General features: G+C 36.9%; 8 protein-coding genes across 13 annotated transcripts; 7 read left to right on the top strand and 1 right to left on the bottom strand.

The window, feature by feature from the left end:
• The first annotated feature begins 9,117 nt into the window (after positions 1–9,117).
• Positions 9,118–20,949, top strand: chuk (component of inhibitor of nuclear factor kappa B kinase complex). 2 transcript variants are annotated; one of them, XM_083538195.1, is made up of 22 exons: positions 9,118–9,223; positions 9,922–10,026; positions 10,479–10,573; positions 10,828–10,945; positions 11,064–11,133; positions 11,226–11,314; positions 11,398–11,487; positions 12,862–12,986; positions 14,116–14,223; positions 14,352–14,487; positions 14,579–14,773; positions 14,861–14,963; positions 15,205–15,328; positions 15,435–15,586; positions 15,748–15,809; positions 15,899–16,008; positions 16,093–16,142; positions 16,717–16,825; positions 17,945–18,092; positions 18,183–18,304; positions 18,391–18,490; positions 19,893–20,949. In XM_083538195.1, exons 2-22 carry the CDS (start codon positions 9,922–9,924, stop codon positions 19,947–19,949), a joined length of 2,268 nt encoding a protein of 755 aa, XP_083394321.1. In that variant the 5' UTR covers positions 9,118–9,223; the 3' UTR covers positions 19,950–20,949. The 2 variants fall into 2 exon arrangements, with proteins under 2 accessions (XP_083394321.1, XP_083394320.1); XM_083538194.1 differs by lacking the exon at positions 9,118–9,223 and adding an exon at positions 9,240–9,699.
• A 919-nt stretch (positions 20,950–21,868) lies between these two features.
• Positions 21,869–25,788, top strand: LOC310725052 (glutathione S-transferase omega-1-like). The gene is made up of 7 exons (XM_083539655.1): positions 21,869–22,678; positions 22,899–22,938; positions 24,251–24,359; positions 24,501–24,723; positions 24,882–24,983; positions 25,138–25,244; positions 25,502–25,788. Exons 2-7 carry the CDS (start codon positions 22,908–22,910, stop codon positions 25,650–25,652), a joined length of 723 nt encoding a protein of 240 aa, XP_083395781.1. The 5' UTR covers positions 21,869–22,678; positions 22,899–22,907; the 3' UTR covers positions 25,653–25,788.
• A 387-nt stretch (positions 25,789–26,175) lies between these two features.
• On the bottom strand, positions 26,176–30,471 carry itprip (inositol 1,4,5-trisphosphate receptor interacting protein). The gene is made up of 2 exons (XM_083539654.1): positions 30,122–30,471; positions 26,176–28,034 (listed from the first exon to the last, which is right to left on the bottom strand). The coding sequence occupies exon 2, from the start codon at positions 28,022–28,024 to the stop codon at positions 26,372–26,374; it is 1,653 nt and encodes a 550-aa protein (XP_083395780.1). The 5' UTR covers positions 28,025–28,034; positions 30,122–30,471; the 3' UTR covers positions 26,176–26,371.
• A 4,730-nt stretch (positions 30,472–35,201) lies between these two features.
• calhm3 (calcium homeostasis modulator 3) lies at positions 35,202–37,236 on the top strand. Its single transcript, XM_083540645.1, has 4 exons — positions 35,202–35,361; positions 35,420–35,837; positions 36,010–36,265; positions 36,464–37,236. Exons 2-4 carry the CDS (start codon positions 35,551–35,553, stop codon positions 36,911–36,913), a joined length of 993 nt encoding a protein of 330 aa, XP_083396771.1. The 5' UTR covers positions 35,202–35,361; positions 35,420–35,550; the 3' UTR covers positions 36,914–37,236.
• A 565-nt stretch (positions 37,237–37,801) lies between these two features.
• On the top strand, positions 37,802–41,748 carry calhm1a (calcium homeostasis modulator 1a). Its single transcript, XM_083538218.1, has 3 exons — positions 37,802–37,866; positions 37,996–38,567; positions 40,030–41,748. Exons 2-3 carry the CDS (start codon positions 38,019–38,021, stop codon positions 40,525–40,527), a joined length of 1,047 nt encoding a protein of 348 aa, XP_083394344.1. The 5' UTR covers positions 37,802–37,866; positions 37,996–38,018; the 3' UTR covers positions 40,528–41,748.
• LOC310724354 (calcium homeostasis modulator protein 2-like) lies at positions 41,378–45,410 on the top strand. The gene is made up of 3 exons (XM_083538224.1): positions 41,378–41,516; positions 42,016–42,676; positions 43,428–45,410. The coding sequence occupies exons 2-3, from the start codon at positions 42,131–42,133 to the stop codon at positions 43,836–43,838; spliced, it is 957 nt and encodes a 318-aa protein (XP_083394350.1). The 5' UTR covers positions 41,378–41,516; positions 42,016–42,130; the 3' UTR covers positions 43,839–45,410.
• A 275-nt stretch (positions 45,411–45,685) lies between these two features.
• Positions 45,686–53,606, top strand: LOC310724355 (RING finger protein 122). 5 transcript variants are annotated; one of them, XM_083538227.1, is made up of 7 exons: positions 45,735–46,756; positions 47,009–47,067; positions 50,979–51,129; positions 51,368–51,410; positions 51,583–51,624; positions 51,864–51,946; positions 52,485–53,606. In XM_083538227.1, exons 2-7 carry the CDS (start codon positions 47,022–47,024, stop codon positions 52,603–52,605), a joined length of 486 nt encoding a protein of 161 aa, XP_083394353.1. In that variant the 5' UTR covers positions 45,735–46,756; positions 47,009–47,021; the 3' UTR covers positions 52,606–53,606. The 5 variants fall into 5 exon arrangements, with proteins under 5 accessions (XP_083394354.1, XP_083394351.1, XP_083394353.1 ...); XM_083538229.1 differs by lacking the exon at positions 47,009–47,067 and having other exon boundaries at positions 45,839–45,975; positions 46,694–46,756; XM_083538226.1 differs by having other exon boundaries at positions 46,627–46,756; positions 47,009–47,063.
• Positions 53,607–60,863: 7,257 nt separating this feature from the next.
• On the top strand, positions 60,864–61,274 carry atoh7 (atonal bHLH transcription factor 7; the record flags this gene model as incomplete). The annotated part of the gene is made up of 1 exon (XM_083539039.1): positions 60,864–61,274. One exon carries the CDS (start codon positions 60,864–60,866, stop codon positions 61,272–61,274), a length of 411 nt encoding a protein of 136 aa, XP_083395165.1.
• Between the last annotated feature and the right edge of the window lie 403 nt (positions 61,275–61,677).

Here is a 61,677-nt window from a genome sequence, read left to right as displayed (position 1 = left end):
ATGTGAAACAACCATTTTCTATAAACATAAAAACAAACAGTGGCACATTTCAAATTCCTTCTTGTGTTTCTTGTCATACTATAATTGTATGTGTCCACTGTAAATGCTCAAGGAGCTTGTAAGTGTGAAATTATGCACTTTATTCTAGTGCATAGAAGGAGGTTAATTTAAAATATTTTTTAACTTTGAGTTTTAGTCATCCATTGGATCAATAGCATCTACTGGTAGAATTTACAAAAGCTCCAAACACATTGTAGCTGGTTTAACCAACCAACACACAACTGATTCATTTTGTGTGATCACATTTTATTGCCTACTTGCTGCTATAATGAGAAACAGGATTCATTCATTAAGTTATATGGTGTCACTTCTGCATAGCAATCATTTAAGTGGATGTGTTTCAAGTTTTTATTTGTAATTTCCTTTGCTTGCTAATGCTATTAATTTAGTATTTATGCCATGCTTTGAGTCTATTCGTTTTAATCATTTTTAGCAAACACCTTGTTCAGTGAAGCAATCTGTCATCATCCTGTCTGACCACACATCCTGTACACCATATCAGATGTAGTGGGTTCATGTTAAGATAAGTAAAGACTGAACTAAGCTTCAAAATGATCTTGCATATTTAAAAGGAGCATCATGAGGTGTTAATATCAATAACATTAAGTTATAAGAATAATCCCCAGATTTTTTTATGTTTGTAATGATTCTTCTACAGAGCTCACTTAAAATATTACAACTGTGATTAATAGTTATTTGATGATGTCACTCAGTTGTACCACCTCTTTTATTCAATCTTTGGTTGAGGTTTTCTAAAGAAAAACCACCATATTAAAAAGAAAAGAAGAAATTAATCTTCTTAGAAAAAATTATTATGACTAAAAAGGAAGTAGTAAAAATAGTGAACAAATTGTGTACTGCTTGGTCAAATGTATAAATGAATAAACAGAGAGTAAAATGTTGTAAAAATGATGGGTACCGTATTTTCCGGACTATAAGCCGCTACTTTTTTCCAAAGCTTTGAACCTCGAGGCTTAAACAATGAAGCGGCTAATTTATGGATTTTTCCTGGGTTTTTCCCGGTTTCACAAGCTTCAAACCAAAAAACTGAGCCTCATAACATTAGACCAATGAAATTGCCGAACTGGTTCGTTGAGCTCTTTATATTAAATCAGATGCGCTCCCACTGAATTGGGCTGCAACACATCATAAATATGGATGAGGTTCCTCTGACGTTTGAACTGCCGCTCACTCGGACTGTCAACAGGAAATGGGAATCATTCGTCACGCTGAAAAAAAACGGGCATGAAAAAAGCACTTCACCTGTGTTCTGAGCTGCACGGCATCGGGAGAAAAGCTTTACCGATGGTGATTTTTAAACGCATGACGATGCCAAAAGATAAACTTTTGATAGAAATTGTTGTTAAAGGAAGGAGGAAGACAGTGAACAATGAGTTTCTTGGTAGGCTACTGTTTGGATACAAGCCGTGTAACAGACACTGTCTTTCGTTTAAAGCCTGTGTAAAGTTCATTAATTTCAATGTAGACACCTGCGGCTTATAGACAGGTGTGGCGTATTTATGTTCAAATTAAAAAATCTTTGTAAAATTCAGTGGGTGCGCCTTATAGTCTGGAAATTATGGTATATTTAGGTGTAAATATATTTCACACGCACAAACACACACACAGCATATACACTATATTGCCAAAAGTATTGGGTCACCTGGTCATAAGTATGAAATTTTGAAGTATGAAATTTATCCACATTTAATCCCAATTTGCTCTTATAATGTCCTCCACTCTTTGGGGATGCTGTTCCACTAGATTTTGGAGTGTACTTATAGATATTTGTGTTCATCAGCCACAAGAGTATTACGAAAGGCTGATGTAGGTGAGGAGGCCTGGGGTGCAGTCCGCGTTCCAATTCATCCCAAAGGTGTTCAGTGGGGATGAGATCAGAGCTCTATAGCAGGCCACTCAAGATCTTCCTCTCCAAAGCATGTAAACCATATCTTCATAGAGAAGAACTGCATAGGGGCATTGCCATGCTGGAACAGGTTTGGGTTTTTAAGTTCAAGTGAATGCTAAATTTTATTATAACACATCTAAAGACGTTCTATACAATTGAATGCCTCCAGCTTTGTAGTAACAGTTTGGAGTAAAAAGGTAATGTAATTATTTATTTATTTGTTAATTTATTTCATAATTCCAGACATTCCACAGTGTGCCATTTTCCCACAGTGTGGTCAAAAAATAAATAGCTCGAAACCGTGTCTTTCTGCTCGGCTAGAGGTGGGTAAAGTGCTTTGCTGTGCAATCAAAAGTACTCGTTTTAAATGTTGAGAATGTTTGCATGTACGTTTCTCACCACAGACTCATCAGATTCTGTTTGTGGTGAAGATCAACAGAACTGTGTTGATAGTTGCCAAGGATAACACGATTATGCTTCTGTCAGCAAAATTACTATTAGTATTTTTTTTCTGATGGGCACCCAGCCATTAGGGTTGCACAAGCCAGAGCACTCTTCGTGCTGGTCCCAAACCCGGATAAATAGGGAGGGTTGCGTTAGGAAGAGCATCCAGCATAAATGTGCCAAATCAAATATGCGGATCACAAATCAAAATTTCATACCGGATCGTTCGAGGCCCGGGTTATCAACTACCGCCACAGGAATTGTTAGCCAACAGGGTACCAGTGGAAATTGGGCTACTGTTGGCCGAAGGAGGAGAAGGGGACAGTGTAGCTAGACAGCATCAGATGGTGGTCTGTAGGATGGATTTGGAGATGAAGAAGAAGAGGAGAAGTGTAAGGACTGAAAGAAGAATAAGATGGTGGAAACTAAAGGAGGAAGACTGTAGTGAAATACTCAGGGAAGCGGTCAGACAGGGGCCCGGTGGTGGTGAAGAGGTGATGATTGGGCAACTACTGCAGAAGTAATAAGGGAGACAGCTAGGAAGGTACTTGGTGTGACATCTGGAAATATAAAGGAAGACAAAGATACGTGGTGGTGGTGGAATGAGAAAGTGCAGGAAAGCATAAGAAGAAAGAGGTTGGCAAAGCACAATTGGGATAAGCAGAGTGATGAGAAAAGTGTAAGGACTGAAAGAAGAATAAGATGGTGGAAACTAAAGGAGGAAGACTGTAGTGTAAGACTCAGGGAAGCGGTCAGACAGGGGCCCGGTGGTGGTGAAGAGGTGCAGGAAAGCATAAGAAGAAAGAGGTTGGCAAAGCACGATTGGGATAAGCAGAGTGATAAGAAAAGTGGGCACAAGTACAAGGAGATGCGGCAGCAGGTGAAGAAGGATGTGGGAAAAGCCTAAGAAAAGGCATATGAGGAGCTGTATGAGAAGTTGGACACTAAGGAAAGAGAAAAGGATTTATACCGATTGGCAGGCAGAGGGACCAAGCGGGGAAGGATATGCTGCATGTTAGAGCAATAAATGATGGAGATGGAAATGTGTTGACTAGTAAGAAGAGGGTGTTGAGAAGATGGAGATAGTATTCTGAGCAGCTGATGAATGAGGAAAATTAGAGAGAGAGAAGGTTGGATGATGTGGAGATGCTAAAGCAGGAAATGGACAGCGCGCCGAGAGAGGAGTTGTGGTATTGTATGAGGAAGTCAGGTGTGTCAGAAAAGTATGTAAGAATGGTGCAGGACATGTAGGACAGTGTGACAGCAATGAATTGTGCAGTAGGAACGACAGACTAGTTTAAGGTGGAGGTTGGATTGCATCAAGGATCGGCTCTAAGCCCTTTTCTGTTTGCAGTGATGATGGACAGGTTGACGGACGAGGTCAGACAGGTGTCTTCGTGGACTATGATGTTTGCAGATGATATTGTGATTTTTGGTGAGAGTAGGGAACAGGTTTAGAAGAGCCTAGATAGGTGGAGGTAGACTGTTGACATTAACTACAGTCCAAACCGATCCTCAAAGCTCCCGTTCTTACTCCGGAATTTCATGGAACCACCCAAGGCGAGTGGCCTCCAAACAAAGAGAACGCTATCCAGAGGCAGGCCTGGACGAAGTGGGAAGATCCATGGAGGGAAGAGGGGTAGGAACAGTGGTCGCTGGAACCTCAGGAGCATGTTTCTGCTGTAGTCTTCATTATTTGCTGTACCAACAAATAGCCTGCACCTTTGGATCTAAGTAGGCATGGAGGATCATATTGGTACAGAAGTTCACTCAGATACTGTGGCGCGAGACTGTTAAGTGCTTTATACATCAGTAGTAGTATTTTATAATCAATGCGAGATTTAATTGGGAGCCAGTGTAGACTAATTAAAACAGGGGTGATGTGGTCATATTTTCTAGATCTAGTGAGGACTCGCTGCTGCATTCTGAAGTAACTGAAGCTTATTTATGCACTTACTTGAACACCCAGACAGTAAAGCATTACAGTAGTCTAATCTAGATGTAACAAAAGCATGAACTAGTTTTTTCTGCATCCTGTAACGACATCATATTTCTAATTTTAGCAATATTTCTAAGGTGAAAGAAGGTGATCCTGGTAATATTATTCACGTGAGCCTCAAAGGAAAGACTAGGGTCAATAATCCCACCAAGGTTTTTGAATGCTGTACACATTGAGATAGAAACACCATCCAGAGATGCTACGTAATCGGAAAATTTACTTCTAGCTACATATGGTCCTAGTAACTTCTGTCTTATCTGAGTTGAGCAGAAGGAAGTTATCAAGCATCCACTGTCTATTGTCCTTTACGCACTCCTCAACATTGTTAAGCTGATCTCTCTCATCTGGCTTTGCTGAAATATACAGCTGTGTATCATCAGCATAGCAATGGAAGCGAATACTATGTTTATGTATAATTTCACCCAGAGGCGGCATATATATAAAGATAAAAGCAGTGAGCCTAAGACAGATCCTTGCGGAACACCGAACTTTACCTCAGAGAGTGTGGACAACTCACCATTTACATCAACAAACTGATAGCGATCGGTCAAATAAGACCTAAGCCAGGAAAGAGCTGTTCCCTTTATTCCGACAACGTCTAGCAAGCAGTATAGTATGATCAATGGTGTCAAAAGCTGAACTAAGGTTTAGCAAAACAAGTAAAGATACAAAATCCTAAACAGAGGCCAATAACAGGTAATTTGCCACCTTAAATAGCGTTGTCTCTGTGCTATGATGAGGCCTAAATCCTGACATTTTATAAATGTGATTCCTAAGTGGATGTGAGGTTGATGATTTTGATGAGGAAATAAATTGAATTAAGTCATTCTCTTGAATAAGAATAAAACTTTTTAAATGATTGTCTCTTATAATTACACTGCTGTCTACAGGGTTATTTGTAAAATAGTTTGTATTTATATTAATCATCTGAATTTCTTGCCTGATGTTTTCAACTTTATTATTAAAAACGTTCATGAAATCATTACTACCTATTAATGGTGTGCATGTTAGTGCAGTGCTTTTATTTCCTGTTACTTTTGCTACCATGCTGAATAAAAATCTAGCATTATGCTTGTTATTTTCTATGAGGGTGGAGAAATATGCTGATCTAGCAGCACTAAAAGATTTTCTATAATTTAGGAGGCTCTCCTTCTATTATTTGAAATACTGTAAAACTTTGTTTGACCCCATTTGCATTCTAATTTCCGAGTGGTCTGTTTTAAGGTGCGCATATGATCAATATACCACTGTGCTAGCACATTGATTCTAGGTATTCAGTGGCACAGTCAAGCTCTACGGGGTCAGACGGAGATCTAATTAATATCGTCATTTCCGGAAGATTATTGATCAAACTTGCTGCTGCAGCTGATGTATATGTACGCTTTACACGGTAACTTGGTGAGGTACTAATCCAATGACTAAGCAGATTTTGAAAGAGATAAGGTAATGGTCTGAAATAGCTTCAAACTGTGGAATTATGATTAAATCTTTTATTTTGAATTCAAATGTTAATAACAAATCAAGAGTGTGTCCGCCGCTATAAGTGGGTCCTATAACATTCTGATTAATTCCAACTGAATCTAGAATGGACACAACTGCTGATCTTAAGGAGTCTTCCTGATTATCAAAATGAATATTAAAGTCACCAACTATTAATGCTTTGTCTAAAGAAGTACGGTAGCTAAATTTGTGATGAAATCTTCAAATTCTTTGAGAAAATCAGAGTAGGGCCCTGGGGGTCTATAAATAAAAATTAATAGAATTGACTGACTAGACCTACTTTTGGACACTAAATATTTGATGTTCTTGTAAACAACTTCAAATGTTTTACATTTGTGTTTAGTCTTTTGTGTGGCGCTTAATTATTATAAATAGCTGCGACTCCACCTATTCTGCCATTTAGACAGGGCTGGTGTATGGAACTATACCCAAGAGAACTCGCTTCATTTAATGCTACATATTCATTTGGTTTAATCCACGTTTCTATCAAACACATTACTTTAAACTCTTGGTTGGTAATAATTTCGTTTATAATAAGCGCTTTTTGACGTGAGAGATCTAATATTCAACAATCCTATATTTAGATCAGAGGTGCTGGCTGTGCATTCAGTCCTATTTAATTTAATGTTAATCAGGTTACATAAACAGACTTTCTGAGAATTCCTAAATTGTCGGGGGATAGACACAGTCTCAATTTGGTGGATCCTGAGTGATGACTCAGTGCAGCTAGCAGACAATCGGTTTAGCCTGTCTGTCTGCTCCCTGGCCTTGGCTCTGGACACTCACTTGTTTACTAGTGCTGTTCTGAGACTATGACCTATACTACAAGAAATGAGAGCAGCACCTTCCCGAGTGGGATGGATACTGTCCCGCCCTAACAGGCCAGCCTTGCCTTCAAAACTGCTCCAAATATTTATGAAGCCCACATTGTTTTTGGAGCACCACTGGGACATCAAGCAGTTTAGCGACCATAACCTGCTGTAGGCTACATCGCCACGTCACATTGGGGTGGGGCCAGAGCATGTAACTACTTCGGACATTGCCTTCACTAATTTACACACCTCTATAATATTACTCTTAGTAACCTCTGGCTGTCGAAGGCATATATTATTAGCTCATGTGTAAAAAAAAACTATCTTAGAGAACCTGTGCTTTCCTAAAAACCTAAGCTGACCTGCTATGTCCGGCGCCCTGGCTCTCGCTATACACATGACCTGTGCTGCTGGTGCCTCTAAAGGTCTAGCTTATTTCATGTGCCTCAGAATAGAGTCTCCTACCAGAGCTCTTTCAGGTTTCTCAGCGGGTGCTTCACTGAGGAGAGCAAACCTGTTGGACACGTAAAGCGGAGAAGAATGGTGCTCCCGTGGAGAGCCTTAGCATTAGCTTTGGCTTAGCGAGTATGCCGCCAAGACGTCACCCACTCGCTCCGCTGCGAGGGCTTTAATACCGGAGTTGGTGGAATGCTAACTCCACCTAGGGCATCCAGACTTTCCCCTACCGAACCTGGACTGCTCTTGCTCTCACTACCTCTGGATGCACTCCTTTAATGCTAAGATCTTCTTTGTCAAAGAGCAAACTAACTTACACTTCTCACAGATAAAATTATCGCTAGCAACGGAGAAAGACTGACTAAACATGTCACACTTCACATACTGAATGAGCTGGATGCTCACCATAGCAGAAAAATTGCGTACTTTAATGTGGTTCTATAGTGTGTGTTCGTAGTTCTGGTGGAAATGGTCTCCACTCACTGCTTTCAAACTCTCAAACAGGAAATAAAGCACTCTTTCAAAAGCAAAAAGAGAAGAAACTGAGCCAACAGAAAGTAGAGGATGCAGCATAATAATGGAGAGTGTGTTAGAGAAGTGAAGAAAAGAGTTCGGGCAGGGTGGAGTGAGTTGAGAAGAGTGGCAGAAGTGCTTTTTGATAGTAGGGTATCTGCAAGAGTGAATGGGAAAGTTTATAGGACTGTGTTGAGACCTGCGATGTTGTATGGTTTAGAGACAGTGGCATTGACTAAAAGACAGGAGGCGGAGCTGGAGGTAGCAGAGCTGAAGATGTTAAGGTTTTCATTGGGAGTGACGAGGATGGACAGGATTAGAAACAAGTTTATTAGAGGGACTGCACATGTAGGACGTTTTAGGGGCAAAGTGAGGGAGGCCCGATTGAGATGGTTTGGACATTTGAGAAGAGGGCAATAGGGTATATCGGTAGGAGAATGCTGAGGATGGAGACACCAGGAAGGAGGAAAAGAGGAAGGCCAAAATGGAGATTCATAGATGTGGTGAAGGAACACATGCAGCTAGTTGGTTTGATAGGGGGCAGGACCGAGTAGTATAAATACGGATGATCCGCTGTGGCGACCCTTGATGGAACATTAATCAATGTATGATTTCAGGTATGAACATCCCCTGGAAACTTTAACAGCTTTAAACACATTGTAACTGGTTAAACCAACCCACAGACAACTGATTATTATTATTATTATTATTATTATTATTCTGCTATAATGAGAAACATGTTTCATTCATTTACTCGTTATCTGTTGTCATTTATGCATAGTAATCGTTTCAATGGAAGTGTTTTACATTTTTATTTGGAATTTCCTTTTCTTGTTAATGCTATTCATTTGGTAAGATTGGTTGAAGGGGAAATTGTGTCAGTGAACATAGAACAAAAGCTAGAGAAGTGAATTTATCTTACTGGTGTTAAGGATGGTTCCACAATAACATCCTAAAATGGATTAATAATGAATAGACATTCAGTGTCAACCAGATTAGAATTGGTTCCTCTTCTGAGCCTGATCTTGATCATGGTTTCCTCCTCATATCACCACAGAGAGTTTATCCTTGCCACTGTCCCCACTGGTTTCCTTATTGGAGATAAACTAATATGGGCTAAATTATGATGCTGAGATGTCTATTTCCTGTCTATTTACTTGTGTAAAGTCCATTGTTTAAAATACAAATAAAATTAAACTGAATTAAATGTAATAGAATTTCATAATTTTACACATAACAGTGCAAACTTTATTTCTAAATAAAGGTAAGTTTAGGTAAGTAAGGTGTTTAGTGCACAATTAACTTACAGTAATGTGTTCAAACAGACGTGGTTTAGGAAAGACCCAGATTCTGACGCACTCTTGTAACGCAAAATCCTGCTTGTACACTGACCAGCACACGTCACACAAACCCGTTATCGTTATCTAGTCGCGACGCTCATCTGATCCGAAATCAGTCCAGCTTCTCTTCAGCAGCGACAAAAGACTTTATTTTTGAAAAGGAAAACTGGCTCCAGATCAGCTACACAAGGTAACGCGACGCATGCGCATTACACTTGTTTCGCTTTTCGACTCGGGTATTAACGTTAGCTAGGTAGCTTTTCTGCGGTGTTGTTATAAACAGTGTGCAGTAGAGTTTTCTTTTATTCTCGCATTGATTTATACTTAGTTTGGGACTAATCTTTATCGTGAAGGGCTTTTGTTTGACAAATGGTGTCATGGGAAGTAGACATCGCTAGCTAGGTGGTTAGTTGTCTTTAGCATCTTTGCTAATTGTCTGGCTGCGGGGCGTAACATTAAGTTGTTTACGTAGAGCTTTCTAATTCAGCTATTTGTTTTTTTCTGTTTAAACTTACACTTCAAATGACTTGCTGTATAATCAAAATGAAATGGATATCGTAGTTATTTTCTATCAAGCAACACCTTCAATTGTTAAGTTCTTTAAATTTCGACGGTACATTCGGCTGCTTTCATCTAGCTAGCAACACAGACTCTAGCTTAGCAAGGGTAAGATCATGTTAGCTGGCTTTGACCAGCTAGCATTGACATTAAGTCTAATATATTATAAGGAGAATGTTTGGTGATAGCTGTGTGTAATAACGACTCAGTTGCTGGTAACATGTTAGTAAACATGTAATTAAAACCAGCATTTTCAGTTTTCAGAGGCAATTGTATGAAATGTGTGCTTTCTCAAATCCATGAGAGATGATTTCTTTCTGCTGTGAATAGATGGAGAAACCTCCTTTCAAACAGACTCAAATCTGTGGATCTTGGTTAATGAAAGAGAGATTGGGAACCGGTGGATTTGGTCATGTCTATTTGTATCAGCATCAGGTGTGTCATTTAGATCTGATTTATTTGCCCTTTCTTTCCTTTCAACATTGAACTCAACCGGGTCTAATTCGATTAGTGTGTGACTTTGTTTTTCTGTTTTTGATTTGATACTGTTTAGTGCTGTGCAGACACTAATTTGTGCCAGATTATTTTGTATTTCAGAAAAATATCAGAGGCACACACGTAAAGCGTTTTTCTTTTTCGGATGAAAGATGTGTGTTGTTTCTGTCAACAGCAAAAATAATATTCATAAAACATATCAAGGTTTTGGATTAGAACATTTCTAATCCTTTCTGATCTAAGCCCCTGGTACTGATATTTTGTATTGAATCTATACACCCTGAAATGTATTTTTTTAAATAAACAGAGCCTTTTGTATATATATTTTCTGTGTGTAAACATGTAATTAAGGCCAATGCAGTAAGCAAATTGTGTATTGGTATTTTATACAGGAATCATCAGAGAAAATTGCTGTAAAACTCTGTCGGCTCGAACTCAATGCGAGGAACAAAGATCGATGGAGTCGAGAGATCCAGATAATGAAAAAGTATGTGTGTGTGTATATATATATATATATATATATATATATATATTTATATATATATATATATATATATATATATATATATATATATATTTATATATATATATATATATATATATATATATATATATATATATGTGTGTGTGTGTGTGTGTGTGTGTGTGTATATATATATATATATATATATATATATATATATAAAATGGAACTGCTGCTTAGTTTTTGAAACATATTCAGCACTGAATTTCTCTTGGCAGGTTGAACCACCTAAATGTGGTGACTGCAAGGGATGTACCTGAAGAGATGAAACACATTGCCTTGAATGACTTGCCCCTTTTAGCCATGGAGTACTGTTCCAGGGGAGACCTTCGTAAGGTGCCCTGATCCATTAGTTTATTTTGCCTTAATCATCTTATTCAGGTTATTATAATCAGTTTTGAAAAAAAGGTCTCTTTTTGATTTTTCTGTTATCTAATTTCTTTTTTTATTGTAGTTATTAAGCAAACCTGAGAATTGCTGTGGACTAAAAGAAAGCGAGGTGCTATCCTTACTCAATGACGTCGGTAATGTATTCCCATTTGAGACAACATTTTTCATGATTTGCCGTGTATCATATTAATTTATGTGGAGCTAATGTCATTTTTTGTATTAACAGGTTCAGGAATTCAATATCTTCATGCAAACAAAATTATCCACAGAGACTTAAAGCCAGAGAATATTGTACTTCAGGAAATCAATGGAAAGGTATCTATCTGCTTGTTTGTTTATTTGTTTGTATATATGAACATATATGAAAATGTTCTGACTCTGGGTATTTTTGTTTTTAGCTGGTCCACAAGATAATAGACCTGGGCTATGCAAAAGATTTGGATCAAGGGAGCCTTTGCACTTCGTTTGTGGGTACTCTGCAGTATCTTGTAAGTCCCTAAGGGTAATTTATGAACATGAATGCCCCCAAAACATGGTTCTGAAATAAAACAAGCAACATATTTATACATTTGGTGTATCAGTAATGTCTGATGTACACAATTCTGCTTTTTGCTCTATAGAACTTGTTTGTTTGGTTTTTAGTCCTGTTACAGGCCCCTTACATTTACACTTACTTTTACAGCATTTAGATGATGTCCTTATCTATAGTAACTTACAGAAGGGCTGAGAGTTCTCTATTCAAAACATATCTTTGAGTTAGTTTAGTAGAATATCATGTTAGAACTTTTTCCATTATTAGTTTTTAAAACGTGAAGCAAATGTAGTAAAAGATGAATAATAATATTACTAATAGCACATTGTCACAATGTCTAGCTTATTTTACATCACAGGAATAAATGGTAGTATATCTGAAAGCATTTGTCCTTCACAAATTAAATGAATTCAATTCATTCAATTAATTTTTATCAGTATAGCACTTTTAACAATGAACATTGTCTCAAAGCAGCTTTACACAGATAATGTGGTGATAAAAAGAATCTGGGTTGCACCCAATGTCCATTTATTACAGATAAATGATGTTGCGGGGTGCAGTTATGGTGATCAGAAGCAAACTGCAGTCCTGAGTCAGTGTAGCAGACTGTTGACATTAACTACAGTCCAAATCCAAATCCTCAAAGCTCCTGTTCTTACTCAGTAATTTTCAATGGAACCCCAGGGCATTGATGAGAAACCGTCCCCAGCTGCACAGAGTGACCCCGAATCGAAGAGAACACTATCCAGAGGCAGGCCAGAACAAATTTCCACTAAATTGTGTAGTTTTTGCAGCCTTTGGGGTAAACTGCACTGTGTGTAAACTGCAATGCTACAAAATGTGTTAAAATATTCATCCACTCAAAGCTTAGAGTAGCATTTTTTTTAAACCAGAATTTCAAAATAAATTTTTTTCATGTTGCTTAATATTATTATTATTATTATTTATTTTTTTAGGTTAATGAAATCTGAAGGAGATAATCTTTGTGGTAGAACATATCTGCTTCATCTGTATCATGATCGCGCCTCTGACAGCTTTTTAACAAGCTGTGATATGTGAAGAAATAATTTCCATTTAAAGTTTTAAAAAGTGTACATGTGACAGTCTCTTCCTTTTTTCTTTAACTAGCCCACATAATGAGTCCTTAATGCAGCGTCCTACACCTTTTAATCAATAGGGTTATCTGAAGCAATGCTAGTTCAATTTCATACTATTTTTTGTTGTCTTATAAAATACTGACTAGCGATAAAGTACAGAACCATTAATCACTATTAAATTAAGCAGTTGTTTAAACACAATCCAGTAACTGGTTTCATCTGATTTGTTTCAGGCCCCTGAGTTATTTGAGAGCAAACCCTACACAGTCACTGTGGACTACTGGAGCTTTGGCACAATGATCTTCGAATGTAGTTGCGGTTTTCGTCCATTTTTACATAACCTGCAACCTGTGCAATGGTATGTGGCAATTTCACATGACTGTTAAACTGGATCGTGGGAGAATTTAAGAATCTAAAAACTCCTTTCTTCTGTAATTTAGTCTTGTTACTTATGTTGTGTCTGGGATACTGATATTGCTCATGTTGCCAGGATGTTATGTAAACAGTTGTTCACTGCCTTTTGCTCTATAGTTATTTTAAAGCTGCATAACAAAAATTTTAAATATTTTCAGGTGCTCCAAAACGTAAATGAACAGTGCAGGGATTTTATTTTAAATCCACTGTATGATATACCAATATTCCAACATGTCAGGGGTTGTAAATGACCCTGAAAAGACTTACTGAGCATGAAATACTCAAACTAGCCCATCTGGTATTAGAGTCCATGTAACGATCAATATCATCATTCATATCTTTGATTTGAACATTAACCTGTCTCTGTATAATTCTATGCATTGTGATGTAACATGACTGTCTGATCAGATAACTGCATAAATGAGCAGGTGTACAGGTGCTTTAAATTGAGTTTGCGAGTGGTACATCCTCAAAGCCAGAGATTTTGTCTGGGTTGCAGTAAAAAAAAATGTTTAATTTACCAACATACCAGTATGTGTTAAAACAGATAATCACCTCATCAACAAGATGATCAGTAACCACATCCTTTGAGATATATGATCTTTACTGAGAAGTGTGTGCGTGTGTGTGTGTGTAAGAACAGATGACACAACAGCTCATTGTATCTACATCCCTATTTCTAATATTACCAAGCTACATGTGATTACTCAATATAGCTTTTTAGAGTATGTTCTATCTAGCTGTAAATATATCTGTACAAGTATACACAAATGGTGCATGAAGGATAATTGTGTTATGATTTAGAAATGGTTTCATGTAATTTATTATGAGTACAGTAAGCTTCAGTATTGTAGAACCAGTTAAATTGTAAGTTCAGTTCACTGTTAATTTACTTCCCAGTTACTGTTTGAAACACACCATTCCCAATTGGTGTAATAATTATATATTAAATAAAAAAACCTGGTCATTGATTGAATTGGAAAGTGAAAAAGCATTAAAAACTAAATTTTCTAAAAGCTTACACTAACACCTTTTGTGCATTTGTAGTCACCCTCATTGTTATTTTGCTCCAGGACAAGCAAAGTACGTAACAAAGGCCCAAAGGACATCATGGCGATAGAGGATATGAATGGAGAAGTCCGGTTTTCAACTCACCTTCCTTACCCTAATAATCTCAGCAGGTAAAGTATAGCTAACCTAATGTTTGACCTAAAGTGTGAAACATCTTTCATCTGGATGTCTGTAATCTTAAAAGTCAAAATGGGTAATGCTAATGATTTTTTTTTTCTTTTTTTTTTTTTACAATTAGCACGCTGTTGGAGCCTTTGGAGTGTTTGTTACAGTTGATGCTAAAGTGGGATCCAGTTCAGAGGGGAGGAGTGATAAATTCTGATAATAAACAACCACAATGCTTTGCACAACTTGAGCAAATACTGAATATGAAGGTTGGTTCATCACAATACTTGTGCTCTTTTGAGTAATTAGTTAATGTTGCCAGCAGATGGCACTCTTTGGCTAATATATGTTTGTTTTTAGGTCGTGCACATCTTGAATATGACTACAACCGCGGTTCATTCTTTCCGTCTGGGCACTGAGGAGACCCTTCACTCGCTACAGCAGAGCATTGAGAATGTGACAAAAATTGATCAAGGGAATCAAGAGCTTCTGCAGGAAACAGGAGTCATGCTGGACCCCAGAAAGCCTGCGGCACAATGCGTTCTGGATGGAGTCGTAAGAGTGTTCTTGGTTTTCTTTTTTGTCTTTTCGATTTAGCTTGAGTCTCATCTGATTCATTGCTCTTTCACCTTTTGGTATCAGAGAGGATGGGACAGCTACATAGTGTATCTGTTTGATAAGAGCCTCACCAAGTACAATGGACCATTTACTGCCAGGCCTCTTCCAGAGAGTGTGAACTTCATCGGTGGGTATACCAAGAAATTTGGATATTTGCGATTTTGTAGTATTAAGATTTAATTATTACTTTTACTCTCAGTGGTTGTTATTAATTCAGATTAAAATGCTTTATGAAATAAAATAAAAAATACAAGGGCAAAAATTTTTGTTTTCACATGTCTCTGCTTTAACATGAGTTTTTTATTGTATACATTTTTGTCAATATGACCATTGTTTTTTTTGGGGTTTTTTTTTTTTTTCATTTTCAGTACGTGAGACCAAGACCCAGCTTCCCTTGAATTCCCTTAAGAAGGTTTGGGGTGAGGCAGTGAGCTACATTTGTGGCCTCAGGGAGGACTACAGCCGCCTTTTCCAGGGCCAAAGAGCTGCCATGTATGACAAGTATAGTTTAACATGTTCCATATCCACATGCTAAGGTTTTATAATCTCAGGCTTGACTATTTATTTTCTTTTCCTGTTCCTATGTACATTTTTATAGGTTGAGCCTTCTTCGCTACAACACCAACCTCACTAGATACAAGACTCTGATGTTTTCATGTTCACAGCAGTTAAAAGCCAAGCTTGATTTCTTTAAAAGTAGTATCCAGTATGATCTGGAGAAGTACAGTGATCAGATGCAGTATGGAATATGTAAGTCCTTGATATTTTAATTGAGAGGCTACAATAATTATTTTACCTGGATATTTTTATGATTGTATATATTTGTTTTTGTTTGCATTTCTACTTGGGTGCACTGTATACAAAATACAGTAAATAAAGCATGATTTGAAACCTTTCTGTATTCTTTCTAGCTTCTGAAAAAATGCTAAAGGCATGGCAGGACAATGAAGAAAAAGCTGCTGCATTTGGACAGGTATATTTACAACGTAGATTTGATTTTTAAAACTGTTACAATGACAGATCATGACTAAAGGTTGTGTTTTTTTTTTGTTTTTTTTTAAGGTTGCAGAGATTGCTCATCTAGATGAAGAGATTATGGCCTTGCACTCTGAGATTGTGGAGCTTCAGAGAAGTCCTTATGCTCGGCGCCAAGGAGATGTCATGGAGCAGCTGTAAATCTTTAATTATTATTATTATTTTTTGTTACAAATTTGTCTTTTTTTCTTTTCCATAACATTTTCTTTCTTTCTTTCTAGTGAGGAGAAAGCCATTGAACTTTACAAACAGCTGAAAGCTAAATGTAAAAGTAAGTATTTTTATGACCACTTTGAATAAAATGTGTCTATTGAAAAACTACACGATATAAAATTGTGATGTTAGACATTTGGTAAGGCTTTTGAGTGAAGTAAAATGCTTAGTAATCTGTTAGATAATTGTCATGTATTATAGGTGCTTATGAATATGTATGATGATTTTACTTTCAAAACAAGAAATCAGGGAGGGAGCATTTTGAAACACTGATTTTTACTTTAGCCAGATGTATTCCAGGTACCACACATCCAGCTGGAGAAAAACAGTAAATGTATATACAGCTCTATAAACAGGTCCACCATCTTTTAACAGAGGGATAATTTATAAAGGGAATAACTTTTGGGATCTAACTCAAAACTCTACAAATGAGCCATGTGTGATGCTAACCAGCTCTTAATTGATATCTGACTTTTGTTTATAGATGGCAGGATGCATTGAACAAATACTAAATTACTCAGAATATATTTTCCTATTTCTTATTAGTCTTACAATATATACAAAATATGAACACTACTGGTACCTTTTTTATTTTATGTGCACTTTAACGTTTATATTCTTGTTCTCTGCAGTGAATGACTCTCAGCATGGCTACAGTGACAGTTCTGAGATGGTCAAAGTAATTGTCCAGACAGTACAGAATCAAGACAAAGTATTGAAGGATCTCTATGCACATCTTAGGTAAAAAATTAAAGACATTCTTTATTTGGAAATAAAAACATACAAGAAGTAAAAGGTTTACTAAAAAGCTGTAAGGGGCATTGCAATGTTGCATTCATTTTTGTTATTTATCTTTTTAAATGTTTATCTGCATACCAACATCAGTGCCATTTTAAAGTGAAAGGAAAAGATTACATCAGAATGGCAACACATGCAACAGAGCAAATACAGAACATGGTTTTTTTTTGTTCTTGCTGGAGCCATGATAAACTCTACCTGTTTCAAATGGTAGTTCAAAAGTATGTACATTACAATGATATATGCAGATATAAAATATTTGCAATGGGATTACTTGTTTTGCACAATATGGAAAAACATCTTCAGGGAACAAAAAAGAATTTCATATTGAGGTATGAAAGATGTCACAAATTTGATCTTTTGTAGATTTATTTTGACATTTTGCCTGAAACCAATGCACATGTTTTCTATATGACTAACATGTTCTGTAATCAGGGCACTAACCACTGAGCTCAGAATGGTCAAGCTCTGAGTGCATGGATAAGAATTGCAAACATATAAAGAAAAGCCTGTGCTTTAGTCAAAAGGGAAATCATATACCAGATACCAAACACCAGAGGAATAACCTGAACATAATGCAAAAGTGCATTGTGCTTTGACTATTACCTAAACATCTAAATGCTTCTAACTGAATTAAAAAGTATATTCACTAAGATGTGTTAGTATGAAACCTTTGACACTGATGCACATTAAATGACAAAAGTTTGTGGACAACTAAAAATCACCTCAATACCTTTTAGGTATCCCATTGCAGATTTTGCTGGAACTTCCACTATTTATGGAAGCCTGTTCTCCAGATTTTTGTATGTGCTCTTTGAGGTTGAGGTCACATCCCTTTGCAGGCAACTGAAATTCCTTCTGAAAAGATTTATGCAGAAGAGCATTGTCATGACAAAACATGTTTAGACCATAATTTAAAAGAATTCGTAGTTCAACCGTTTGGAGAAGACCCCAAAGACTTATGGGTGTAATGGTGAAGTGTCTAAAAACATATTGTATTTACAACTAAATGTATTCATATTCAATTAAATCTTATGTGTCATTTTATGATTTCCTTAACAGTAAAATTCTGCAGAGCAAGCAGAAGATTATTGAATTGTTCCCGAAGATTGAAAAGACTCTGGAGAACATTAAGGAGGCGGATGGCATTGTTATGCAGATGCAGATGAAACGACAGAGGGAGTTCTGGCATTTACTAAAAATTGCATGTGTGAGTATTGCACTTGAACCAATTTCACATGTTCAGCTGCTTCATAATGGTGCAGAGATAAGTAAACTGTAAATGTGTGTATTCCTGCAGGCACAGAATACCACTCGTAGCCACAGTGCAGATGTATCCCCTTGTGTCTCGGCCTGGTATCAGAATGCTCAGCAGTCCTGCTCTCCGTGCCTGCCCGTGTCTCTGCCTTCACCACCTGACACGTAATTCCTCACTGCACACGTTCAGTTCACATAGAACCAGCTGTGAGTTTTACTCTATAATTAACTTTAATAATTATGTTTTTCAGTGAAACGGTCAACTATCTACTGGAGGAGAATCAAAAGTACTTAAACCAGCTTACAAGCCTGCTGCAGGAGACATCTGAGGAGAAAGCAGAGAGTATAGTGGTGAGTTCAAACTCTTTACTTTGTTTTGTCATCCAAGATGTATATTTAAGTAGTTATTAGTGTTAGTCCAAACAGTGAGCAAATGTGAATGCACAATAAAAAATTAACAGTGGTATATGTAATGAAAATCTGGTGATGGTGCACCTAACAATAATGGACGCAACAATATATTCAACCATTAATAAATCAGTAGCTATTTGCAATATATTGTTTGACCTGCAGCTATACTTGGCAACCCTTACATGTTTTCTTTTTAATGATGGAAATGTAGTAACAATACAAGTCACATTATAAGTCTCATCACATTGTCTAAGATAGAGGTACCCAAATGAAGGCTAAATAATCATACTTGATACTTGGGTGAAAGTAAATTAGCATTAAACCAAACTGTATTATAGTCAAATAAAAGTTATGGGTCCTGTCACGGTTATTAAATCATTTGATTTGATGATAATTATAAATAAATAAAACAAATCAATACATATACATTATTGATGGCCGCAGCTGATGGCCAACATATGATTCTTTTTTTTCCCCCTCTGCATGCCATAAAATCCAAATCGTAAAAAGACGTGATACAGAAAATTGCTTAAATTAAATATTTATATCACAACACAAGCCTCTCCAATCAGTGCACTGGTTACCAGGTTTTTGTACCTGTGCCTACATGTAGCCTAAATTACAGCTGTTTGAAAGCTTAATAACAATACAATTCCAAAAAGTTCTTTTTTATTACATTTTCTAAATGTTATTCTCATTCTCTCTATTATTCTCTCTCTCACTCCAAAAGCAGCATCATATTTAACCAATGAAATATACTAGTCTAGATTAAAAACGAATATTTAAGAACCTAAAATCCGGTAAAGGCCCTGTCTCGGCTGATTCTGCATGTTGAATCAGCGGCGGAGCTCGTCGGCGAGAACGAGAATCCGATTGGCTAATTAGCTTAGCGAATGAGCACACAGAAGAAAACACGGCATGCTCTTGTCTTTGCAACTTAGCAGACATAATTTGAAAAAAACCTACACAAATCCGTTAGTAACGCACGCGGCTGGCAGAAACGCTGCTTGCTTTAAAATCGTACAGTTGTAGCTCTTCCGTTTTCCTTGTTTGGATGTTGAAAACAGACTACTGCCCCCCCGCTATTATGAGAGAGTTATGTTGTTTTATGCAAGGTGCAGAACGAATAATAAAACCATAATAAAATCTTAGGCAATTGTTGTGCTATGAAACCTGTGAATATTAGAATTTGTATACAGGTGGAATATTGTCAACTGCTTTAACAATGATCATAGTCATTAATTATTAATAATTAGATTGTTTAATTATTGCTGGCGTGGCTCTGAAAAACGTTATCTGTAATTTGTCTCTGTGTTTGTGTTTCTGATTCTGTTTAATACAGGAGCAAGACTGGAGCTGGACTAAGTATGAAACCCTGTTTGCAAAATTACGTTTATAAGTTTAATTCATACTATGATATTCTTCACCTGCATGGATTTCTGTTGCCACTTATGGGTTTTCATGATAGTAATCTATCAAATTCATGTTTTATAGTGCAGTAGCAACATAATGACGTGCACATATAATGATGGCTTTTTTTTTTACTGGAAAAATGCCACCATACACAAGCAAATTGTATCCATACACTTTTAAAACATTGTTCTTTATCCAGGCCTCAGGCCATGTCAGAGCACCCAGATTGTGATTCTGTTCCTCACACGAGCAAAATAAAAAAAAAGAACATGTGTGGACTGTTCTGGTGGCCATGAGAACTGGTCTGAGAACCACTGCTTTAAATACACAAGTATTTATTTATTATAAATAAATAAATCTCCTCTGTATGGGCTGGTTGTATGTGGAATTGGTGTCTTTTTATTGTTCAGCATCTGCACTTTAGAGGCTCACTGTGAATGTTGGATCGTCAGGAGTGATAATCTTGAAAGTCAAAATTATTGAATAAAAGAAGACAGAATTGTACCAACAAAGCTGACTGAATCTAGCCCCAGGAAGCTGTTTATAATAAAAAATGCTCTTTCTATCTATGAATTAAAATTTTGTCCATTACTACATGCCCACGAGTGGCAAGTTGTTGTGTGGGTGTGGAGTAGGAACCTGAAGGTGCTGAATTTTTTTTTTTTTTTTTTTTTTTTCTCTCTCTTCTTTTTGGGTAAATGGAAGAAGTGTCATAGTGTCATCAGTGCAATGCCTGTAGAAAGGCCTGTTTAGTGTCAGTTTGGGGATTTAAGAGTATCACTATATTAATCTTGGTTCTCTGTTGTTTTTGAAACTAAGCTCTTTTTGATAATCAGCTCTACACAGACGGTTGATGGATTTTCAATTCATTATGTATTTCATCAGACAATGTTTGACACCTACTGATAAGTTGTAAAATTTTAACTGAAATGTTTTTTGGTTTATTGTACATTACAAATAAAAGTAATAAAATTGTTTTAATGTCATTTATTGGTGGCTGTGTTTCAAAGAATGTTGTTCTCAGACCCTGTGAAAGTCAAAGTCAATGCTAAGCATTCAAGTCTGGAAAAAGTTGTATGAAATTGGATCATTTGTTTAATGACAATGAAGTGATAAACTATTTGTGTCAGACATTCTTAAAGAGTAAAATCTAGGAATTGTGAACTTGTCATGTCTGTTCACCTATCATCTCACTCAACATAAAACATCTGTATATAGTCAGGAGATCTACTATTACTCTGTATTAACAAACATTTGTAGACACCTGACCATCACACCCAGGTGTGGTTCTCCAAACTGTTGCTACCAAGTTTACAAGCATACAACTGTATATGATGTCTTTCTATGCCGTAGCATTACAACTTGTCTGGAACTAAAGTCCCAGACCTGTACATGCATCACAATTACTCCTTCTACCACAAAATGAGATCCATTAAACCATGTATGAAGGCCAACAAATGTAGTGTCCTGCACGAAGCCCTGATCTTAACTCAACACCTCGTGGATTAACTGGAACGCTGACTCTGCTCAAGACCTTTTCACCTGACTACAATGCCTGACTTCACTACAATCGGTGCTGAATAAATGAATCCCTACATGTGCACTTTAAAAGCTCTGAAAAAGAGTTGAGATTATTAGAAGTTCAAAAGAGTCCATTCAGAGTGGGATGCTCAGAAAACCCATGTAAGTGTTCCAGCTACAGTTTCGTGTCCATAAACTTTTGTCATATGAGTGTGTGAGCAAATACAAGAGAAATAAAATCCAACTACTAAATCAATGGATTTCTTTGGGCTAAAAACTCATGTATATCGTTCAACAATTCAGCCAGTGTGGCGCGTGAGGAGTTAATTTAGGGAAAAGGGCCTCTGGTTGGCTCTGTGACAGGAGGCGGGGAAATACAGGGTCAGTCTGAAATCGAGCCCTGAGTTATGTTCTCTACACTGTCATTTCCAGTGACATGATTTATAGCAACGAAATCAAGAGAATTAATTCACGGTTTATGTTGTTATTTTCATCTAAATGTCTTTAAACATCCTCAATATTCAATTACAGGTAGTCGTCGACTTACGACCACAATTGGGACCGACAAATCGGTCGTAACACGATTTGGTCATAAGTAGAGTAGGCTAAATGTACAGTACTGTAAAATTATGCCGGAAGCTGGTAAAAAAAAGTAACGTACGCCGCGGCTAGCGATTGTGTTCGTAAAGTCGAATGGTCGTAAGTTGCATAGGTTGTAAATCGACGACTAACCTGTACTTTTTAGTTTTATGTCAGATGTATGAAGATGTATGAAGGCCAACAAATGTTGGCACTCAATTAACGGACTCATTATGGTATTAAGGTATTGTCCTGTGGTTACACTGTGGCCAGGAGTTTGATAAAATTAAGTTTCAAATGAAGCTTTTAAGCTGTTTACTAAGAGCACATTAATGACTAACAGGCAGAAAGAAAGAAATTCGGACTCATACATTAAGCCTTTTCCGAACGTTCAGCTAAAAGAGCCGACTCACAGAGCCGACTCATGAAGTCAACTCTTTCACCATTGCTGTATCTCACGTTCTAGAGGTAATTTCATATCCGGGTACTATTTGCATAATATTTAAAGACTCCGGAGTCGGACAGACCCTTTTCAAGTTTCCTAAGACAACAGATTGTATACAGTCTTCACACCAGATTTCATATTTCCTCCTCCTGCTATCACACAGCCTACAGGTGAATATATTGATTCCTTATCATTAGGAAATCTTTATTTTACAATACACACAACGCATAGTTCCTTTTAATGCTTATAAATTACGTCATGAGCCGTGCACATTTTTTTCCGGAAATCGGAAAACACAAACTGATTTGCTTGTTGCAAACTTGAACTTTTACTTAGCGCTTTGTATTTTATTAATACAACCATAATCACACTTTTTACTTCCGTATCCAGATCCTGATTATGGCTTCGACCCAGAAATGCCGTGGAAAAGGTAAGAAACACACGCATTCATTATCCGCAGATAAACTCCTATACGGGTTGCAGAATCTTTTTTTTTTTTTTTTTTTTTATTGTCACAAAAATTGTATTTCTTTCTTTCTTGCTCCGAATATGTTTTTTTTCAAGATGCTGATTCATTTACATAATAATAACTGTTTATACTCAACATGCAAAAGTTAGTTTTGTTCAGGAGTCTATTGTTTGTACTGGAGCGTGAATATACTTATGCACTCAGGCACCAGTGCACTGTAGGGCACCATGCACACACTCATTTAAACCTACAGGCCATTAAGAATCACAAATTCACCTCCTGCCATGAACCTAAACGTAATCCTAAAAATCATCCTGGTGGGTCTGGAGCTGTGAGATCCCTGTTCAGCATGCTGCACCACTCTGCCACTGCTGTTAAGATGCTTTGTGATAATGTCAATTGCTCCAATATAAAACAAACAAAACTCACTTCCCTTACACACTGGGTGTGTCAAGAATAAATCTGTGTAAACCTTCTATTTAACAGTCTAAAGGATGATATTCAAAGCACTATGAAAAAAAAGTTTACACATTATTAATCCTCAAGAAGGTTCTGATTTTGTCTGCTATGCCATGCATAACAACATTGAGGTATTTTTCACTGATGATAACTATAGGGAATTTTTGTTGCAAATCTTTAAACATAATTTTTTTTCCCATAATGACTCAGCAAAATAGACATGGGTGGAGTAAGAGGTTAAAACATGCAAGTCACTGGACCTTAATGAAAATATTAATCATGTTATATAAGACTGCAGGTGTGTCCCAAAGGAACAGATAACGGAGTCTTAGGGTTGGGCCAAGAATCTCCAGAACAGCTTCAACACCTTAGCATAGATGCTAATGCTCATAAAACAGTGCTGGAAAGATGGACATCTTTTATCAGTTTGGGGTTTGGTGATGGTGGGCATCTAAATTGATAAGTCATACAGGAAGGGGCATACAGTCTATTGACTATGAAGGTCAGAACTTATAACCAATTACACAAATAATAATCATAATCCTCAAACCATTTATTCAACCCTGGTACCTGGTGAAGATCTGTGTGGTCTTCCTGGAAATGAATACCAATCAAGATAGAAACTTTTCTTTATAGAAAAAAAAAAGGTTATCAGTCTGAATGACTTGGCATTGATTTGCCGTGAATCTTACTTTAATAGGACAAGAGAACACGGTATTAAATATACCTATCTAACAGAACTACCCATTTTTCTGTACACCATTACATTGATCTAAGCTTAGGCTGTTCATTTGGTATCTGATATATTTTGCAGGAAGCTGCGCTCCTGGGGCTGTACCCAATGGCAAGATACGCATCTATAGTATGAGATTCTGCCCATATGCCCAGAGAACCAGACTGGTACTAAGTGCCAAGGGTATAGAGTAAGTCCACATGTTGGCATAAGTACAAATTTCTTGAGTGTGCATAGCACACAGTGTGCATACAAATTTATTTGCTACTAAAAAGTAAAATAGAACTTATGAATATAAGAATTTATAATTACTCCCACCATCTCACTGTAGGCCTGAAACTATCAACATCGATCTGAAAAACAAACCGGAATGGTACCTGGAAAAGAACCCTCTTGGCCAAGTGCCTATCCTGGAGACCCCTAGTGGTCAGATAATCTGTGAATCGGCAATCACATGTGAATACTTGGATGAGGTATACCCTGAGAAGAAACTGTATCCCACTGACCCATTTGCAAAAGCCCAGCAGAAGATGTTGCTGGAGGATTACTCAAAGGTATGTCCTTTATTCCCACAATAAGCCACAAGTATTTACAAAACATAGGAGAATATTTTAAACCATGTCAGGAGCCTGTTTTCTCACAGTTCTTTGAAGCTACTAAATGGATCACTAAAATATGTTGTTGGTTTTTTTTTTGTTTTTTTTACTTTCAGGTTATTCCTCTGTTCTACAAAATTCCCATGACTAGAATTAAGGGTGAGGATGTGTCCGCACTAGAAGCGGAGTTAAAGGAAAAGCTCTGCAAACTGAACAAGGTAGAGTGCAATATTTAAATGATAATTATATCATTATCTTATTTGAAATGAATTATATTTTTAACCCAAAGTAGTAAATGACCAGCCACACTGACTAACTTCAGTGTTGTATATAAAACTGTATTTATTTTATTTTCATTATATTCTTTGGCAGGTTTTGGTTAACAGGAAAACCAAATACTTTGGAGGCAATTCAGTAACTATGATTGACTACCTGATCTGGCCATGGTTCGAGAGGGTGGAGGCCTGGCAGCTTAAACAGTATGATTTCTTATTTATACAAGAATACAATAAAAGCAAGCAAACAAACAAAAAATAAAATAAATAGAATAAAACATTGCACATCTGGACCAAAGCGGATCCATTATGTTTACAGCAGCTGGGTGGTGCAAAGTTAAATTCTATTTTATTTTTTTTTCTTTGTACAGTTCATCATAACTTTCTAAACTGCATTTGGAGAATGAATATATGTATAGTTTCAGATGAATTTACATATAAACACTTTGATTCTTTCACAGATATCTGGATGGCCTTGCAGAGCTGAATAACTGGATTTTGCTCATGAAGGAGGATCCAGCAGTAAAGGCACTCATGTTTAGCACAGATGACCACAAGGTCTTTTTTACCTCATTCATCGAGGGAAAACCCAATTATGACCATGGCTTATAAAAATATTTTTATACTGAAATAGCTACAAAAAATACTATAATTCATCCACTGATTTTTCCGTACAAGCTTTTGTACAAATATAATGCCTTGTCACAAAATGTCATGAGATGAAATTAAACAGCTTCTTTAATATCAAGTTTGCACATTTCATCTTTGAATTTTTTTGTTCTTGGGCCATCTAATTTGCAGTGTATGTAATCCCTTCATCAAGAGCGTGAATATACATATAGCCTGCATGCACTCAGGCTACAGTCCACTGTAGGACTCCATGCACACACTCATTTACACCTACAGGCAGTTAAGAATCACTAGTCCACTTCCTGCCAAGAACATGAACATAATTTACACCTGTGATGCTTTGTGAAAATCTCAATAACTTCAGGGTAATACAAATAAAACTCAGGTGAAAACTAAATCTGTGTAAACAGTGTATAGGATGATATTCAAAGCACTATGAAAATAAAGTTAGTCATCATGGATATGACTAAAGGAAAACCTACCCAATCCATGAAAAAGCAGTTAAAAACAAAGAAAATTGTGTATGATTTATTTTTTTTACATTACACTTTATATAAAAAATAAATGCTTGTTTAACACATTAGCACATAATAGCTGCCTCTCTACAATCATCAAAACCACAAGTGCTTTTCTAATTAAATATACAACTAGTACTAAACAATTCAGTGCATAAAAAAATATGTACTCAGAAAATTATGCAGTTATGTTCTGGTGGTCTCCAAGACTGATGTGGAACCTCTTAAGTTGTTGTCAACGGCTGAATTGAGTCCACTGTTGGCTGAGTGTGATGTGTACTCTCGAATAAGCACTGGTGCATTTCTGAGCATCTCTTCAAAGTTTTCCACCATATTTGCATAGACCTGCCTCTCTAACACTAGAGGCCTGAAAAGGTTTATTGGTTCTGCAACCTGAAATATTGCTGGAACCCCAATTCCAAGTGGAACAAGTGGATTCCCAATGATAATGTGAGTTAGCCTCTTTTCCTGTAGGCTTTTTTGTAGAAAAGCCAACAAATCCCGCAATCTCTGGTCCAGGTTTAGCGGTCTCCATGATGTAGGAGATTTACTCAATAGTAGATGCAAGAATGCAGTTTTCAGATGGTAGTTTGTAAGGCCACTTTTATCTCCAAGACCTGACTGTTTTTTGTGCAAGAAAGAAACAAGCTGTAGGCATCGGAGATGACAAGAGTTTCTTGGAAGTTTCTTTGCCATGTGTTTGAGCAAGTTTCTTTCATAAACAGAGAATGAGATATGCCAGTAGACATCTGTGGTGTTACTTGTGTCTGAAGGAAAATAAGAGATAAAGTATGCATGTGTGTCTTCAAGTTGAATAGCAGGTGTGATGTTTAAAACAACAACCTTTCCTGACTTGAACCTGACCTTCAAGGCACCAGGGAAATCTAGGTTTCGGAAAGTGAGCTCAAACTCATATTTGTGCGAGATTCGGCCCCATGCTCTGGTCACGGAGATCTGGAACCATTTCATGAACTGATCTTTAGACAGATAAGCAGTGTTTCTTGAGCAGAGTAGTTTTTCCAAAGCATGGTCATCAGCTTTGTTATTGTGTTTTTTGTTGTGTAGCAGGCACAGCATATCATCATCAAGTGCGGTATTGCCAGAGAGGCAGTCTGGGCAATTCTCACCAATCTTTACCAACTTAATCCTCCCACATCCTTGCATGTCCAAAGGGATGTCAGACGATTCACCACACCAAAGCTCAAACTGAAAGTGGTATGGTTCTGGTACTACAAATGGCACAATGATGTCAGACATAAAAGGCTTATACACTCTCCAGGACTCAAACATGCTGCCCACTCCAATAAAGTCCTCAAGTTCCACGTCAAACTCACGGTCACAAATGCTCCTAAAAGCTTCCAGAAGGTCATCTGCAAAGCCTTCAACAAACTCCTGCACTCTCCCACACTCATGGACAAATGATTGAAAGTTGGTCTCACAAAGGTTGCTTAGGACACTTTTGTCGAAAATCAGATTCTTAGGACTGACAGATCCACCATTGGTGTACGCTTCATTATCTTCAACATGGTCAGGTGCATCACCAGAGATCATGTCCTGTCTACAAACTTCAATAGTAAAAAAGATGACAAGAGAAAGTGTGCTCCAGAAGTACCAACCATAGTAGTCAATGCTAGAGTTTGTCACTTCTTCATCTGCCTTTGAGATCTCTTGTTCAAGGCGTTCATGTTCTGCTTGCAGTCTCTCTTCATGCTCCTTCATTCGGGCCAAAACGTCATGTTCCTCTTCGGGGATTGTAGTGTTCTCCTTTGGGAAAAGCAGTGGGTGGTTGAGGATAGCAGCTGCCACAAACACACAAACCCGTGCTATATACCCCTGCATCCCTGCGTATCTGCGGAAAAGGTCAAATGTTACAGTTTAATATAAAGAATGGAAAAGAATTAATAAGATTATATTATAACACTGTTTCATGTATTAAAATGTTTGGCATCACAAGAAGTGTACATTTTAAACATTGTAGTAAACAAGAATCGGCTTATTTTTAAGTCAGATACATTTTGCTGAATGCACGACGTGGTCAGCAAAGCATGAACCATCTCAAATTTAAGTTCAATGAGGCTGCACTGAATGTAAAGGAAGGAAACAAACAGGAAATTGTGTAATTTGCAGATCTCAATCCGTACAAACATTTGCACAGTAAAATGCATTACTTAAACTCAGTTGTGCAAAACATTTCACATTTCATAAACAAACCAAAATCCATGAGAAAAAAACTGAAAAGTTTCCTTAAAACCGTTACTGGCAATCTAATAAAAACGCATTAACGTACATCTATTGCTTATTTTAAGTTTCATGTTGAAAGGCTGGTTATTTTATAATAATACTTGTCATCAAATCAGTAAACATACTAGTGGATTTAAACAAGACTTCCTGTCTACACAAGTTCATTTGTTAAATTTAGTACACAGGATTGTGATCATTTTACCAGTCAATGTCATGTAAAAGACATCGTATTTGGAGTCTATTTAGGGAAAATCTCTACACATCTGTATGCAGGCCTGCCATACAACTTTCCTGGGTCCTGGACAAAACACTTAAGAAGGATCCATTCTTAAATTAAATTAAATACAAAAATTCCTATATTTTATTCTAATACATTTCTTCTTAACTTTTGCACTTCTCCCTCATGCATCATCTTAACAAACATTAGCATGAACTAAAGTATTTAAGAGAATACATACAATGTCACATGTGAAAAATGTCTGTAATTCACCATGTTTTATTGGATGTGGACAGTGTTATGAACAAAATGCAGAAAAACTGTTTCAGAAGAAATATGAACTTATCAGAGGAAATATAACACACTTTGCAAACTGCAATTACTTTTTTTGTTTGTAGACTTTTTTATTTTATTTTTATTCTCTATGTCAATGGAAAAGCAGGACAGGGTCTCTGGTTGTCCTTGGTGCCAGAGGTGCTGTCTGGAGGTAGAATGTGCATTGCTTTGTGACCCTCATTCATAATACATGATGTAAAGTGCAGTGTGTTGAGGAACCCCAAATAAAAGCCCACAGAATATTTGTTTTAATTTGTCAGTCCCAGTGAATCATAATAACTGTAGTGTTATTCTTCGCTGGATAGATATCTATTAGTGTGGATAAAACCTGAGATCAAGTCAAGTTTTTTATTCTATAGCGCTTTTCACAACAGACATTGTCTCAAAGCAGCTTTACAGAGTTTAAGAGTTAAGGTGAATGATGTGTATGTATCCCTGATGAGCAGCCATGGCGACTGTGTCAAGAAATAACTCCCTTAGATGTTATGAGAAAGAAACCTTGAGAGGAACCAGACTCAAAGGGAACCCATTCTCATTTGGGTGACATCAAGTGTGTGATTATAGTCTTTAAACAATACAGAACACTGAAGAGAGAAGCACTGGAGTGTAAGATTATGATTAATGTTATTTCTACAGTCTTATACAGTAATTTGTGGTTATAAATCTAGGAGCTACTGAGCAATACAAAAAAAAGCTCAACATTTAAGATCATCATAAATCCAACACCAGCTTCTCCATGCCAGATCCTTGGTGTAAGCCATACACCTTTTTAGTAAATACCAGCATATATTTAGAAATACACCTACTTTTGAGCTCATGTGGCTAACGCCTGTTTTCTTTATGAAAGATACAAAACAAGATATAAAAGCATCCTACATCTTATAATCGGCTAAATCAGCTATAATCAGCAGTCTAAATGCATTACATTTTTTTGTTTACAGAAACATCAGTTGAGTTAAACCATGTTAAGACTATATAAGGTTAAAGTGTAGCTACATGCAGCTCTTTTCACCCACAATGACCTAAATAACCTTAAACTAACGGTTCTCGACAACTTCCCCCTTTTTCGTTGGATTAGTTTCTCATTTTTAAACAAAGTTACATTTAGCAGCAATTTCTTTAAACAAATTAAAAAAGCAAACCTTTCAGCGTTTTACTCTCAGAGTTTCATCTCCATGTGGTCCACGGTCTAAGAAGAAGCGCAGTGAAAGAGTAAATGTGACTCGGGTGTTTTAGACTCTGTGGGTTGAGGCGGAGAACATTAGTAGTCATTTCCTGGAGCAAAGCCTTCGTCCATTTTTTCCTTTTCTTTTTTCACTTCTCCAAAAGAACGGATGAAATGAAGCAGAATTTACTATACAAAACTGTCCTCACACTCCGCTCGCAGAGTATTTAGTATTGTATTTCTACTAAATATATTTCACCGTTTTGGCATATCTGGCTTATCAACAAGGCGCCTGAGTTGCCAAGTCCGCGATTTCCCCGCCGTCCTGGTTTCATTTCAGTGCTGCTCAGGGTTTGTTTTTTCTCACATCAAAGGTAATTATGGAAAATGCAAAATATATTTAGAAAAATTATTTTCATCTTAAAAATGAACTGGAATTACAAATGCACAAAAATTACCAGATATACTGTAAATATTCTTTTGGTCAGACAGTTCATTGTTTCGCAACATTCCTTTTGCTTTGCAACTTTATGAAACCAAACAATAGATAGATAGATAGATAGATAGATAGATAGATAGATAGATAGATAGATAGATAGATAGATAGATAGATAGATAGATAGATAGATAGATAGATAGATAGATAGATAGATAGATAGATAGATAGATAGATAGATAGATAGATAGATAGATAGTCAAGTCAAGTCAAGTCAAGTCAAGTCAAGTCAAGTCAAGTTTATTTGTATAGCGCTTTTCACAACAGACATTGTCTCAAAGCAGCTTTACAGAAAACAACAGTGAAGGTGAATGGTGTGCGTTTGTCCCTGATGAGCAGCCGTGGCGACAGTGGCAAGGAAAAACTCCCTTAGATGATATGAGGAAGAAACCTTGAGAGGAACCAGACTCAAAGGGGAACCCATCCTCATATGGGTGACATCAAAAGTTTGGTCATAAATCTTTCAACAATACAGAACAATAGATAGATAGATAGATAGATAGATAGATAGATAGATAGATAGATAGATAGATAGATAGATAGATAGATAGATAGATAGATAGATAGATAGATAGATAGATAGATAGATAGATAGATAGATAGATAGATAGATAGATAAAAAATGTCGCTTATTTGTGGCAGGCAGGAGCATGTCCCCACAGTAAAATATTTGGTACACTAATTATGGCATACTATAATTTATATAGTGGAATTCAGTGTTGTTCTCCGGTTATTAGGCAAAATAATATACAGTCCGCCTAGCGTTTGATCGAAGAACTGCAACGTCCCACTTTACTTTACGGGTGCCTGTTTTTATAAGATCATGTTTCAGTTAATGTTTTATGTTTTGAGATGTTTCTTGTTCATGTATATGTTCATGATTTACACAAAAAGGCAAACTCTAATCAAACGAAATTTGTTTATTTTTTAAGTTTCTTTTTTATTCATATTCAAAAGAGAAGCAGGTGAAACAAACAAACAAAAAATGATATATGTAAAATATTTGTATTTTAAAAATGTAAATAACATATATACACCTTGTATTCCTCTAGTATGTATCTTTTGCCTAGGAACTACATAATGTGTATCTTTAAAGCTTTACTTTACTAAAGATAATTATTCTGTGCAATTAACCAGATTACCAGGAGCTGGGAAGGATGTACTGCAAGTTAGAGCAATAAAGGATGGAGAGGGAAATGTGTTGACTAGTGAGGAGAGTGTGTTGAGAAGATGGAGGGAGTATTTTGAGCAGTGGAGTTGGGGAAGCAGGATGTAGATAGGATTAGTAAGGAGGAAGTGAGAGCAGCGATTAAGAGGATGAAGAATGGAAAGTCGGTTGGACCAGATGACATACCGGTAGAAGCGTGGAGATGTTTAGGAGAGATGGCAGTGGAGTTTTTAACCAGATTGTTTAACAGGATTCTGGAAGGGGAGAGGATGCCTGAGGAATGGAGAAGGAGTGTGCTGGTACCGATCTTTAAGCATAAGGGAGATGTGCAGACCTGCAGTAACTACAGGGGAATTAAGTTGATCAGTCACACCATGAAGTTATGGGAAAGAGTAGTGGAAGCCAGGCTGAGAGAAGAGGTGACCATCTGTGAGCAACAGTATGGTTTCATGCCGAGGAAGAGCACCACAGATGCCTTATTTGCTTTGAGGATGTTGATGGAGAAGTATAGAGAAGGACAGAAGGAGCTGCATTGTGTATTTGTGGATTTAGAGAAAGCGTACGACAGGGTGCCGAGAGAGGAGTTGTGGTATTGTATGAGGAAGTCAGGTGTGTCAGAGAAGTATGTGAGGGTGGTGCAGGACATGTATGAGGACAGTGTGACGGCAGTAAAGTGTGCAGTAGGTACGACAGACTGGTTCAGGGTGAAGGTTGGACTGCATCAAGGATCGGCCCTGAGCCCTTTCCTGTTTGCAGTGGTGATGGACAGGTTGACGGACGAGGTCAGACAGGAGTCTCCCTGGACTATGATGTTTGCAGATGATATTGTGATTTGTGGTGAGAGTAGAGAGCAGGTTGAGAAGAGCCTGGAGAGGTGGAGATATGCGCTGGAGAGAAGGGGAATGAAAGTCAGTAGGAGTAAGACAGAGTACATGTGTGTGAATGAGAGGGAGGGCAGTGGAGTGATGCGGTTGCAGGGAGAAGAGGTGGAGAAGGTGGAGGAGTTCAGGTACCTGGGGTCAACAGTGCAAAGTAATGGAGAGTGTGTTAGGGAAGTAAAGAAAAGAGTGCAGGCAGGGTGGAGTGGGTGGAGAAGAGTGACAGGAGTGATTTGTGATAGAAGAGTATCTGCAAGAATGAAAGGGAAAGTTTATAGGACTGTGGTGAGACCTGCGATGTTGTATGGATTAGAGACAGTGGCATTGAGTAAAAGACAGGAGGTGAAGCTGGAGGTAGCAGAGCTGAAGATGTTGAGGTTTTCGTTGGGAGTGACGAGGATGGACAAGATTAGAAATGAGTTTATTAGAGGGACAGCCCATGTAGGATGTTTTGGTGACAAGGTGAGGGAGGCGAGATTGAGATGGTTTGGACATGTGCAGAGAAGGGACATGAATTATATTGGTAGAAAAATGCTGAAGATGGAGCCACCAGGTAGGAGGAAAAGAGGAAGGCCAAGGAGGAGGTTCATGGATGTGGTGAGGGAAGACATGCAGGTAGTTGGTGTAAAAGAGGCAGATATAGAGGACAGGGTGGTATGGAGACGGATGATCCGCTGTGGCGACCCCTAATGGGAGCAGCCGAAAGAAGAAGAAGAAGACCAGGAGTCAGATAGATGAATAAATAGGTCGATTTTTCTGTATCTATTTGATATAGTCTTTTTATATGGACAATTTATTTGCACAAACCTTCTGTACCGTACTGGTCAGTGATATAGTGTCTTTGTATCTAATGTGTTGACAGTCACTGTGTTTTTATGTCTTCTTGTCTTCTTGTCCTTTTTTTGCAGTAAATGTTGCACATGGGTTTTTATAGTTTTGTGTAGTTCTTTGTTTCTTTTTGTTCGTTTATTTTGTCTGCTGTAGTGCCTCGGTCCTATAGGGAACATTGTTTCATTTCACTGTGTACTGTGTATATGGTTGGAATGACAATAAAAGAGAAGCTTAATGATTATTGCAATGTGTGATGTCATTTTTGCAAAACAGCACAACTGGAACCACAATGTGCAGCGATTTAGCTGTGATTAACAGAGACAACACAGTTTTACAGTTGTACAGTGCAATGTATAATAAGTAGTATCAGTGCAGTAAGCAGAATACACATTGCAAAGATAATGTCCAGTGAGTTTATTCTAGAATTATGCTCCAAGGCACAGCAGTGAATAGTTTTTTCTGTTTGTTAAGAGTTTCTTGCTACGGTAAAGTTGAATGAGTCTTTTAATGAAGATATGCTGTTTGACCATTTTGGATAGTTTGCTTAGTGCCCTCTTTTATACAACCACCTCCCAAATCTCTGGAGCTCTTCCTGGAAAAATCCATCATTGTATTATATTTCAAAGAGGACAGCATACAGATAGACTTTAAAAATACAATAGGAAGGAAGGAAATGCAGGATTTTTAATAAGAAAGCACAGGGCTACAGCAATTCTGCACAGAAAACACAAACAATATAAAACAATATGTTTAACAGTTGTGAGTGAAAACTATAGTATGGTCAATAGTTTAAATTACACATTCAAAATGAAAGAAAAGTTGAGGGACTATTTGCAAACCAAAACACTGTTTCATTTAAGTACAATTACATTTGATTTGTTCAGCACTTTCAACAATGGACCTTGTACCAAAGCAGCTTTGCAAAAATAAATAGATTATGTATATACTTATTTATATTTTTAGTAATAATATTATTAAATTGATAAATTAGTATCTATGTTTATCCCTAATGAGCAATTAAGTGATGACACTGAGAAAAACTCATCCTGGAATAAGGAAGAAACCTTGAGAGGACTCACAAGGAAACCACATCTGGGGGACACCAAAGATGTGGTATAATGAATGGAACTATTCATTATAGTGTTGGGGTTATGAACTGTTTATTTATGGAGACTCGAGTGTAAAAATGTTCAGTGTGATTGTTGTCCTCCGCCAACGTAGCAGACTGTTTATATGAATTGCAGTCCAAATCCATATTCATACTTCTTGTGTTGTATCCTTCAGAGTAACAGCAGGGGACTCTCATACTGTGTGTAAAGTTCTGTTGCTTTAAAAAGTCATTTAATATGTAGACTATACCTATCTATATGCATGTTTTATGTTTAAATGTAGGCAATCTACCTATATGCATGCTTTAAGTTTGAATGTAAGCTATATCTACTGATGTGCATGTTTTATGTTTGAAAGAAGTTAGAAAGAATTGTTTATTATTTGTTTTCATAAGAGGTCATTTCGGGCAAAACTGATAGGTCTGGGGGTTCCAGCAGGTTCTCTTTAGTAAGCCAACATTCCTAATAATATAATTCCAAAAGAACACATTGCCATGTCATGTGTCTCATCTTTTCACACTTCGTGTTGTGCACTGTGCACTGTCCCCTAGTGTTATTTTACTGTGTTCGGCTTTGATGCTGTGTGGTTATGCACCTGTTGGGTGGAGCAGAGGAAGAGCCGGAGCTTCTGCACTCATGGTGTGTTGTACTATATTAGTGTTTCCACTTAGACAGGGGTTGGTTAATGCCATGGACTTTTTATGACCGAAAAGTAATCGACAAATACTGGAATGGGTTCTAAATACGGCACGTTTGAAGCGTTTTATAATTGTCTTTAAAAACGAAGGGATAGGGTAAAGCGGATTGTTTGTTGTCTGAGTAATTTGGATACAGCTGGGTTGCATAAGTTGCTACAGCCGACACTCTTAACTACACTGCGTTGGGTTTTTTTTTTTATTTCTAATAGTTTTTCTAGATTTCCTAATGGATCGCTTAAAGGTAGTTTTGCAGTATTTCCAGTCGAACTCTGAGTCTATCTCTAATGGCATATGCGCAATGCTGGCTCTGGTAAGCGTGAAGCTCTACACGAGCTTTGACTTTAACTGCCCTTGTCTGCCGCAGTACAATAAAATGTACGCACTCGGTGTGATGTTTGTTCCGCCGATTATTCTCTTCTTTCTCGGTATTTTGGTTAACCGGCATACCGGAGTGATGATGGAGGAATGGACCAGACCCCCAGGCATGAGGGCCAAAAATCCAGCAGTTGTCAAGTAAGCCTTCTCTTTGATATTCTCTTGCATATTGCATTGAAAATTTGATAAATATTTTACATCTTTTTTATCATTCAAGTCTATTTTGGTAGTCTTTTATTAAACCTGTTTCAGTCCATCAGCCTTATTCTCTCTTTTATTTTATTTTTTTTTACATGCAACTCTCGTATAGGTACCTGTTTTCAGCTATGATGCAGAGGGCTATGTTGGCTCCCATGGTGTGGATCCTGGTATCTTTACTGGATGGAAAGTGTTTCATTTGTGCCTTTAGCATGAGTGTGGACCCTAAACACTTCAGTGGCTTCCCCAATGACACCGGTCTGGATCAGATCAGGATCATGGCGAAGGTGCCCTGTAAGGAAGACAGCATCTTTAAAGACAACGCTTTCCGCAAAGCTGTCTCACGCTATGTGCGCTGTTACTCTCAAGTGAGTGAACTTTTCACATTTTTACTACACCATCTACAGACCACCAAGCATCATTTGTTTCTATGACTCTTTGGATTGAAGAGTAAAAGTATAATTTATTATAACCTAAAAAGGTTTATAGCTAAGTTGGACATAAACAACTGCTTGATGTCTATATGATGATATAAATATTATTAATCTTTACTGCTATCTTTCCAGGCAATAGGTTGGTCCATCCTGCTGTGCCTCATTTTTCTGGGTGCAGTGGCTCGAGTGATTAAACCCTGCTTCAATTATGCCACCTTTCTTCAAACACGTTACTGGAGCAATTACCTGGATGTTGAGGCAAAGCTTTTTGATGAGACTTGTGTCCATCATGCCAGAGAGTTTGCCAGAAGATGTGTAGTGCAATTCTTTGAGAGTATTGAAGACAATGAGGTTCTCAGGATGCCACTTTCCCCCAACCTCAGATTCAAGAACAGCCAAAATGAGAATGAGGACGAAGATGAGCGCCTCCACGGTGTGACCAGCAAGGATCAAGTGGATCACTTGCTTGAAAGTTGGTTTCAGAGCAGACCTGAGCTGGATGTGACCAAGATGGTGTATAGACCTACTAAATGCATTTCTTGGGAAGACCCTAATGGACATATACTTTACTCTGATGTGTGAAGTGACAGTAACAGATTCTACTAGTGCATGTATTTAAAAAATATAAGAATTAAAGCTTACAAGTGAAGTGTAAATGTAAGGGAATCCGCTGAAATCGATTCAAAAAGAATTTAAAGGTCTTAATTGTGGTAATGGAAATTTCACAAAGTATATTCCTCCAAAACCATTAACTTAGTTAGAAATAAGTGATTTCTTTATTTAGAAATTAGGGATTTAATCATGTTCAAGGTCTCGTGTAAAGCCTTGAGTAAAAATATTGTGCTACCATTGTGGGAAAAAATGCTATATATAATAAAGATATTGCATAGAGATAAAAAAACAAACAGGATTTTTTTACTTCAGTTTGGACCAGACCTTTTGACAGTCGAGTTAGAAACCTTGCATGCTCAGATTTGCCTGTGCCAGGACTGGATTTGTTTGGTTTTGCATGGCTCTCCCCACACTCATTCCTCAGCAGTGATATGCATATCAATATGATGCAAATGTCGTTGAGATCCATATGTCAGTAAATACAATAAAGAGACTTCAACGCTTGCTGAGATTGACCTGAGTAGATTTCTTTGACTTTGTGCCACATAAGAGCTATTATTGATTATAAGAATGTGCTTGGATGCTTAAATGTGATGATGATAAATGATTATAATAAACTTTTAGCTGAAAGCAAATTAGCCTTGTTAAATATTCGCACAATGGTAAATAAAAACAAAAAGAATGGATTATTTGAAAGAGGTATTGGGCGGTAAGGAGCGGCCAAATGCGCACTCATCCACGGCTACGTCTCAAACCACACACTAGCCTCCTAATAGCATGTCAAAACTGCAGGCTAGGTGACGTCATGCCCTGACATAAGCCTACAGCTGGATCCGATAGTGTAGTGTTTGGGACGAAGCCCAGGTGTGCGCTCCTGCGACTCTTCACTTCTGCGCGTAAAGAGAAGCGGCTCGTCTGTTCCGGTAACTCATTTATCATTTCTGAGAAGTGAGATCGTATGTGGGATTAAATAAAATTGTATTTAGGATTTTTTTTTATTTTAAAATACAAATATTCGACGCTGTTTGAGAGTTTTCTCGCCTTGTGACCAGTTTCCAAACGCCATTCTGCCAACATGGATAAGTTTCGGATGATGTTTCAGTTCCTACAAGCTAACCAGGAGTCTTTTATGAACGGAATTTGTGGAATCATGGCCCTGGCGAGCGCACAGCTCTATTCCACCTTCGAGTTCACCTGTCCGTGTCTGCCGGAGTATAATTACGCGTACGGGGTGGGAATTCTGATCATTCCTCCACTGTGGTTCTTTATGCTCGGCTACGTGCTGAATAATAACATATCTGTGCTGACTGAGGAGTGGAAGAGACCCACAGGCCAGCGGCAGAAAGAACCGTCTGTGCTGCGCTACATGCTCTGCTCCATGACCCAGCGCGCGCTCATCGCTCCCTCCGTGTGGATCGCAGTCACACTGATGGACGGGAAGAGCTTCTTGTGTGCCTACAGCGCTAAGCTCGATCTGAGCCAATTCCTGAACCGGAGCCGCGTGTCCATGCCCGATAAAGACATGGAGAGACTGCTGGCCACTATTCCCTGCAAAAATATCTTCAACGCAAGTGATATCATCAACGGGGAGGCAGCATCCAGGTACATTCGGGTTATGTCGCAGGTAATTTTCACACACACACACACACACACACACACACACACACACACACACACACACACACACACACACACAAAGATCTAGAGACTGGAGTCAATTTCTACAGCCTTAACACACACACACACACACACACACACACACACACACACACACACACACACACACACAAAGTTCTAGAGACTGCTGTCAAGTTCTACAGCCATAACACACACACACACACACACACACACACACACACACACACACACACACACTCACACACACACACACACACACACAGAGACTGGAGTCAAGTTCTACAGCTTTAACACACGCACACACACACACATACACACAGTTTTAGAGAGTGCTGTCAAGTTCTACAGCCATAACACACACACACACACACACACACACACACACACACACACACACACACACACACACACACACACACACATACACACACACACACACACACACACACACACACACACACACACACACACACACACACACACACACACACACACACACACAAAGATATCTCAGCACAGTAATTCTTATATGAGGAGCTGAACCATGCATGTCAGCCTTAATTCCTTCAAAATTGTTTTTCTTGATTTAAATTGGTTTTAAGCCTACTGATGACAGTCTACAGTGAAACTGTTGATCAACATGTGGACTTTTACAACCTTTGAACCCCATGTGGGTTTACACTAACCAAACCCACCAGGAGATGTAACCATGGTGAATATGGATGAATAAAATGACTTTGCGTGAAGCTTAAATCTGAACAAAACAAGCAAATTATGCTTCGTCTCTTAAACACGTATTCACACATCTCTCTCCCTCTCTCGCTCTCTCGCTCTCTTTCTCTCTCTCTCTCTCTCTCTCTCTCTCTCTCTCTCTCTCTCTCTCTCTCTCTCTCTCTCTCTTCTCTCTCTGTTCCTCTCTCTCTCACACACACACACACACACACACACACACACACAAACATGCAAACATGAAAAGGTTTACAGGGAACTCAGATGCATGAAAGTGAATATAAAATTTCCTTTAAAAAATATACCCATATATTACAGTTACATTTTCTGGGGGTGTAGAGAATGTCAGGAGCAGTTTGAGTCTAAGTATTGAGAGTTTTGCAACCAGTGGGGATTTTTCATAATGTCAGCACTTTTGCATGAAAAGCACAAAAAGCTCAGTTTAACACTTACGCACACTGATACAACAAAGAAGAAAAATTATTTACCTGCTTACCTAAAGGTGGTCTTCCAGCTTGTGGGATTTGGCAATTGGGAGTAGGTCAGGAAGCTGGAGATTTCATGGCTCATCAGCTAAAATTAAATACATTTATGGTGACTTAAAAAAATAGTAAAAAAATATGAATATATAGTAATTCAGCTTTATTCACAATGCCTCATAAGTGATAGCTGAGCTTGTCAAGTATTGACTTTAAAACATTTTCTGTTTGTTTCCTCAGGCCTGCGGCTGGGCATTTTTGATGCTGATGACATTTGTGGCCTTTCTGATAAGAGCAATCAGACCTTGCTTCACTCAAGCCATATTTCTGAAAACCAAATACTGGTCCCATTACATCGATACAGAACGCAGGCTCTTCGATGAGACATGCAAAGAGCATGCCAAAAGTTTCGCTAAGGTCTGCATTCAACAATATTTTGAGAGCATCAGTGGTGAAATGGTATTGCCCAAGATGATTGTAAAGGACAAGGATGAAAAAGATAAAGGCAACAATGATGAAAAGCCTCTGAGTGAAGAAGAGAAGCTCCTAGGCATTCGTGAAAAGGACGACATGAATAGAGTTCTGTGGAACTGGCATACCTGTAAACCTGCCCTTAGCATTCATAAGTATGGAAAAGATGAAAACACTCACGAGAAGTCAAATTCCCCAGTTCACTTAAATGGTTATCACAGGCCGAGGTCCATGAATGAATGCACTGCTTATTATTCCAAGGTCTGACCTACAAGAATGGATAACATTTACAATAAATGCAGCAAAATAATGCTATGCACACACCTAAATATAACCGTAGCCTTTACCTCAATAAACAAATGGAAACCTGTTGGCTTCCTGGCAGCTTGTTAGCTATTTGGGAAAATGTCAACTGTTGGATCATGGTTAATGAATGTTTTTAATATTTCTCACTTTAGACTTTTTTGTGGAATATTTACACAGTGGTTGATTGGGCCCCTAAGAAAGGCTCTTAAACCTCTGCTTTAAGAGTTCCATATTATTACTGACTCATTGCTCTGTTCTCAACTTCTTAACTAGCTGGGATATAAAACAATTTCACGGTGCTGTCCTTTTTCTTCTTCTACTAATCATGGGAGCTTTTTTAAGGCTGTGTGAAAAAAACTTCATGGGAATCTTTGTATCACATGGTGAAAGTGTGTATGTTAATATATATATCTTTACCAAGAGGTGGTGCTGTTGTGCAATATTGACCGGGTTTAAATATCATATTATACGCAAAGATGGCTGGAAAAGCGGATGGGGGAAAAAAAATCTTCCTAATTATTAAATGTGCTTTTTGTGTGTGCTATCTCAGCTAAAGCAGATGTAAATGATCTTTTTTGGACCCTTTTTTATAGATTTTGCTTGACAGGTTTTAGACTGCGAGGAATTTCTCCCTTTTTACTGTTAGTGTTTGCCTGGTTAGTGGTTTCGCCCTGCAGCCTCTTTTCGTGCTTTGAGTTTCCTGACCACATGTTTTGAATACTTCTGTTTTCCACTGGATTTGAAACCATTCACCAGCCCAACTCACGGGCTATTCCTGCTGAGGAATGAGATTTTAAAGACTGTTTTCTTACTTTCTTTTTAATTTGGGCACTGTTTTATAGTGATGTGTGTGCATGTGACTTTCTTTTATACTAAAGTTTAGCCTCTAATTCTAATTAAAACCTGTGGGATCCTTGGAAAAAGTTACACCTCTTAGTCGTGGACCGTAGGTTTGTATGACTTTTTTGTCTCTGTTAACTTTACTCTGTTACTTTTCCTGTATAAACTCTCAATGTAACTATAGTACTTTGAATTTAAATGTAATGTTATATAACTCAAAATGTGTCTTCTTGAAACCTACATTGGACACATCAGTGCTCTGAAGAAAGAAAAGAATAAAATTGTGAATAGTACATTTATGAAGAGCAAAGTAATACAAATAAAAAAGTACTGTTTATTCTACCTCTCTAGTCTTATTTCAGTAATAGTTTTAAAGAGTAACTACATGCTGTTCTTCTCAGACACTCCATCTGATGGTATCAGCATTAACCTTTAGCAGCTTTTTCTTTTATTTCTTTTTAATAAGGTACACTATTGTTGCTTTAATGTCATCCATGTCGTTTCTTGCCTTAGGGCTTTCATGTTACAACTTGTTTACTGTGGTTTCCCAGGTATGTCTACACCAATCCAATTCAACTATATTCCCACTCTGTATTCCTTTTATTACAGGGACTTGGAAAATTTGGATCCAAGATCAGATTTTTTTTAAGCAACAGAACACCAAATTGCTTCATCAGCAGCACACAACTACCAAAAGGTAGAACTTAACAGGAGGTAGGATTACATGGCTGCGTTTATTTCAGAAAATTTTAAATTTGCTGCTCTTTTCTTCAAGAGTAAGGATGTGGTGATCTTCAATGGGCTTATAGCCCTGGGGACAGTGTGTAGTCAAACAGCATACAACATATTTGCCTTCGATTGTCCATGCTCTGCAAAGAGAAATTATATGTATGGTTTAGCTGCTATTGGCGTGCCAGCCATAGCATTCTTTTTAATTGGAGTTATGATCAATCGTAGCACCTGGGACCTTATTTCAGAGTGTCGCATTAGAAAATGCCGGAAACTTTCTGGGGCTGCTGCTTTTGCTCTGCTGGGTTCAATAGTGGGGCGTGCAGCAGTGGCCCCAGTTACATGGTCTGTAATCTCACTCCTCAGAGGAGAGGCTTATGTTTGTGCTCTTAGTGAATTTGTGGATCCTCAGTCTTTGGAAAACTTTCCTTTTACTACCCAAAGTCCTATTATCATGGCCCAGTTTCCCTGTAAGGATGTGCCTGCAGAGCTGCTACACTTTTGGAAACAAATCGAACGCCGACTCAAGTATGAATCTCAGGTAACAAATCCAAATTACAATGACTATTAGTAACATTTATTTTTACAAGATAAATAAACCAATTAACATAAAAACTCTCATTTACAAAAGTGACCTGATCAAGAAGGTCATTGTTGAACAATTAACAATTAAAGACACAACAACATTGCATATGTTACAAATCCCCACAGCTCATAAGAGTGGAAAAGAATAAGTGAGAATAAACACAATCAAGCAATCAAAACAGAATAACACATTATATACTATCTATAAACTTTAATGGTATTTCTTTAGTGTCACATTTAGAAATTTTTATTTTTTTTTTTACTAGATTTTACTAGAAGACATGCACACCAGCAGTTTCTTAAATACCCTAACCAGCTGGTCTGACACCAACAATCATGCAACATAGATAACACTTTTTGTGATGTTTGATGTGAACAATAATTGCAACAATTGAACCTATATCTGCATTCTATTTTTTTGCATTGTGCTGCTCCCACATGATCATTTAATAACTGCATGAATGTGCAGGTGTACAGCTGTTCCTAATAAAGTGGGTGGTAAATGTACGTGTGCATAAAATGTTTTAGAACATTTGTATTTCTAAGATGTGTCATTGATTGTAATATAAATGTTTATTAAAGGCTGTTACACAAAGAGCTGTCTTATAATTCACATCCCCTCAGTAGTTTCATTGAGGTCGATGTTTTATATGCTTTGCCACTTTCGTATTTATAACTTATATTCTTAATTTGTTGTTTGTCTTCAGCTGTTAGGATGGATGTTAGTGGCTATCGTGTCGTTCTCTGTGTTCCTGGTGATGTGTGGAAAGCGTTGCTGCTCTCCTCTGGGCTACCAGCAGGAGGCATACTGGTCCACATATCGGGCGAGCGAGCACGCTCTTTTCCAGCGCACAGCTGAGGTTCATGCTAAGCTCTGCGCTGCTGAGAACATCAGGAGCTTCTTTGGGTTTGTTGCTTTGGAGGACGAAGAAAAGGGTCTTCAAACAACATGCAAGGGGGTTAAAAATGGGATTTCCAGTCTGGAGTGGAACCAGATAACAGGAGTTTACTTATATAGAGAGAATAAAGGGACTCCCCTGTACAGTCGCCTCAATAAATGGGCCAAATACACAATTGGGAACAACACTGAAGACACTGAGATGGACATGTTAGGTTAAGGAGTGGCCATTTACAGTAATCAACTAACAATTTTTTGTGGATAATGACTGTATTAATTAACAAGATACAGTTATGTAACTGAAAGTCTATTACAGTATGTTTTGTTTGTCTTTCCTGCACAGATCAGAGTAGTGAATGAATGTTCATTTGTTTTGCTTAATGTCAGTATGAATATTACATGAGATCTACATACATTTATAATTTCTTTAGCTTGATGATTGTGTGATACAGTTAGTTCATCAGAAATGTGCATTAATACACAATGCATACTAAAGCAGCTTTTTTGATTTATTAAGGATGTAAGACATTGAAAACGTTTTTAACAATGTATGGGCTATTTATATTTTTTTTACTTTGTTCTGATAAGGATTGTATATTGGTTTCTTCAATGTTTTTATTGAATTGGATTTTTTGAATACTTAATAACTAGCAACAAACCAACATCAGATTAAATACCCTTTAAGTGTTATTTTGAGAATGCACTGAATTTTATCTCAGGTGGGTTTCATGGTGAAACATTGAGTAGCACTGCAACCTCATAGCTTTATGGCTTTAGATTTAATCCTGTACACAACATTCACAACGGTGTTTCCCAGGATTGCCTGGGTGTCCTTCAGGTTCTTCAGTTTCTGTCCACTGTTGTAAAAGACAGTTGTTTGTGTGTGTGTGTGGTGTGTGTGTGTGTGTGTGTGTGTGTGTGTGTGTGTGTGTGTGTGTGTGTGTGTGTGTGGTTAATTGTCCTGCCATGCATCTGGGATTGGCTCCAGATTCACCACAAGCCTAACCACAATAAAACAGTAACCCGAGATGTATGAATCAATTTTATCTCAGGTAGGCCCTAGGCTGTTGTTAGATGTTAAACAATACATGTAAAAACATTCACACTGTACTGCGCTACAGTATATTATTTGTATTATATTTGCTGTGTATGTGTTGAATATGAGCATTCCTAAACCCTATAAAAGCCATAAATTAGGCATCAGAAGTTTGGGTTTAAGACAGTTAGTAGGGTTTCTATTCACATTGCTAATTGCAGCTTCAGATGGTTCTTGCATATCCTTTGTTAACACATGCAGTGGTAAAAAACCTGACAACCACAACGTAGGCTTCTGCTAAAAATAGCTGCCTCACTTTGGTCTTGAGATGTTACTTTTCAAATGTGCTTAGAAAGTATGCTTCCTAACTGTACAGACTTTAATTTGAAAATCTGGGACCACAACCTGTAATTTGTTATAATTAAATACACCCAAGGACACTATTTAAGTGTTTGTTTGTAAAAGAGAACAATTACTATAACAGTTTTTTTATTCTTTGAATTAGTAGTAGTAACTGCAACTCAGTTGTTTGAATCTATAAATCTATATTTTCTATACTTTGCCCATATTATTTCATAATTTCTTCTGTTTCTGTAGTTTGCCTGGGTGTTGTTTCTAACAAGAAACAATCAAGCCATTATTCAGATTTTGAGTGTTAAACCTTACTGATTGATAGTTGTTACAGTTACTGGTTGATGGTAATGTAATAATAAACATTCAGTACTGTGGTGAAAGACAATAAAAAATACTGTCTCACTTTCTCTCTCCCTTCATTTCTGTCTGCTTCTTTCACAGTGTGTTCAAACTCGGTTTATTTTTCTGTGTAGGTCACCAGAGGAGCTAAACGACTCCCATTCCTTTCACAACCTTGCAGAACGCAGCAGCCTGGCCGCTGTCACCTCCTAATAGCCCGCAGCTGCAGAGGGCAGGAGGCTGAGAGAGCATGAGTCAGAGACAGAGGGAGGGAGTGAGGGAGAGAGAGAGAGAGAGAGAGAGAGAGAGAGAGAGAGAGAGAGAGAGAGAGAAAAGGAGGGGGTGGGTGAAAGGAGAGCTGTGATGCAGTCGTCAAATCACATGAGCAGAGATCTGTTTACAAACTGAACAGGCAAGAAGTGCTCGACACCATTATGAGCACCCAGAGCTGGAAGAGAGGATCAGGAAAACACTGGACCTGAGGGAGCGCACACATACAAGTTGGACCCCATTTCCTCAAACTGTCATTTTCTTTCTGCTCCTCTTCTCTTGCATGAAGGGGAGAGAGCAAGACAGATGGTGAAGAGGGGTGCGAGTCATCACCAGCACAAAGCCACTTTCGAAGCAGGTAAATTCATGCAGGAATTCAGCCTGACTACATCTGCTTCTTTGTGATCAAGACAGAAAGACTGTCTTTGGGAAAAAGGACAAGAAAACCAGGTGGAGCGTGAGAAAGGTGGGAGAAGGCAACACATGGACAAATGAATCTTTTGACACTGTGAAGGTAGAGCAAAGTAGTGCTATAAGTTTATGCCTTGTATATGTGCTCAGCCAGAAGAACACAGAACACTTGGTTTTATTGTATTTGCATTGAAATGGCAAGAACTATAAGAAGCCAATTATGAAAAACTCACTTCACACTACAATCTAACCTGTCTTAAAAATCGAGCTACAAAATAACTTTTAATGTACCAGAAACTGAAGTTTGGTTTCAGAGCAAGACTTTATTAAACTCAAAACCATACTATGTATTAAGTATCATGTTGCATGTTTTTGAGGAAAAGACAAAGTGAACATTTATATCTCTGTTCCAATTCTGAACTGGAAAAGTCTGTTACTTGCCTTCAACCAAGAAAACAAGCTCATCCTGCCTCCATGCAAATGGACACGGGAATGTGGTGGGTGCTCATAATATGTTAACCAGAGACAGTGAGGATTTCATGAGCTGTAGCTTTGTTGCGGGAGTTTCAGCAAGCCAGAGTCCAGATTCTTTATTCGATTTTTGAAAGGGAATAAAGCTAACTCTCTGGCTCATTTCAACACTGTCTCTTTGGAACCTATTATCGATTAGCTGGATCGACTGAAATATTCTGGCATCTTGTTCATGAACCTACTCCAGTGGTATTACAGTAAGTATTAATCATAACAACCCCCTCATATAACACATCCTGTGGTTTTATTTTTTTGTGTTAGGTGCTAGTCAAAACATGTTATTAACAGCTTCAAACATGTGCTTGCTGTCAATGATTAACTAACATTCTTTTATACGTTTAAAAGTAAAAGCTGTTTCAAGTTTATTACCTGAACTTGTGCACAGACGGCAGACAGACTTATTTTTTCTGTCACTTTTCTTTTTCATTTAAATAAATGTTGTTTGGCAGCCTATGACCTCTGATGTCAGCCACCATTGTTTCTCAAATAGTGATTCCTGCTCAGGTTGGTGAGTCTCAAAATTACATAGCATGCATTGAAATTGCCTCATGTGCCCCCCCCCCCCCCAATTAAACAGAGCAGATGGTGGCTTCATGGTGGAGGGGGGTTGTGTCTGCAGCCACTTGTGTTTGCTTTTGTTTATGCACAATTGCCCAGGCTTTACCAAGCTCTGCCAACTGGCCCACCTTTATCTACATTTTTCTATTTTTTTTATCTTCCTGGCTACATTTTACCCAACCTTTTGTCGTTTATTCTTTGTTTGTTAAGAAATCTCTAATCTGTCTCACTCTGTTTTTTGTTCTTTTTTTTGTTGTTTAAGTGCAATGAATTTTGCAATGAAATTAGGATATGCTGTACAATTAGTGAGGTGCTCTTTTGTCAACAGTTCTTTTTATTGTGAACTGGGTGAAAGTGTATGTGTAAAGTGTTGCTTTATAAATAATTTGTAAATGAATTATAAAACTGGTGCACAATTTTACTAGAAAATCCATTAGTAATAATACAGATCTGTAAGCCTGGTAATATTGAGGGTGCTGATGATCTTTGCTCTTCCTTCTGTTAAAGTAATTTGAACATTATCAATCGCTTCACATTGTCAGCTTTCAAGTAGTCCTGAATTACTGTAGTGTAGTACTGAATTAAAAAACTAGAGGAAGCTCAAATTTTAACGAGTTCCCTCTTAGCATATTGCTGTCCCTGTCAAACCTTCTCCAGTGTGCGTTCCTAGAGAGAATACATTGTGTGTAGTAGTCAGTAAGTAAGAATCTTTGAATGTAACATAAACCATGCACTCTTCATGAACGTACAATAGGATATGTTGCATTGCTAATGCTCATTGTTTGATGAACAAAAGCAGTGCCTCTGCTTTGTCTTTTACAGTCCATTTAGTAGTTAATGTGAAACAGTTTCTAACACAGATTGTACAGTAGGAGTCAAGCAGTCAAGAGAGTGAGGATGTCATTCTGCCTGAATCCTTTATGTCTTCCCACAGTGGAGGATTTCTATTCTGTCTTTGTCCCACCCACATACAGTATGCGTGAGAGATGGCCAGGGCTGAGGTTGTCTTTTGCTATATTTGTAATTGTACAGTGAAAATTAACAAATTACTTAAATAAATACGTTGAAATTAAATTAGATGTCATCGGCATCTATGACCAATATCTTTAGTGATGAATTGACCATTTTTACAGTAAAAAAATACAGTACAAGTTTGTTGTTTGCTAAATCCTTTCCATGCTGGCTATTATAAAGGGTTACAGTATTACAGGGTTACAGTATTATTTATCTATTCTTGCCCACTGTCTACATGCCTCATACAGGTTATAATGTACCTAGTGTGGGTGAACATAAGCTACACAGTGATGTTGGGATCACAGAAATATTATATACCAGTATGTCTATATATTCATGACACTATATATATATATATATATATATATATATATATATATATATATATATATATATATATATATATATATATATATATATATATATATATATACAGTACAGACCAAAAGTTTGGACACACCTTCTCATTCAAAGAGTTTTCTTTATTTTCATGACTATGAAAATTGTAGATTCACACTGAAGGCACCAAAACTATGATTTAACACGTGGAATTATATATGGAATTATATACATAACAAAAAAGTGTGAAACAACTGAAATATGTCATATTGTAGGTTCCTCAAAGTAGCCACCTTTTGCTTTGATTACTGCTTTGCACACTCTTGCCATTCTCTTGATGAGCTTCAAGAGGTAGTCACCTGAAATGGTCTTCCAACAGTCTTGAAGGAGTTCCCTGAGAGATGCTTGGCACTTGTTGGCCCTTTTGCCTTCACTCTGCGGTCCAGCTCACCCCTAAACCATCTCGATTGGGTTCAGGTCCGGTGACTGTGGAGGCCAGATCATCTGGCGCAGCACCCCATCACTCTCCTTCTTCAAATAGCCCTTGATGCCTTCAGTGTGACTACAATTTTCATAGTCATGAAAATAAAGAAAACTCTTCGAATGAGAAGGTGTGTCCAAACTTTTGGTCTGTACTGTATATATATATATATATATATATATATATATATATATATATATATATATATATATATATATATATATATATATATATATATTTTTTTTTTAGGGCTGTCAATCGATTAAAATATTTAATCATGATTAAAAGCATGATTGTCATGAGTTAACTCGTGATTAATCGCAACTTAATCACACATTTTTATCTGTTCTAAATGTACCTTAAATAAATACTTTTTAGTGTTTTAAATTACATAAATCATCAGGACACCAAATAGAACTGTTACTATGTTTCCACACGGACAGTTGTAATTGTCAGATGTGTGCATCATGGCAGATTTTGGAGCTGATTTGAGACTTGGCACATCAGTATAAACAAAGTTTAGTCAAGGTTTTACTCTTTTACGCTCTTTTATATTTATTTATTTATATATAGGAGAAAAATTATTTTAAAAAATGCACTCATTAATCACACATTACTAAAAATCATATACGTGTATGTATGTGTGTGTGTATATATATATTATATATATATATATATATATATATTTACACAACTTATTTTAATATAATGTACTTACTGTATTTAATATTTAACAAAGTTTATTTGAAATGAGCAGCAAATTGTATTCTGCCCAAACAGGTTTGACCACAACCGCAACTGGTTGTTTCCAAACAGGTTTTTTACACTTTGAACCAGATTCTTCTGATATGTATTATAAAGTTGTAACTATAGCTATGGGTCATCTGTAAGGCCATTTAATCCTGTCTGTTTAACAAAAATATATGGTGTAAAAACTGTTTCACGACTGAGCTGTGGTCCCAAGATTCACTAATTAAGTAATTATGAATTATGTATTTATTCATTATAGCACATCTCCATGTAATGAGCAAACAGCTATGATTGAAGTCGGCTTAGTATCAGAATTGGACCTTAAATTATTTTCCACTGTATATTCTTCTTAGAAGATATTTGACTTGGCAATTGCATATATATAAGATGAGTATATACACATTTGTATAGTGTGTGCAATAATATTATCTACAATAATAGCAGTATGCATAGAATAAACCCCTGATTCACGAATAAATCCTCTATAAATCCAATGCAATATGATTGTGTAAATTATTTTGCTTGCAAAAAAATTTGAGAACCGAAGAAATAGACAGTTCTGTATAAACCAGTATGTGTAAAGTATGTATAGTGAATCATTATCTCAGAAAGAAAAAAATGGATTGTCAACCAAAAGTGTCTGAAAAAACATTTATACTTTTACAGAGCTACAATTTTCTTTATTTGTTGCTGCTGCCAGTGTTCTGCCAGACTAATCATAAACACACCACTGTTCTTTAGTGCAAGTGTATGTATTACAGTGAAAAGTTCATGCAACTTACTGAAGTACATTGGTGAGTTACAGTGTTACAGTGATATGAGAAACACAAGGTTCCACAGTTAATACAATATGCATGTTGTGGCCATCGTGAACTGTATACATGAGAGCTTCTGTGATGTGAGTGGACAGCCAAAGGTCTTGTAAAGGCAAATCCATGACCCAGATAGGATGTAAAAGCTGATAAACAAATAGTAATGTATTATTTATTATACTCATAGTAAAACTGGGATACAGTAGGAAGTTCCAATAAAATAAAAAATTCTTTAAAACCTAGTCAGGATCAGTGCAAGAGCCACCTGAGGTGTAAGGGAGAACCATGAAATTATTAAGATAAGAACACAGAGTGTGTACTCGCTATGAACCAAAGTTTATTAAATTATTATATTAATTTATTATTATATTTATTAAAAACTAGCCTATACCGTGGGTTTACATGAATCCTAAGCTAGCTACCATTCTTTAGCTACAACTCAAATGTGTGTTTGTGACCTTACAGGGTGTTCGTGTGATGAAAGCTTACGCCTTGTAGACTGCAAAATGACCTCAGATGTCACATACCCTCTCCCCCTGAATGTCTATATCATCATTCTTGGCATTGGCCTCTTCATCTTTATGCTGAGCCTTATCTTCTGTTGCTATCTGTTCAGGTAATCTTGTTGCATTAAGTATAGGCTAAAGCAGTCCTGAAACTTTCCACGTCAAGAATATTGTTTCTTGGCAGACTTCAGTATAGATAAAAAAAATATTGCTTGCTTGTGTGCTACAGCAAGTATTTAATCTCAGTGTGTGTACTGGCATTTTATTCAAGTGTAGAAAATGGCTCTGAATTTTTAAACCTTGTCTTGTAATGGAAAAAATGTGAAAACATACTGTATTTCTTCACAGCCTGAGACGACAGGTCACACAGGAGCAGTTTGGATACAATGAGGTACTACCTACCTACCTATCTATCTATCTATCTATCTATCTATCTATCTATCTATCTATCTATCTATCTATCTATCTAGTCTGTCTGTCTGTCTGTCTGTCTGTCTGTCTGTCTGTCTGTCTGTGGCTGGCTGGCTGGCTGGCAAGAATAATTCATTTTTTTCTCTTCATAGGTTATTCTAAAGGGCTCAGAGAAGAAGCTAAGCCTTCTTGGTGTAAGTAAACACACAAAAACACACATAGTAAACAGACATAATCATAAAAAATATTGACAGATGTTCAGACAGAAACCTCACCTAAGCTTAGCAATTATGCAAAACTAAGATGAAGCAATTTGCAACAAAGATTGTTTTGTTATTCTTTGTGGTGTGTGTGTGTGTGTGTGTGTGTGTGTGTGTGTGTGTGTGTGTGTGTGTGTGTGTGTGTGTGTGTGTGTGTGTGTCTCACCCTGTAGCAGACCTGTGCTGTTTGTCTAGAGGAGTTTAAGAGCAGGGAGGAGCTTGGTGTTTGTCCCTGCTCACATGCTTTCCATAAGAAGTAAGAAAATTTCTCATGCTGCTGCACCAAGCAAGTCCTCTCACATATCTCTCACATCATACAACTCTTAGTTTTGTCTGCAGCATTAGTTATTCTGGTTCTGTTTTTAATAGTTCAGTAAGAGTGCATACAGATCGATATATGAAAAGGAAAATCTATAAATCTGTTGTTATATTTCAGGTGCTGATACTGGCCTGCACTATACCTGTCAAATCATAACCCTGCTAAACATTATGAAAGATTAGGCCTGAAATTTGAAATCAATTAAAAAAACAGAACTTGAATGTCATAAACATAGTTTGCCTTGTAATGAATATCTTACTAAATGACAGAAATATGACATCTCTCTCTCTCTCTCTCTCTCTCTCTCTCTCTCTCTCTCTCTCTCTCTCTCTCTCTATCTCTCTCTCTCTCTCTCTCTCTCTCTCTCTCTATCTCTCTCTCTCTCTCTCTCTCTCTCTCTCTCTCTCTCTCTCTCTCTCTATCTCTCTCTCACTCCCTGGCTCCCATTCTCTTGTTCTCCTTTTCTCTCCACCAGGTGTTTGGTAAAGTGGCTGGAAATCCGAAGTGTCTGCCCCATGTGCAATAAACCTATCTGCAGGCTCCATCCTGACCCTCCGCAGGGGGCTGAGGGTCTACAGAACCCAATGCAGGTGTGACAGAAGAGGCATGGTGTCAGGAAAAGAAAGATAGAAGAATCTTTCATCATGTTGAACTTCTTCAGCTGTAATCAAGCACAATGCTAAAAAAAAAAACACAGTGTCACATGATATCATGTAGCCAATTACAATATCTACCAACTTTCTTTCTACCACTTCAAAGAAAGTGTTTAACGAGGACTTTTGACTCAAGGATGTCTTAAAAGTCTGAAAAAATTTAGCCATGCAGCTAGCCTTAATAAAATTAAGACTATAAGGATGGGTGAAGAGAGCAGGGTTTAAATTTTAATTAAGCTGCACAATACAATGATGCATTGAGAAGACATAGCTTAATACACAACACTGCCCATGGCAAAGGACACTATATTATCACTAATAAGAAATCATTATATGAACAAATTTGTCAAAAGCAAGTATTTTGGTGTCCCAATCCTGGTCCAGTTGGAAATCATCTCATAATATTTTCATATATTCATATATATAATCTTCAGTAACCTCATCCTTATCAGGGTCATGAGAGATCCGGAGTCTATTCTAGGAACACTAGCTGTGAGGCTCAAATACACCTTGGATGGGTTGCGTAGTCAATCATAGTACAGAGAAACCAAACGTTACCAGATTCACTTACAACATTTTGATCTCGCCAAAATGTGTCTGTGAACTAAAACAGTGGATTCAGGACCAGGTTTGGGTGAACAGGTGTTTTCGGGAAGTTTTTAAGTTATTTAGAAGTAGCTATTTTATATTGAATGCATTCCTTAATAAAGTGTAAAATTTCAGTAATGGATCATGATGTTATTTGTATTTTTTTCATAAAGCATGGATTTATTATGAAAAAAAAGGAAATACTAGTGTGTGAGAGAGATTCGATTTGGATTATTATGGTCATATATTATCTGACTCCCATTAATTTTATAATCAAAGCAGAATTAAGGTCTTTTACGTAAGGCTGAATTACAAATGCAATAAAAAAATCCCTTTTCATGGCCAAATTCAACAAATTCCTGTGGTGATTTTTTTGCTACATTGTATGCCAATTCTTGTTGTTTTGTGTTAATGGGTGAGCCATGTGACTTATCAACAGGACAATTCATACTGTTTATTTTAGCAAGGTCTCTGTAAGATTCCCTCAAAGATGGTCTTCCTGACTAAATGTTGTTATCTTCTCCTCACAATGAGTGACAGTGAAAGAGAGAGAGAGAGAGAGAGAGAGAGAGAGAGAGAGAGAGAGAGAGAGAGAGAGAGAGAGAGAGAATCTCACTATGAGCTGCACCCCACAAACAGAACAGAGCTGCCAGGGTCATTATGTGTGGATCATTGTGCAACATTGTGCATTGTGAACATACACACTGCTCTCAACAAGCACTGTGAAAAAGCAGACACACTCTTCTCTTACAAACCCAGACAATGACTGGTGAATATAAGTCACCTATTCAGCAAAGTTAATAGGCACCAAACAAAATAATATCGGTAGTAGGAAAATTGACGACGAGTCAGATACAAACTATAATTTCTCACAGTGTTTTAGATTCATTTGTGCAAATATTATAAAATGTTTTTTTTACAAAATACAGATTGGTGACTAATCTGTTAAATGTGTGGTATTGCTGCCATGGTTATGGTCCACTAGTTTACTTTGGGGGAAGATTCAGTGCAAATCAGTTCAAAGTTATTGTGACTGATTATCTTTATCCTAGTAATACTTCAATCCTGATGGCAGTGGTCACTCCCAGGATTTAATAAATGTAAATATGATGGCATTCACAGTCTTTAGATTTCAATCCATCTGAACATCAATATATCATTTTGGAATGATGAGTTACATGCTGTTTTCTACCACAATCAACAAAATGCCATCTGAGGGAGTATCTTGTTAAAGAACGGGCTTCATCTATATCACAGTTCAAAAGACTTATAGAAGCTGTTGTGAGTGTTTGTGGGTGGTAAACAATAAAGACTAAGATGCTTTATTCTGTTTATTTCCATTCTTTTGAAAATAAGTTAAATTTAAATCAAGCATTATAATAACAATAATTTAAAAAAAGATTTCTGTTGGGTGAAATGACTATTCCTTCTTTTGGTAAACACTTAAATGCAGTATTCACAAGACTACATAAAACCTGACAAAAACTTAAACATACATAAATAATAATTCTGTTAGGCATAAGCTGAATACTTATGATGTGCATAAAATCAATATCCATTACTATCCATAAATATTATAAACACATTCCAGCATGATAATGCCCCTGTACACAAAACGACATCCAGGAAGACAAGATTTGCCAAGGTTGAAGTGAAAACCTGAAGAGACATGACCTCAACCTTAATGAACTCCTTTAAGTTGAATTAGAACTGTGGACTATGTGCCAGACCTCAGTCAGCATCCACACATACACACTTAAGCGGAATGCTTAGAAAAGTGGGTGTTATAATAGAAGAGAAGCAGTAGTAGCATTTATCAGGTGTGCACATACTTTTATGATGTATGTCGTTTTTGCACCCAGATATAAAATAAGTTCTAATGATCTACTACAGTAAGTCAGTTTGTGATCATTAATGGTAAAATATCAAAGCTTATGTAATTGTAGGTAATTGTCACTTTAAAGTGAAAGGTTATTTAACTGTACATCTAAATAGAGCAATAGTTCAGCAGATGCTGTGCACGTTATTTCTTGCCAGACTGATGTCTTTTTAATGATACAGTCATAGCCTGGGGTAAATATACTGAAGCTATGAGTCAAAATTATAGTAGATTTGAATCGTCACACGGTTAACACGCATCTAAATAGGAATTTGACGCATAATAACTCAACATTAAACACAAAAGCAAAATAATTTGGCTCTTGTAAACTTGTAACCGTGACTTCTTTGCAGCAGATGCAGAATGAAGTCTAATTCTTTTGTGTTTCTTTCTTCTCAGAGGAAGTGAACATATGCCTGAGCTGCACAGATCTGTTAGGAGATATGACGACGCTGCTTGCTACAGCATGTTGCAGTTCATCTCAGGTTTAGAAAGTGCCAGACTGAAACTACAGCAGTAGAGATGAGACACAAAGACCACAGACAACAAGAGTTTCAAAACTGTGCTAAAATTCTGTTTACTGCATTAGTCAAACCTCATTTGTTTTGCATTTGTTAGTTAGATTGTATACAATAAGTAACATTCAAATCGAAGTTTAGTGTTGGATTAGCTGTGTTATTATATATAAAAAAACATTTTGAAAATTAAATCCAAATTTTTTTATTTGCTTTGTTTGTAATACGCCCATAAACTAAAGAAAAAGTAATATGTGCCCTCTGCTGACCAGATCCATTCCCTACAGCTACACCCACTGACTGGGAACAACTAAATTAGAATCATGTGGGAGCCATTGAGAACACTGAGAGAAAAAAGATTGAGGATTTGTGAGTCATCTGAATAAATGTTATGGCATGAATAAAGCTATTTTACAGATAGAGTGGGTAAAAAAAAAAACTTCTGAGGTTTTATAACTATTTGTAGCCAATCTTCCATCTAAGGTGAGAAGTAAAACCAAATAATAGCAGCTAATGTCTTCCCACTTTAAACCTGAGTCATTCCCTTTCATTTGTCTGTAACATTGACAATGTAATGTGCTAGAACATATATGTGAAATATTTAAGATAACATGGTGAGAAACGGAGAGAGGAACTTTTCAGGAGTCTTTTTTTACTTTAATTGTTTGCATAGGCTATTCTCCTCATTCTACACCACTTAAATCTAAAACCCTGAAGGGATCATTAGCTTCTCACTGTAAGGGAGCACTTTACGTTTCCATTAAAAACCCTACAAGCAGATAAATATTTGCATGATATACTGTATTGATTTGCTTAACACTGTTTTTCTCAAAATAATTTTGCAAATTATTTGTGCTATGATGGCATTGACTGTAAAGCTTACAAGTTATAAAATATTTGAAGTACCTTCAAAAAGAGTGCATAATAACCACTAAATGTATTCAATTTATTCCACTGTTAATGCACTAAGTACTGGAAAAGTAAAAAGCAAATAGAGTTCTGTGATTTATTATTTCACCCTCAGAAAACAGTCACCCAATGAGAAGTTAACTTTTTAAACAATTATTATGAAATATACCATGAACCAGAATGATCAGTAGCAAAGTGTTTTCGCTTTGACTTTTATATTCTTCAAGAAGAGTAAAGCTCATGAATTGTTTGTTGAAAGCCCATTATTAATATTTACATTTATATTTATATTAAGTGTCCTGTAGGTGGCGCATTGAAAATCTAAAACAAAACATTAAAATATACTTAAAATCCCTTGAAATATACGGGATTAGTTTGATGATCAGTGTGTTTAAAGGTGTATTTAACACATTATGGGTAATCTTAGTTAGCTCATTCTCAGCATTCCTAAATTGCTTATGTAACCTTTCTGTTAACATCTTTTATATTTACTGATTTTAATTAGCAATGTTTAATATGGTACGTTGGACCATGCTAGCCCAATCCAAGAGAATTTCTTAAATGGAAATAACAAACAATGCACAAGTTGGGAGTGATTGATGTCACCAAGCACTTACTAACATATTTTAATGGTTCACAGTTTGATAGTTAATCAAATTATTATTATTTTTTGTGCTGGAATGTTCTTTATGTAATGGTGGGGTGTGCTTTTATAGAAAAATTAAAAAAAATGACAGCACAACACATGACAGAATAACCGCTTCAGCAATTAGATGGATTATTTTCACATCCCTGTGTAGAAAACATATGGCTAGAGGGGTGGAAAAATGTTGTTTAACCTGTCATGGGCTTACTGAAGTGTCACTGCATATTCCTCACAGCTTCATGTATTGAGAAATTCCTTGAAATCCCAAAAAATATTCCAAAATATATTTGCTTAAAATCTTTTGTATCTAGCTTCATTTACAGTGCAGTCCTGTAGTCCAGTAGGCCAATTAGAAATAAGAGTAATAGAGTTCCTATTACACCTACTAGCCACTTTATTAGAAACTGCATGCTAATACTGTGCATTCCTTTGTGATTCTGTTCATCAGGTATGATGACAAAATTGCTGCTGCAGATTTACACATTCATGATTAACATCTGCAGTCAAATGAATTCAAAACTCGACACGCTGTTAATTGCTGTAGGAGAGGATTTTAATGAATTGTAATATTACACACACACACACACACACACACACACACACACACACACACACACACACACACACACACACATATATATATATATATATATATATATATATATATATATATATATATATATATATATATATATATATATATATAAAATGACATTTTATGTGTGTAGAGTACAAATGTTTATTCTCAGTATTATTTCTGCTTAAAGGTGTAGAGGGCATAAAATCATCAAAGTCCATTTAAAAATTAGGTTAAATAATGTATTCATTATATAAGGGTGTCTAGCTCATTTTACTTTTATAATTGATTTGTCAAAGTAATGGAAAAGCATAGGTTCATTGGCTAATTAAGTGAACTAATCCTATCAGGAAAAAGGCTCAGATAGGCATGAAATTGCATTCACCTTGTGTGCCCTAATTACAGCCACCAGCACCATCTCACCATATGTTCCTTTCAGAGCTGTTTTAAGGCATATATAGAAGGCAGTGATTTTATTTTAATGCATTGTATCTCTCTATGACTAATATAGATTTATATTTATAAATAGCTTAGTTAGCCAACTAAGCTATTTATGTACTTTATCCTATTCTCTTGTTGCTTTGTCAGTATTTCTGAATTTCCTGTAGGTTATACAAAAATGTGTTCATTTATTCATTACCAACAAAATAAGAAACACTGTTCCTTATTTAAATGAGCAGAGAGTAGAAATTGTTCATAAAACATTTAGGCCTTTTCATTGCATTTTAGAATTAACCTTTAGAAATTATTGTATTGTTATTTATCATTCAAAATAGATATGCTTATCTACTGAAATTTAAGCAAAAATGGTTGCATCAGAAGGTAATTTTAATAAACAATTTGCCAAAAAAAGAAATTTTTGTCCTAATAATTCTCATACTATGCGTTCTTTACAAAGCAGTCGCAGTATTAACTATTGATGTTTATAAGTCATTTATGCAATCTATAAGAGAAAGTCTACATTTCTAAATCCTAAGCATATTACACAATAAATAGACCTTCTCACTTTCCTTTTTTAAAGGAATTAAATCCTTATCCATTGCATTAATCTGTGCACACATGCCATGAAACCTTTAAACATCAAAAACCCAGCATGCAGGCTTGTCCCAGCTTATGCAGGACATCTGGCATTTTCCTGTCGCTACTCGCTCCAGACAAGGTAGTCATGTGATTAAGGTAAACACAAGGCTGTTCGTCATGTCTGCCCCAGGCCTTTTTAGACAAGACATGTAGCAGCTGGCCATCCATGCCAATCTGCAATCAATGACTCAGACTGGTGGATGGGGTTTACATGCCTAATTGAACAGCACAGTTACTTAGCACTTACAAAATAACCGAACAGCATCAGCGTATATGGCCTGACCTTTCATCACTGGCTCATCTGGGGCATGAATTATTAAAAAATGTGGGGTGAATTTATGTTCTGAAAAGTGAAATATAGCAAGTCATTTTGACAGATTAATAAATTGTTTTGAATAAATACTTATTTATATTATTATTATACTTATTTATTTTAATGTAGCTTGTATAAATCAGTGTATATTGCCAGTTCGGGCATGTCAGATTGTAATATATATTTTACTTCATCTTGAAAACATTTAATTTGATGCTTGTTAAAATTTGTTGTCAAATGTAGAGTATGCTTAATGCAAATGTATAAATTAATTTCTGAACTCATTTTTTTTTTTATTTTACTTGAATTGAGTTTTCGTATATAAATAAAAATTATATGTTCTCTTAAAAACTTGGTGCTCAATTATGAATTAGAAGAAAAAATGAGGATCTTCTGGGTGATGCTTCATCATGAAGATGGTTGTGAAGCTGACAAAAGCCTACAACGCAATCCTTCAATACTTTCAAATATAAACCATAGATGTTTTTTTTTTTCTTGGTAACTGCACACATCCATGTGTGTTATTTTCTAGTATTGATATCGCCACTGTGATTCTAACATTCTAGAAAATATTATAATTGAAGAACATGCTTTATATGAAGTGGAAGTGTTTGAGCAATAGAAATTAAGATCTGAGATCTGAGTTTAATTAATTAAAGTAATTGTTGATGGCCTCTCATGCAACTTCCATAAATAAAATCTTAGCGGTCTCTATACTCTCTTAACAGATGAAAACAGACAGGAAACAAACCCTTCAGTCTGCGTTAATGCATCTGGGACATCTATATTAATTATTTATTTGAACTATAGGACAGCTTTCTTGTCTGTCAAAATCACTAATACATGTCTCAAAGTGATTTTTCATTTAGATTGTCAAGCAAGACAACTTTTAAATGTTAAATATTTAAACACATTGATCGTAAAGATCTCAGTGAATTAAGCACATTGATCTCAGAGGAAAAATATATAAATAGAAAAAGCCGGGTGTCAACATCACTTGTTTATCTTTTAATTAACATGATAAAAATCCCCATTATATTATCATTGCTGTGATTTATATGGCACAAATAGTGTAACAATTAAAAGTTGTGTATTTTTATAATGATACAACAGTTATGTAATAAAGCTGGAGAATCCAACTATGCCTTTTTCTGGGAAGACAAGAAAATAGTATTCTATATATTCTCAGGAATTAAGTCCATTTAATTAAGTAGTTCACAGTCATTGACCCCAATGAGTTAAACTGTCCCAGCCAGATGGTACGTTTTCTGTATTTGTAAGGATCTGCTTTGGAGAAGCTTAGCACTGATACGTAGGCCTGCCAAAGTTAATTTGAATGTCATTAAAGTTTGAGTGAATGGAGTAGAGTGAGGGTGGGGTGTATGCATGTGCAGTAGTTGTTGCTGTCCAGTGTGTGTGTGCATGTGTAGTTTGAAGTGTAATGATGTTGGATGGGGCAATAGTATGGGGCTCCACCTGCTGCCACCTGTCAATATTCAAGTCCTATATAAGCATCTCCTCAGAGTTAATCAGAGCTGTGCTTGGTGCTCACACAGCAACCTGGACGTGTGTAATGACATAAGACTCCAGCAAGAATTATATGCTGCTGATTTCTTAAACATTTCTAAACAAATTGTTGTTCCTCTACATCATTGGAAGATTAGCGTATCACTTTTGGACATACAAGACAAAAGATGAAGCCTTGCACAACAACCTGTGAGGACTTGGGTTCTGATTGTGATCCCCGAGACCTAGAGAAGTTTCACAGAGTGGACCAGAAAAGGGCGGCAGCCAATGCCAGAGAAAGGAAGAGGATGCAGGGTTTGAATACAGCTTTCGACCAACTGCGCAAAGTGGTTCCTCAGTGGGGTCAGGACAAGAAACTTTCAAAGTATGAAACGTTGCAGATGGCTCTCAGCTACATCATGGCCCTCAATCGTATTCTGAGTGATTCGAGCACAAACAGCGACCCTCACAGGCAATGGTTGGAAATGCAGTATGACAGCATGCAAACGGAGAGCTACCCCTGCATCGTGAAATACAACTCACCCTCTGAAAACGAGTGCATGTATACTTCCTTATCCTACCATTATGAGGATTTCTAAATCCTGACTTGAGACTGAGACCTGCTGGATTGTTATTTTCTATTCTGTGGATACAGAACTTACAGTAAATACATTTGTATTGCAATATTTTTTTATGTATTAGTCCATAGTGTATATTGATCACCTTTGATTCTCTAGGTACAAAATTATTCTAGCTATATAGCATTTATTCTGAAAGTTGTTTCCACAAAAATGTTTTTTTTTAATGGTTATTAATTTATTATGTTTTGAATAATCTTGGTTCTCTCAACCAAATATCTTGTATTGCTTTGTATCAAATCATTCAGTTAAATCGTGAAAGCTTAGTTAAGGCTTAGTGTACAATAATATCTGTAAATGTCTTCCTCGTTTATGGTTCTTTTGTAAGTTTAATTTAATTGTAAACTGTGGTTTATCAGCCCAA

The sequence above is a fragment of the Silurus aristotelis genome, assembly GCF_946808225.1.
Source record: "Silurus aristotelis genome assembly, chromosome: 4".
NCBI classification, from domain to species: domain Eukaryota; kingdom Metazoa; phylum Chordata; class Actinopteri; order Siluriformes; family Siluridae; genus Silurus; species Silurus aristotelis.
This window is presented reverse-complemented; position numbering and strand designations above follow the sequence as displayed.

Coding starts and splice junctions, on each gene's coding strand:
- chuk (XM_083538195.1), top strand. CDS start 9,922: ATGGAGAAACCTCCTTTCAAACAGACTCAAATCTGTGGATCTTGGTTA. Junction 14,964..15,204: donor AGAGAGTGTGAACTTCATCG/GTGGGTATACCA, acceptor TTTCATTTTCAG/TACGTGAGACCAAGACCCAG. Junction 15,587..15,747: donor TCAGATGCAGTATGGAATAT/GTAAGTCCTTGA, acceptor TATTCTTTCTAG/CTTCTGAAAAAATGCTAAAG.
- LOC310725052 (XM_083539655.1), top strand. CDS start 22,908: ATGGCTTCGACCCAGAAATGCCGTGGAAAAG. Junction 24,724..24,881: donor TGCTGGAGGATTACTCAAAG/GTATGTCCTTTA, acceptor TTTTACTTTCAG/GTTATTCCTCTGTTCTACAA. Junction 24,984..25,137: donor AGCTCTGCAAACTGAACAAG/GTAGAGTGCAAT, acceptor ATTCTTTGGCAG/GTTTTGGTTAACAGGAAAAC.
- itprip (XM_083539654.1), bottom strand. CDS start 28,024: ATGCAGGGGTATATAGCACGGGTTTGTGTGTTTGTGGCAGCTGCTATC.
- calhm3 (XM_083540645.1), top strand. CDS start 35,551: ATGGATCGCTTAAAGGTAGTTTTGCAGTATTTCCAGTCGAACTCTGAG. Junction 35,838..36,009: donor AAAAATCCAGCAGTTGTCAA/GTAAGCCTTCTC, acceptor ACTCTCGTATAG/GTACCTGTTTTCAGCTATGA. Junction 36,266..36,463: donor ATGTGCGCTGTTACTCTCAA/GTGAGTGAACTT, acceptor CTATCTTTCCAG/GCAATAGGTTGGTCCATCCT.
- calhm1a (XM_083538218.1), top strand. CDS start 38,019: ATGGATAAGTTTCGGATGATGTTTCAGTTCCTACAAGCTAACCAGGAG. Junction 38,568..40,029: donor ACATTCGGGTTATGTCGCAG/GTAATTTTCACA, acceptor TTGTTTCCTCAG/GCCTGCGGCTGGGCATTTTT.
- LOC310724354 (XM_083538224.1), top strand. CDS start 42,131: ATGGCTGCGTTTATTTCAGAAAATTTTAAATTTGCTGCTCTTTTCTTC. Junction 42,677..43,427: donor GACTCAAGTATGAATCTCAG/GTAACAAATCCA, acceptor GTTTGTCTTCAG/CTGTTAGGATGGATGTTAGT.
- LOC310724355 (XM_083538225.1), top strand. CDS start 45,924: ATGGTGAAGAGGGGTGCGAGTCATCACCAGCACAAAGCCACTTTCGAA. Junction 45,976..50,978: donor CAAAGCCACTTTCGAAGCAG/GTAAATTCATGC, acceptor GTGACCTTACAG/GGTGTTCGTGTGATGAAAGC. Junction 51,411..51,582: donor AGCAGTTTGGATACAATGAG/GTACTACCTACC, acceptor TTCTCTTCATAG/GTTATTCTAAAGGGCTCAGA.